General features: G+C 42.6%; 1 protein-coding gene and 1 non-coding gene across 4 annotated transcripts; both read right to left on the bottom strand.

Moving 5' to 3' along the window:
• Positions 1-33204: 33204 nt before the first annotated feature.
• On the bottom strand, positions 33205-40719 carry LOC128576657 (melanoma-associated antigen D4). 3 transcript variants are annotated; one of them, XM_053578849.1, is made up of 13 exons: positions 40562-40719; positions 39438-39677; positions 38342-39163; positions 37822-38025; positions 37655-37718; positions 37369-37448; positions 36757-36848; positions 36050-36129; positions 35929-35971; positions 35467-35529; positions 34379-34493; positions 33609-34039; positions 33205-33414 (listed from the first exon to the last, which is right to left on the bottom strand). In XM_053578849.1, exons 2-13 carry the CDS (start codon positions 39594-39596, stop codon positions 33405-33407), a joined length of 2163 nt encoding a protein of 720 aa, XP_053434824.1. In that variant the 5' UTR covers positions 39597-39677; positions 40562-40719; the 3' UTR covers positions 33205-33404. The 3 variants fall into 3 exon arrangements, with proteins under 3 accessions (XP_053434824.1, XP_053434825.1, XP_053434826.1); XM_053578850.1 differs by having other exon boundaries at positions 39438-40663; XM_053578851.1 differs by having other exon boundaries at positions 38522-39163; positions 39438-40663.
• LOC128578871 (small nucleolar RNA SNORA11) lies at positions 34716-34844 on the bottom strand. The gene has a single exon (XR_008377970.1). It is a non-coding gene; the product is annotated as a small nucleolar RNA SNORA11 (small nucleolar RNA).
• Positions 40720-72089: the final 31370 nt, after the last annotated feature.

The raw sequence follows: 72089 nt of genomic DNA, 5'->3' as shown, positions 1-72089 counted from the left end.
TCCACTCAGATCAGGAACCAGACAAGGCTGCCCATTGTCTCCATTGCTTTTCAACATTGTAATGGAAGTTTTAACCACCGCAATTAGGGAAGAAAAGGCGATCAAGGGTATCCATATAGGGTCAGAAGAGATCAAACTCTCGCTCTTCGCAGATGATATGATTGTGTATCTGGAAAACACTAGGGACTCTACTACAAAACTCCTAGAAGTGATCAAGGAATACAGCAGTGTCTCAGGTTACAAAATCAACATTCATAAATCGGTAGCCTTTATATACACCAACAACAGTCAAATTGAAAAAGCAGTTAAGGACACTATCCCATTCACAGTAGCGCCAAAGAAGATGAAATATTTGGGAATTTACCTAACAAAAGACGTGAAAGATCTCTATAAAGAGAACTATGAAACTCTAAGAAAAGAAATAGCTGAAAATGTTAACAAATGGAAAAACATACCATGCTCATGGCTAGGAAGAATCAACATTATCAAAATGTCCATACTACCCAAAGCAATATATAATTTCAACGCACTCCCTATTAAAGCTCCACTGTCATATTTTAAAGATCTTGAAAAAACATTACTTCGTTTTATATGGAATCAGAAAAAACCTCGAATAGCCAAGACATTACTCAGAAATAAAAACAAAACAGGAGGAATCACACTACCAGACCTCAGACTTTACTACAAATCGATAGTGATCAAAACAGCATCGTACTGGCACAAAAACAGAGAAGTAGATATCTGGAACAGAATAGAGAACCAAGAGATGAATCCAGCTACTTACCGCTATTTGATTTTTGACAAGCCAATTAAAAACATTCAGTGGGGAAAAGATTCCCTATTTAACAAATGGTGCTGGGTGAACTGGCTGGCAACCTGCAGAAGACTGAAATTGGACCCACACCTTTCACCATTAACGAAGATAGACTCTCAATGGATTAAAGATTTAAACTTAAGACATGAAACTATAAAAATACTAGAGGAGAATGCAGGGAAAACCCTTGAAGAAATTGGTCTGGGTGAGTATTTCATGAGGAGAACCCCCCGGGCAATTGAAGCAGCTTCAAAAATACACTACTGGGACTTGATCAAACTAAAAAGCTTCTGCACAGCTAAGAACACAGTAAGCAGAGCAAGCAGACAGCCCTCAGAATGGGAGAAGATATTTGCAGGGTATAACTCTGACAAAGGTTTAATAACCAGAATCCACAGAGAACTCAAATGCATCAGCAAGAAAAAAACAAGGGATCCCATCGCAGGCTGGGCAAGGGATTTGAAGAGAAACTTCTCTGAAGAAGACAGGCGCACGGCCTTCAGACATATGAAAAAATGCTCATCATCTTTAATCATCAGAGAAATGCAAATCAAAACTACTCTGAGATATCATCTAACTCCAATGAGACTAGCCTATATCACAAAATCTCAAGACCAGAGATGTTGGCGTGGATGCGGAGAAAAGGGAACACTTCTGCACTGCTGGTGGGAATGCAAATTAATTCATTCCTTTTGGAAAGATATATGGAGAACACTCAGAGATCTAAAAATAGATCTGCCATTCAATCCTGTAATTCCTCTACTGGGCATATACCCAGAAGACCAAAAATCACAACATAACAAAGATATTTGTACCAGAATGTTTATTGCAGCCCAATTCATAATAGCTAAGTCATGGAAAAAGCCCAAGTGCCCATCGATCCACGAATGGATTAATAAATTGTGGTATATGTATACCATGGAATACTATGCAGCCTTAAAGAAAGATGGAGACTTTACCTCTTTCATGTTTACATGGATGGAGCTGGAACATATTCTTCTTAGTAAAGTATCCCAAGAATGGAAGAAAAAATACCCAATGTACACAGCCCTACTATGAAACTAATTTGGGGCTCTCACATGAAAGCTATAACCCAGCTAAAACTTAACAATAGGGAGAAGTGGGAAAGGGGGGGGTGGGTAGAGGGAGGGGAATCGGTGGGATCACACCTGTGGTGCATATTACAGGGGTATTTGCGAAACTTGGTAAATGTAGAATGTAAATGTTTTGGCACAGTAACTGAGATAACGCCGGAAAGGCTATGTTAACCACTGTGATAAAAATGTGTCAAATGGTTTATGAAGTGAATGTATGATGCCCCATAATCATATCATTGTATACAGTTATGATTTAATAAAAAAAAAATAAAAATAAAAAAGAGGGAAGAGGAGAGAGAGTGGAGGGGAATGGGGTAGCCGGGAGGAGGAAGGATATTTGGTGGGACCTCAGCTAATGTGCATGGTGCAATGGTACATTTCAAAACTATTAAGAAAAGAGTACAATAGTCTTACCACAACAAATCAGTAAGCTAGGTGATGGATGTCTTAATCAGTTTGATGTAAGCATTTCACATCGTATATCAAATCAGTACACTGAACCCCATAAATGCATCAATTTACACAGTCATGATTTAATTTAAAAAGGGTAAAACAGAGGTAAATCTTGTAGTTAAAGAAAAACTTCTTGTTTTATAACCTGACTCTCTCTTTGAAACTTGCCACCATGCTATATTTTATCATGCCTGAGATTTCAATATAGGCCTGTGAGGATCACTGTGAGGGGCCACATAGTTTTACTCCGTGTGGAGACTTGCTGGTATTGGCCTCCCCAAGTCCTTATTTTCAATACAAATATACTGAGTAGTTGCTAACATTTTGCATAAAGTCACGCCGACAGACATCAATGCAAAGGAATAAGAAATATTTTTAAAAAGGAAATATGACACTTTCAAAGAAGAAATTCATAAAAGAACCTAATAGAAATTCTTGAGCTAAAGAACACAATGAATGAAATAAAAGTACAATAAAGACCATGTGTGGTGGCTCATGGCTGTAATTGCAGCACTCTGGTTGGCTGAAGTGGGAGAATTGTTTGAGTCCAGGAGCTCAAGACAAGCCTGGGCAACATAGTGAGACCTCATTTCTTCAAAAAAAAAAATGTAAAAAACATTCTGGGCATGGTGCCACAGCCCCCTCTAGTCCCAGATATTTGTAAAACTAATGTGGGAGGGTAGCTTAAGCCAAGGAGTTTGTCATGCCACTGCTATCCAGTCTGGAAATAGAGCAATAACTTGTCTCAAAAACTTGTCATAGAGTACATACATATAGAAAAATTGATCAAATAAAAGAATCTGAAAACTTAAAGGCAACTAATTTGAAAATAGACAAGAAAAATAATAAGAAATGAAAAACCACTATGGTATTTATAAAACACCATGAGAAAAGCTACCTTCCACATAGAGGAGTTTAAAAAATAGAAAAGAAACAGGGTGAAAAAGCCTATTTAAAAAAAAACAAACTAATAATTAGCGGGGTGTGGAGCAAGATGGCAGTCTAGATACAGCTTCTTTGCAGCACTGCATGGTGAGATTGGGGCAAAAAGATTCCAAGCACCTCTGGCTTGTGGGCTCTGCAGAAACATCCCTTCGGCATACAGGGAGGCATCAGGAGACTTCAGGATCCCCCAAAGAGGACAGGAGTAGAGAAGCAGCACAAGGGCAAGTACTAGGGTGCCAGTAGAGGCTGGCTGGTGCGGTGCAGCGGCACCAGTTTACAAAAAATATTCCCCACTGAGAATGATGTAGCCCACTCACTCTCACCTGTTCTGGGAGAGCTGAGCTACATGTCTTTCTTGTCCGTCATCCTGCTCCGCCTCCTAGACCCTGCTGAACTGTTGATTTCAACGATCTCAAAAAAAAATCTTCACATGCAGGTTTCACAAACTCTGCCTGCAACAGTTTCCTTGAAGTGCGGGGGTATCCTGGACCAGTTTTGGGTGCAGGGTGGCTGCCTGCTGGTGAGACTCAAATTGCCACACCTGGCCTGTGAGAAAAGGTGCCTGTGGCAGTCACCATTTCAGAAATTTCAAAATATGTCTGCTTCCTAAGCGAGATCCTCCCCCCTTGAATATCTATCTGGTTGCCAAGCTCCAGCGTTGCTGCTCCAAATGGCACCCCTTTCTGGCCGCCAAATTCTGCTCAGTAGTCTACACTTCACCAATCTTTCCACACAACACCTAGTTTCCCGAGGAACTGGGAATTTTAGTTCTCTCTGGGGGAGGGGCTGGTTGCTGCCACCACCAGTGGCAGCTTCAGCAGTGGCACAGAAATTTTTCTGGCAGACTCCGCAGCTCCGGATTACATTTCAAGTCCAGAAATTCACCACTTTGCTGCACACCCCAAACTGCCCGTCTACAGTAATATTCCATGCCAGGAAAGATGGAATAGCCCACTCACTCTCACCTGTTGTTCCGGGAGAGCTGGGCTAAATGTCTATCCCATCCACCATCATGCTCCACCTCAGCTTATTGTATTCTTATCTAGTGAAGAAAGATAAAGAAAAATGCATGCAATTAGAAAAAGTACTTTGAATGGTTTTGACCTTTTCATTGTTTGAAAGGGCAAAGATGACATGTAATGCACAAAACTGGTGAAAGAGGAAATATTTGTTTTTGTGGACAGAGAAAACTGTGATTTTTTTTCTTCTTTTTTTTTTTTTACTAAGTTTTTTGTACATGGATCATAAATACATTTATGCCATTTTCTTTCTTTCTTCTTTTTTTTTTTTGCAGTTTTTGGCCAGGGCTGGGTTTGAACCCACCACCTCTGGCATATTGGGCTGACACCCTACTCCTTTGAGCCACAGGCACCACCCCATTTATGCCATTTTCAATGTGTTGATTCTTTGCGCAAATTGGATTGCTTACATCATACTAATCAACATAGCTTTCACCTCATTTACTCAATTATAGCATTAGGACATTAGTGTTCTACACATGATAGATCCAAATCGTACTTGCAATGTGCTCCATAGGTGTGGTCCCCCTACTATCTTCTACTATCCCTCCCATCCCATGTCCTCCCCTCTCCCTCCCCTTCCCTCCTTCATCCTAGGCTAAAGTTGTGTTTCATTTTTCATATGTAAGTGTGAGTGATTATAAATTGGTTTCACAGTAGAACTGAGTACATTGGATACATTTTTTTCCCATTCCTGAGATACTTTACTAAGAAGAATATTTTCCAGCTCCATCCATGTAAACATAAAAGAGGTAAAGTCTCCGTTTTTTTTTTTTTTACTGATGCATAGTATTCCATGGTATACATATACCACAATTTATTAATCCATTCATGAGTCGAGGGGCACTTGGGCTTCTTCCATGACTTGGCAATTATGAATTGAGCTGCAAGGAACAATCTGGTGCAAATATCTTTATTGCCAAATGATGTGTGGTCCTTTGTATATACATCTAGAAGAGGAATTGCAGGATCAAATGACAGGTATACATTTAGATCCCTGAGTGTTCTCCAAACTTCCTTCCAATAGGAACGTACTAGCTTGCATTCCCACCAGCAGTGCAGAAGCCACTGTCTCCACTGCTTTTTAACAGTGTAATGGAAGTCTTAGCCACCACAATCAGGCAAGAGGAGACAATTAAGGGGATACAAATAGGACCAGAGGAGATCAAACTGTCACTCTTCGCAGACGATATGATTATATATCTGGAAAATCACAGGGAATCAACTACAAACTCCTAGAAGTGACAAAGGAATATAGTAACATCTCAGGATACAAAACTAACACTCATAAATCTGTAGCCTTTATATACACCAACAGTAGTCAAGGGGAAAAAACAATCAAGGACTCTTTACAATAGTCCCAAAGAAGATGAAATATCTGGGAGTTTATCTAACTAAGGACGTGAAAGATCTCTATAAGGAGAACTATGAAACTCTGAGAAAAGAAATCGCTGGAGATGTTAAGAAATGGAAAAATATACCATGCTCATGGCTGGGAAGAATCAAATTTGTTAAAATGTCTATACTACCTAAAGCAATCTACAGATTTAACGTGATCCCTATTAAAGCACCTCTATCATATTTTAAAGATCTGTGATTTTTGTTTCTTAACAAAAGAAGGAAAGAAAAGAAAAATATCAATAGATTATTGTTCTGTAAACTGATATGAATTAAATAAAGTCTGAGAGGAGAAAACATAAGATAAAATAAACATTATTTTAAATAAATTAAATAGATTAAAAAATGAAATACAATGCTTCAAAATAATTTCATTATTTCAAGGATAATTTAAATGAGAGATATTTTTCAGTGAGTGATGCTTTGTCTTCTAATGTATAAAAATAAATACACTAACAGAAAGAAAAACCCTAGACAAGTCCAAAAATTGATTTATACATCCAGCATAAATCTTTTTAAAACTCTCAACATGATTTTTTTCTCTCCATAATTGCTCAGCCAGTCCTAAATTCCCATGTCAATACAAGGGACCCAGAAAAGCCAAAACAATGTTGAAAAAGAACAAAGATGGAAGATGAACACTTCTCGATTTCCAAACTTACAACAAAGCTACAGTAATCAATATGTTGTGTTATTAGAATAAATATAGACACATATATCGATGTAATAAAATTGAAATTCCTGAAGTAAATGTTTTCATTTAAGGTAAATTGACTTATGACAAATGTCTCAACACAAACCTAAAGCGGAAAGATGGTATTTTCAATAAATGTTGCTGGAACAACTGGATAAGCACGTGCAAAAGAATAAAGTTGGACCACTATCTTCACCATGCCTCCAAATTACCTCAAATAGATGATAGACATAAATCTAAGAGGTAAACCTACAAAATGCTTTGAAGAAAACATTGGGGTAAATCTTCAAGACCTTGAAATAGGTGATGGATCTTAGTTATGGGACCCACATCATAAGTGAAAACCCTAAACGCAGATAATTTTTTTAAAGATATAATTTATTTTATTTTATTTTTTTGCAGTTTTTGGCTGGGGCTGAGTTTGATCCCGCCACCTCCGGCATATGGGACCAGCACCCTACCCCTTTGAGCCACAGGCGCCGCCCAAAACACAGATAATTTGTACTTCACTGTGTGCTCAGTTGAGAGTTTTGAAGCACTGGAGTTTTTAACATCAGTGAAGTAAACACAGATAATTTGTACTTCACTGATGTTAAAAACTCTAGTGCTTCAAAACCCTCAACTGAGCACAAGGAAGATAATACATGAGGTGGGAAAAATATTTGCAAATCACATATCTGATATAAGACTTTACCACAATATGTAAAAGCTATTACAACTGCATAATGAACAGATACATAGCCCGGATAAAAATGAGCAAAGGATTTTAATAGACATTTCTCCAAAGAAGATATACAAATGGGCAATAAGGACAAGAAAAGATTCTCAATATGATTATCCATTAAGAAAATGCTAATCAAAACCACATTGAGACAGTCACCAGTGTGGCTAAAATTAAAAAGAGGGACAGTAACAAATGTTGGCAAGGATATGAAGAAATTGGAATCTTAGTACATTTCTCATGGTATTACAAATGGTCTGGTCATTTTGAAAACAATTTAGCAATTCCTCAGGAAGTAAAAGATGGGGTTACCTTACCTTATGATCTAATAATCCCACTCTAGATTTCCATGCAAGTGGATTGAAAAACTATGTCAAGTAAAAATTTGCACAATAATGTCCCCAACAGCCTTATTCATAATATTGGAAACATCCTAACGTCTATCAACTGATGAATGGATAAACAAAATATGGCCCTGTTACTTGGCTGCTAAAGGAATGATGTATTGATATGCTCTACAAATTGATTAATCTACAAAACATCATGGTTCCTGACAGAAACAAGTCCATAAAGGCCATGTATTGTATAATTTGATTTATATGAAATGTTCTCTATATGAATAATAGAGAACCAAGAAAAACATGGGAAGTTCTCAGGGGCTAGATGTAGGGAAAGAATTAGGACTCAACTTAAACCATACAGGGTATCTTAATGAAATATAAAATGTTCTTAAGTTACGTTGTGATGGTAATGCCACAACATTCTGTATTTTTAAATTTCATTTGATTTCATTTCCTTTTAATTAGAACACTTGTAACCAATCTAAGGAATTTGTCCTCCTCCGCACAAGCCAATCAATGGAGAAGCAGGTGAGAGATTAACAGTTTCACTCTTATTTACAAAAAGCCAGCAATTCCGGAGAACAGAGAGGATATCTCCTCAAAGAGCTGTTCAGTCCTCTTCTTTGCCTTTGTTACTTTTATTCTCACAGTAAAAGTTAACATCAACAATGTTATTAATCATCATATTACACATTAAACAAATTCCTCCTCATAGGTTACAAAGTTACACAATATTTTCCAATCTTAAAGTGGTTGTATCTTAGAAGCATTTTTTACTCTAGACTAAATTTATAGTTAGTCGACACTTCACTGGGTGCACAGAGTGCCCTGGGTCCTTGACGGGTACTGTGGAGTCCAGTTCCCCAACTTATCTATGACAGTAGGCCTTAGAAGTGAATAAACAATCTCCAGATGTTGGCACGTAGGCTCATTTAGCCGTGTTAGGGCCTGACCAGCAGTATCTTGCATGAAATGGCCCTTCAGGTTAACAGTGGCTGATAACACACTTAACATGAGAGCCACGTGCATTCAAGAACCTGAAGCCCAAAGACCTCCCTGTCAGTCAGAGATCAAACAATTGCACATGGATGGCTGGTGCCCTATTTGAGGAGTGGGTAAGAGGTATTGACCAAGAAATGGAGAAGAAATGGTCTATTCTTTTTTTTTTTTTCTTTTGAGTTTTTTTTTTTTTTTATTAAACCATAGCTGTGTACATTAGTATGATCGTGGGGCACCATACACTTGGTTCATAGATCATTTGACACATTTTCATCACATTAGTTAACATAGCTTTTGTAGCATTTTCTTAGTTATTTTGCTAAGACCTTTACATTCCACATTTACTAGGATTCACATATACCCTTGTAAGATGCACCGCAGGTGTAATCCCATTAATCCCCCTCCTTCCCCTTCCCTCCCCCCTCCCTCCCCTCCCTTTCCTTCACATGAAAGCTATAACCCAGTTACAACCTAAGAAATGGTCTATTCTACTGACAGTAGACAACTGTCCTGGCCACCCACAAGTAATGGCGACAGAGGACAACCCTGTCTGGTTCCATTTCTAAGTGAAAAAGCTTTTAGTTTCACTCCATTCAGTCAAATATTAGCTGTGGGTTTGTCATAGATAGCGTTGATCAGTTTAATAAATGTGCCACCTATGCCTGTACTCTTCAGTGTTCTAATTAGAAAAGGACGCTGGATTTTATCAAATGCTTTTTCTGCATCTATTGAGAGGATCATATGTTCTTTGGTTTCGCTCCTGTTGATACAGAGAATAACATTTACAGACTTGCATATGTTAAACTAGCCTTGCATCCCTGAGATGAAACCTACTTGATTATGAGGTATGACTTTTTTTGATGATATGCTGTAATCTATTGGCTAGAATTTTGTTGAGAATTTTTGCATCTATATTCGCTAGTGAAATTGGTTTAAAGTTCCCCTTTTTATTTGGGTCTTTTCCTGGTTTTGGTATCAGGGTGATTTTTGCTTCGCAGAACGTGTTGGGGAAAATTCCTTCCTCCTCAATCTTTTGGAATAATTTCTACAGTATGGGAATAAGTTCTTCTTTGAATATTTGATAGAATTCTGGTATGAAGCCATCCAGACCAGGGCATTTTGTGGCCACCCACAAGAGGATCATCTCAGAAATGTGACACTGAAATGTTTTGCCTCCAAACATGACCTCAAACATCCAACCTCTTGACCAAGGCATCATCTAGACATTTAAAATGCACTACTGAGCCCAGCTGATGAAGTGTGTCATTACTAGAACATAAACCTGTGGCCTGCCTGTGGAAGCACCTTCATCTTCTGCAACAGTTAATCCTCTGGGCACTGTTCTCTGGATCAGTTCTGCTTGGAATAAAGTTCATGCAGAAAAGATACAGAAGTGTTTCAAGATAGTTGAATTTGCCACAACCCAAGAGCACAATGTTTTGGCCCCTTTAGGCAGTCCATCTCTCATGGTAGAATTTAAAGGAGTAGAGTCTGAAGGTTTTGTTGCAAGGGATGATGAACCTGACCCAGAAGCAATTTTCCAGGTGATACTTACCGAAGTACAGACCAGTGTAAAAGTGCATGAAGCAGCTGATGAAGTGGAAGAAGCAAATGAAGATGACACAGAAATTGCAGAGACTCCGAAAGAAGAGGATGCTAGGCATTTACTAATGTAGGTGAAGTCATTTGTTGTGGGAAAATGCCCAGGTATGTTGAGACATACTGTGGCCAGCATTGAGAGTGCTTTCTCCACTTACATGTGTAATAAGAGTAATAATCAGAAAAAAATTGATTCTTTTTTTTTTTTTCCAGAAAGAATGATTCAACCATGTGAAATCAATAAATACATGGATTTTGTATGATACTGTTTGTCTGGTTTTACTGTGTTTGGATTGTGTATGATTTTGTATGATATTCTCTAATAAAATCTGTACAAGAAAGTAAAGTACATGCATATATCAGTACTTTAGGCCTTATGTTGACTGCCTCCATGTGTTGGCCAGTTTGTTACAGTCCCTTGGGTGGTCAACTTAACAGAGGTTCAACCATATGTCACTTGCAAATATTTTCTCCCATAAAACTCCTAGAAGAAAACATAAATGAAAAGTTTCATGGCATTTGCCTTGAAACTTAATTATTGGATATGACAACATAGCACAAGCAACAAAAGCAAAATCAGACAAGTGAGACTGCACTCAACTAAAATGCTCTGCATGGCAAATGAAATAACCAGCACAGTGAAAATGCAACCTACAGAATAGGACTTGCAAAACTTTCTGAATAGACTAAAACCCACTGAATTGTATACATCGAAAGGGCGAATTTTGTGGTAAATGAATTATATCTTATTGGGATAAATGCTGCTTGTATAATGAAATGGAGAAAAGTAGACTCTCTAAAGGAATCCAAAATATTCACAATTTATTTGTAAGTTAACATATACATACACATGCAAATATGTTAGCATACAAGTTGGAAGATTATCTTGAAATTATTAGAAAACAAATAAATATGAAGACTTATGGCTGGAAATTAATGTTGGTGGGGGCTTCAAAGCCAACCTCTCCGGGAGAGTAGTAACACAGCAAATGGCAATGTCCAAATTAGACTGTATCTCAGGTAGAAGCTTCATGATTGTTCCTACTTCTCAGGCTTAAGTAGATCCTGTTTTCTTTCCAATCCTGGTTATCCAGCTCTCTTATTGACTCCACGTACAACCTGATAGTCTTATATAAGATTTCTTTGTAGTTGAGCAGTCCTGAGTCTTTTTCCGTGGCTTGTAACCAAACATTCCGATTGACACAGACATTGTTGGACATAGATATAAGAGTTATTTGTATTCATAAAGGGAAAAGAAGTTTCTTAGGGAGAAAGGAGAAAGGAAAAAAAAAAAAAACCAGGAGCCCAAGGTTACACTCTGGAGCACATTGACACATAGAGGAGTATAGAGCAAAAGGATCCAGAAATCAACTCAAAGAATAGGATTTAGGGGAACAAAGATCACTGGAAGAGGGTGTTTACATGGAATCCCAAGGATTTCAAGACAGAGGAAGTTGGCCAGCATGTTTAATACTACTCCAAAGCTAAGCTAGGTCAGAAGAATGATATTTTGATTTGACATCATGTGAGTTACTAAAGACCATGAAAAAAGCTTACCTAGAGGACAGAAGGAAATGCAATACATTACAGATAGACATGAGGGAGTAGTGAAACCCATTTAGACAATTTACCAAGAGAGTTTTCTGTGAAGGGTAACGGGGATAGGGAACAATAGTTAGTAGGGAAGTATCGTCAAGGGAAAGTATTTGTTTAAAACACAGGAGAGTGGAGCATAAACGTATGCTGATGTGAATAACCATCAGGATAGGAGAATGTAAAGATTCAAGAGAAACAGGTTACCTGCAGGTTTGAAGGGTGAGAGGTAAAGGTAGATCCATAGAGATGCTGACTTTATTAAACACATGACCCACCAACTCTAAGATTCATACTCTAAGATTCATACTCTCGGGAGCAGGCTGTGGGCGGCAGGGCCCCAACAGCCTGGGAAACGCTCAGGAAGCGACTCCCAACCACTTCTCCTCCTTTAACAACATTCTTTCTACCTCCCAGAGGCCACGTAGCCCATGCATACTTTTCCCGTTATTGGCAAGCACACAGCTTTCCTCTTTAAGGTTGATCTCTACCCCATGTATTAAGCTTTATGCAACCTTGTTAAGACACTGTATGAATAAAGCTGTTTCCAATCAGTCCTCCTAACACCATCCTATCTCTCATTTCCTGTCTTTCTTTGCCTCTCCCTGTCTTTCTTGGCTTTATTTCTTCATTTCTCACCATTTCCATTCAGGTCAACTCTCCCTCCTCGGGCCAGGTCGTGAGACTCTCACACAAAGATGTGCTGATAACCTATATCTGCATAGATGACCAAATTGAGAATAAGGTATTGGCAAAGCAGAGATGTTTCAAGTGAGAAAGAATGAGGTTTGAAGTCCATGAGATCCAGGCTGGGTCATGGAGGTAACTATACACTGACAAATTGCAATTTCATGGAATGTATTGGGTACGGATTATTGTGTGCCATTCATACTCCCTTGGCATTTGTGTGAGTGTCTGTGTGTGTTACTATGCTCAGAGGGGGAGTTGGGGATGTGGGTAGATCCCATGTTAGGAATAAAAGAGAAATACCTACAATGAAACAGATTGAAGGAGAGTACATTCTCCATTGCAGGAGGAGGAAAGGGCAATCCCAAACACAGAGAACAAAAGCCATGAACGGGGATTAACCCCAAATATGGAATCTCCCACAAGGCCTTACAGTTGTTTCTTTCTTTTTTTTCTTTTTTGTGGGAAGCAGGGAATGAGTGAATCTTCTTGGACTCTAGCCATATTTGGCCATCATTTCACAGTAGTTGTGTTGCACATTATAATTTCACCCAGTAACTTTTCATTCTCTGTTGAAGACTGTTACATATAGTTCATTATCTTGTGAGTGATATTTTGGGGGTGTGAGGAGCAGAGCAATCAAGCAAAGCACTGCCCTCCATGCATTATGATTCCTCCTTGGTCCTTGTCCTAGCAAACTGGTCCTGGCCATGCAGACAGAGCAGCAGCCATGTGGACACGGGATGCCATGAGAGGAGTGTGAACCACAGAGGAGTCACTGGCAGCAAGATATTGAGGAGTTGGTGTGAGACATTCTGCCTTTCCAAAAGCAGACTGGCTGTGTTGGAAAGATCCTGGAAATCAGGAATATGGGCAAATGTTAGCATGGTTCCTTCCAGTAGGGCCTGGATAGGCATGTGGGTTGCTCAGTCGGGTGCAAGATGAGGTTACTTGGATTTTTTGGACTGAGAGGTTTCAGGACATAGGAAATGGTGGGCAGTTGGGTCCCAGCAAGTGAGACTGGAGCTGGAAAAGTGGACTCCCAGACATACTGGAACAATCTAAGAGGAATTTGGAGACCTACGCCCAGGCTTTGTGTTATATTTCTTCACAAATTGATGTGAGATGCCTCACCTCCTGCCTGGCACCGTGTGTGTCCAGCCTCTGAAACAGGGAGCCCATAAAAGGAGGAAGCTGGCTATTCAGGGAATAGGGGCATGAAAGAGGCCTCTCACTAGTTTGGCTGTGTGCCTAAAGCCAGAGATGACCAGGAATGTCCCTCCTCTGAGTCTCCCACGGCCCTGGTAGAACAGGGAGTAAGGCAGCAAATGGGGAGGGGCCCTACAAACTGGTCCCATAGTCTAGGCAGGAGTCACCCAAGTCACAGAGGAGAGTAAGGAGTGGGTCCTTCCTAAGTGACTCTGCCAGTGAGGACCAGGGAGCTTTCTAGGGGCAGCATTTCTGAAATTGACCTGGAGCTTACTTTTGTGTCATCGGATTGGAACAGCTGGTAAAATCTCATAGTATGATGCATGGTAGAAGGCGGGGAACAGAGAAAGGGATTGGGGGAGAGGAATCATAGATTCCATGGGCATGGTTTGGAGGAGAAAGAAATTTGGGGTAAGAAGGTGGCTAGAGGACAAGTAAGCCTCTATCTCCAAACATGCAGGTGCATCGTGTGGTTGTAGAAATTCCAGATTTATATTGGACCCCCCTGCCTTTCTGTCCTCCTCCACCAAGCAGTGAGGGGGGCAGTGTAACAGTAAAGAGAATGTCCCTTTTAGTCTCTGAATGGGAGCTGTTTGCCTCAGATGAAGACAGAGTGTGCACATTTCCCAGCATTTCTCTTTGTCTCATCCTTGGTCCCTAGACCATTAGTCCCAGTTGCTGTGGGAACTGAAGCGGAGTGTCTGATGCATTCACTGGACGGTAGGATAAAAGCAGAACCGGTCCTTGAAATAACGCCATTGGGAGAAGACATTTTAGCAAAGCCGTCACAATTTGCACAGATATATTGATCCCTGAGGTTATTATTTCTCTCTCTCTCTCTCTGTCTCTCTCTCTCTATCCTGAATGGATAGTCACAGACAGTGTTTTACACTGGTGGCTCATAGGATTCTTGCGGGTGAGGCAGTGAGGCTGTGCTATGATCACGAAAGGGGTGGGAATGTATGCAGTTAGGGGAGCGGTTCCCTTAAACCTGCTTGTTGAAACCCATGTCTGACAGGGGAAGAGAAGTGTGCAGAACTTGAAATGGGCAGACGTAGGCTGTTGGAAGGTCCCCCTGTTGGGGTGACAGTCCCTGGTATGATATAAATTCCCCTCCGTATTGGTTTATCCAGCTTTGTCCTCTGAGATTGTCCCTGTGAGGAGTTCCAGGCCAGACCTGGCATGAATTGATCCCTATTTCCAGAGGTAGGGTAGGGTTACCAAACTGGACTGGTTCCTCCTCCCTCACTGTCCCCTTCATCTGCTCTTAGGCTATGCTCACTTATGGCCCCTGGAAAAGGATGTCTCTCGCCATCCATTCCTCTTTGCTCCCTCACTCAGGCACTCTAAAGCCCTTTCCTCTGCCCTCTTCCTCCTACCTCACCTCAACATCCACCATCACTTCTCATATTTCCTCTCCTCTCTCCTACCTGTCCTGCCATCCCCTGCATCCTCCCTCTGCTTTCCCACACCCCTTGCTGCCTCTCCTCCCTGTCTTTACCTTCTCACTCTTGCCTCATTCATTCCTCCCTATATTTCCTTCCTCCTCTCTACGCCTTTTCCCCCTTTCACCCTCCCCCTTTCCCCTCCTCTGCTGTATACAGAGTGACTAATAATTAATTCATTCAGTTATGACAAGCCTAACATGGGCCATGTGCCTTGAGCTTTCAGCCTGGTAGGGTGAGTTCTCCACAACGTTAACCACAGCCTATTTGTTCCATTGCAAATCACAGTAAGTGATGTGGTATTAGATGACAAAGAGCTGTAAGTGTGGATAGTAGGGGAACTGATTTCTGTGGTGGGCTTGGTGAGGAAAATGTCACTGACATTTTTTGATCTGCCATCCAGCACTGGTGTGTTGCCTCTTTATTTAACTGCCTTCCCTTTTAAGTTGGAGCTAATGTCCTCTTTAGGACAGTGTGACAGAACCCTCTCTCAAGGTGCCCTGCCCTCCACTATTCAAGGTGGTGACTGCAGCCTGGCTGGATGCCCATTCCCTGCAATCTGATTAATCAATAGACCAAACCAGGTGTTGCTTCAGCTTCTCCGTGGACCCTTGTTCCTGCTCCCAGCTTCCCCAGGGACACCTTTGTTCATGTTCCTGTACTTCGTTCATCCCTGGTCCTTCTCTCCCTTACCCTTTCCTTTTCTTCCTCCTCCCTCTCTCTTGGCTGAATTTGTGGGTTTGTAAGGCTTAACCCCACGAAGACAAAGAGGATAGGTGGGGGAGACATTAAAATACAGTGTCAGGAGATGGAAAGGTGGCAAATATCTGACTGAGCTCATTTAGGAGAGCTGATCTGCAACCAGCAGTGAGGAAAGCTGAAAAGCAAAAGACTTTAGCCCCTTCAGCTGACCTTAGAACTATCTGCCAGATTGGCATTGGCATAGGTGGGTCATTAGGAAAGTTTCGAGATCCACAAAAATCAGGAAACATAAAATCCGCACAGACGGAAACAAAGGAAGCCCTCCCAGCAACACCGATGAGCCCACCAAGTTGAAACTTGCACAGGTACATCAGAAAGGGCACTGTGGACTTTGTTTCTTGAAAGTGAAATAATGGACCATAACACAGTCTGTCTCAAAATTTAGGTAGTAACCCATGTATGCCACTGCACATCGAACATAATGGTGGGGGCTGCAATTGCGTGATTGCTCTCATGTATATTTAAGAATCATTGAGACATCCAGATCCCTTATAAGCTCTCTGCAGTTTTGCAAATCACTCTCCTCCAACTCTGTGAGACTGAGGAGAGATTTACACTCTGCAAAGGATGAAATGGCATTTTTGTGGTCTTTGGAACTTCAGGCTCACTGGCAGGCACATGCCCAAACTGGGAATAGGGATTTAACTTACTGCCTACAGACATATTTAAGTCCTAGCCTCCTTTGGAATCTGGGGTCCAGATTGCTGGCATCTTGTCCTTTCCTGCACATGCAGGAGATTTTCCCCTGTGTAATCTAACCTTCTCAGGAGAGGAGACTTAGGAATGTTGGCAGGTACAGGCCTCTCAAGTTTTCTTTGTCAGTCAACTTGAAATATTTTCTGATTTCAATGTGAGTTTTTCTTAGAGCTATGGGCTACTTAGGAGGATATTTCTTAATTTAAAAACAGATTAGGTGCTTCGTAATGATTTTTGTTACTAATTTCTAGGTTGTGGCATTGTGTCAGAGAATATACAAATCACTGAAGAATCAAATCTTTGGGGGGGGGAGACAAGATGGCGGACTGAAGCCAGCTTTCAACAAAGGCTCCCGTCCAGAAGGAGAGTTAAGGGACAGGAATTTAGTAAGTATCCTGGTGGACTTGAGCCTCACCAAGAGAGAAGGCTGAAGAACGCACATCAACACCGCTGAGGCAAGTTGTGATCACAAGGACGCAAACAAAAGGTACAAAATCCACCACCAAGCGGACGGGAGTCCCCCTCCCCCATGAGACCGGCTCAAGAGCCCCACAATTGAACAAGCGGGCAGAAATTAAAGCCCCTCCCACTACACTCCACGGGAGAGACCTTCTAAAAACTGGACCTACCTCCCCTACTGGGGTGCCGTGGCGTTCTCCTGCCGGACATAGGGCTGAATAAAACTTTGGGAATCCTTTGCCGGCAACCCTGAATCCCCGGCGCTCCCCTCCCGCCCACTGAGGTCTGGAGGCCTGTCCCCCAGAACTTCGGATCCTTGGGTGATTTCTCAAGGGGAGTGGACAGTCCCCGAGTTGCGACTGGTCAGCATTGACTCTGAGGCACACCGAGTGAGGAGAGGGCACCGGGCTGAGGGGGAGTCACGCCTCGCGGCACTTCCCTGCGGTGCAGTGCACCAACCCTCCCCGGGCATAGGGGGCCCAAGACTGAATCAGACTCTGGCCTCCCCGCTGAGAGCTGAGAACCCCTACTCTCACTCGGGGTCTGAGGGCCTATCCCCCAGGAGTTCGGCTCCTTGGGTGATTTCTCGAGGGGAGTGCACAGTGCCTGAGCTGCGTCAGGTCAGCGCTGACTCCGGGATACGTGAGCGAGGAGAGGGCACTCTGCTGAGGGGAAATCAAGCCTTGGCGGCACTTCCCTGCGGTGCAGTGCAGGAGCCCTTCCCGGACCGTAGTATTGCGTGAAACTGAATGAAACTCTAGCTTCCCCCCGCCCCACTCCCAATCCGGGTCTGGGGGCCCATCCCCCAAGAATTCTGATTCTTGGGGGATCTCTTAAGGGGTGTGGACCCAGCACAAACTGCGGCCGCTCAGTGCTGACTCTGGGGCGCGGGACAGAGGAGAAAAGGGTCGCCTGAGTGCCCACACCAGAGCAGCAGTTCCCTGGAGGTAGATCAACAGCCATTTTTTCTTTAATGGCAGAACGCTCACTTCTGGATATTCTGAGGCCACACCCCCTGTCTCCCTGGGCAACCAGAGGAGGCCACCGGTGACACGGCTCACAAACCCAGAAGCCTCCAGGGCGGGGCCGACCCAGAGAGGTGTTCAGACGCAATTCTCCAGCAGCAAAGACGTTTGAACTCAAAACAGCCCGTCTCCTGTAGGCGACGACAGGAACAGAGACAGAACCTCACAAAGTTGTCTGTTCTGTTCTGTTCTGTTCTGTTAGCAGCATCCATCAGGGACGGGGCTAAGCCTGAGTGAACACCTCCTTCCCATCACCTGCATCAAACACTCAAAGATGTCAGGCCCCATCTCCTCCTGCTAGATAGCGGCAGTCTGCGGGGGCCTGGCAGACTTCCTTGCGATTCAGGCAGGTGCAAACCCCTGGAGTGTCTGTTCACTGCAGGCAACTGGGTGAGCCATCTGCAGAGATACCAGTGACTGGGTCCGACGGAGGGGCAAAGTGGGGAAGGAGACGTCAACCTTCCCAGACTGCTCTGTTTGCGGGTTGGCTCCTCCTGACTCCACGCTGCACTGGGGTGAGCTGTCTCAGAGGAGTCACCAGGCCCCTGTGATCCAGTTCCCAGAGACCTCTTGAACCCTTCCACCTGAGACAAGTGCCGATTGAGACAGTTGATTCGGACCTTTTGAACTGGGCTAATAGACTGAGGACATTTCAGGTGGTGCCCTGGGTGTGCGATTGTAGGAAGGTTTGATTCTCCTTTTCCAACTGGGGCCAGAGGTGGGCAGGCGGGGTGACTTAATTGCTGATTTTTCCACACAGCTGAGACTTCAAGCCAGAGTAGAAGTTGCAATAGGATCGAACAGAAACCAGCTGAAAACAAGACAGAACCACTTTGCTCCACCACACCAGACAGGGCCCCAGTTTCTCAGGCCACAACACTGTACGGGCCCTCGATAAAACCCCAGGGGAAAAACCAAAGGGAGTAAACCATGGGGCGGAATCAGCGGAAAAACTCTGGTAACATGAATAACCAGAATAGATCAACCCCCCCAAGAAAAGATACGGCAGATGTGATTGAAGATCCCATTCATAAACAACTGGCTGAGATGTCAGAAGTCGAATTCAGAATTTGGTTTGCAGACAAGATTAATAAAATGGAATTAGGAATTCGAGGAGAAATTCAAAAACTGTCTCAAGAATTTAACGAATTTAAAGACAAAACCACCAAAGACTTAGACACACTGAAACAAGAACTTACAGCCCTCAAAGATATGAAAAATACAGTAGAATCCCTCAGTAACAGAATGGAGCAAGCAGAAGAAAGGATTTCTGACATTGAAGATAAAGTCTTCGAACGCTCCCAATCTCTCAAAGAGGAAGAGAAATGGAGAGCAAAAACGGATCACTCACTCAGAGAGCTCTCAGATAATTCGAAAAAAAAATAACATAAGGGTTATAGGAATTTCGGAGACTGATGAAGTGGCAGCCAAGGGCACAGAGGCCCTTCTACATGAAATTATGAAAGAAAATTTTCCAGACATGCCCAGAGAATCTGAAATGCAGATAGCAGACAGCTTCAGAACCCCAGCACGATTCAACCCCAATAAGCCATCTCCCAGACATATCATAATTAGCTTCACTAAAGTTAACATGAAAGAGAAGATTCTCAAAGCAGCCCGGCGAAAGAAAACTATAACGTACAAAGGTAAGAATATTAGAATAACTGCAGATCTCTCTGCTGAAACTTTTCAAGCAAGAAGAGGCTGGTCATCAACTTTTAATCTCCTAAAGCAAAAAAACTTTCAACCCAGGATCTTGTATCCAGCTAAACTGAGTTTCATCTATGATGGAGAAATTAAATACTTCAATGACATTCATATGTTGAAAAAATTTGCCATAAGTAAACCAGCTCTTCAGGATGTTCTCAGACCTATCCTCCACAATGACCAACCCAATCCTATACCACAAAAGTAAACTCACTCAGAAACTTCGGATCAAACTCCAACTTCCACACTGGCGAAAGTATTAAAAATGTCCACTGGAACTTTGAAAAACTCGATACCAAAAATTCCACCAGACTTATCCTTACTCTCCATCAATGTGAATGGCTTAAACTGTCCTCTAAAGAGGCATAGGTTAGCTGACTGGATACAAAAACTTAAGCCAGATATTTGTTGCATACAAGAGTCACATCTCAACTTAAAAGACAAATACAGACTCAGGGTGAAAGGATGGTCATCCATATTTCAGGCAAATGGTAATCAGAAAAAAGCAGGTGTTGCAATTTTATTTGCAGATACAGTAGGCTTTAAACCATCAAAAGTAAGGAAGGACAAGAATGGTCACTTCATATTTGTTAAGGGTAATACTCAATATGACGAGATCTCAATTATTAATATCTATGCACCCAACCAGAGTGCACATCAATTTATAAGAGAAACTCTAACAGACATGAGTAACTTGATTTCCTCCAGCTCCATAATCGTTGGAGATTTCAACACTCCCTTGGCAGTGTTGGATCGATCCTCCAGAAAGAAGCTGAGCAAAGAAATCTTAGATTTAAACCTAACCATCCAATATTTAGATTTAGCAGACATCTACAGAACATTTCATCCCAACAAAACTGAATACACATACTTCTCATCAGCCCACGGAACTTACTCCAAAATTGATCACATTTTAGGTCACAAGTCTAACCTCAGTAAATTTAAAGGAATAGAAATTATTCCATGCATCTTCTCGGACCATCATGGAATAAAACTTGAATTGAGTAACAACAGGAATCTGCATAACCATACAAAAACATGGAAGTTAAATAACCTTACGCTGAATGATAGCTGGGTCAGAGATGAGATTAAGAAAGAAATCACCAATTTTTTGGAAAAAATGACAATGAAGACACAAACTATCAGAACCTCTGGGACACTGCAAAGGCAGTTCTAAGAGGGAAATTTATAGCACTGCAAGCCTTCCTCAAGAGAACGGAAAGAGAGGAAGTTAACAACTTAATGGGTCATCTCAATCAACTGGAAAAGGAAGAACATTCCAACCCCAAACCCAGTAGAAGAAAAGAAATAACCAAAATTAGAGCAGAATTAAATGAAATTGAAAACAAAAGAATAATACAAGAGATCAATAAATCAAAAAGCTGGTTTTTTGAAAAGGTCAATAAAATAGATAAACCTCTGGCCAACCTAATCAGGAAAAAAAGAGTAAAATCTCTAATATCATCAATCAGAAACAACAAAGACGAAATAACCACAGACTCATCAGAAATCCAAAAAATCCTTAATGAATATTACAAGAAACTTTATTCTCAGAAATATGAAAATCTGAAGGAAATAGACCGATACTTGGAAGCACGCCACCTTCCCAGACTTAACCAGAATCAAGTGGAAATGTTGAACAGACCCATATCAAGTTCAGAAATAGCATCAACTATACAAAACCTCCCAAAAAAGAAAAGCCCGGGACCAGATGGTTTCACGTCAGAATTCTACCAAACCTTTAAAGAGGAATTAGTACCTATATTACTCAACCTGTTCCAAAATGTAGAAAAAGAAGGAAGACTACCCAACACGTTCTATGAAGCAAATATCACCCTGATCCCCAAACCAGGAAAAGACCCAACAAGAAAAGAAAATTATAGACCAATATCACTAATGAATATAGATGCAAAAATATTCAACAAGATCCTAACAAACAGAATCCAGCAACACATCAAACAAATTATACATCATGACCAAGTTGGTTTTATCCCAGGGTCTCAAGGCTGGTTCAATATACGTAAATCTATAAATGTAATTCAGCACATAAACAAATTAAAAAACAAAGACCATATGATTCTCTCAATTGATGCAGAAAAAGCTTTTGATAATATCCAGCATCCCTTCATGATCAGAACACTCAAGAAAATTGGTCTAGAAGGGACTTTTCTTAAACTGATAGAGGCTATCTACAGCAAACCCACAGCCAATATCATATTGAATGGAGTTAAATTGGAATCATTTCCACTCAGATCAGGAACCAGACAAGGCTGCCCATTGTCTCCATTGCTTTTCAACATTGTAATGGAAGTTTTAACCACCGCAATTAGGGAAGAAAAGGCGATCAAGGGTATCCATATAGGGTCAGAAGAAATCAAACTCTCGCTCTTCGCAGATGATATGATTGTGTATCTGGAAAACACTAGGGACTCTACTACAAAACTCCTAGAAGTGATCAAGGAATACAGCAGCGTCTCAGGTTACAAAATCAACATTCATAAATCGGTAGCCTTTATATACACCAACAACAGTCAGATTGAAAAAACAGTTAAGGACTCTATCCCATTCACAGTAGTGCCAAAGAAGATGAAATATTTGGGAATTTACCTAACAAAAGACGTGAAAGATCTCTATAAAGAGAACTATGAAACTCTAAGAAAGGAAATAGCTGAAAATGTTAACAAATGGAAAAACCTACCATGCTCGTGGCTAGGAAGAATGAACATTATCAAAATGTCCATACTACCCAAAGCAATATATAATTTCAACGCACTCCCTATTAAAGCTCCACTGTCATATTTTAAAGATCTTGAAAAAACATTACTTCATTTTATATGGAATCAGAAAAAACCTCGAATAGCCAAGACATTACTCAGAAATAAAAACAAAACAGGAGGAATCACACTACCAGACCTCAGACTTTACTACAAATCGATAGTGATCAAAACAGCATGGTATTGGCACAAAAACAGAGAAGTAGATATCTGGAATAGAATAGAGAACCAAGAGATGAATCCAGCTACTTACCGCTATTTGATTTTTGACAAGCCAATTAAAAACATTCAGTGGGGAAAAGATTCCCTATTTAACAAATGGTGCTGGGTGAACTGGCTGGCAACCTGCAGAAGACTGAAATTGGACCCACACCTTTCACCATTAACGAAGATAGACTCTCATTGGATTAAAGATTTAAACTTAAGACATGAAACTATAAAAATACTAGAGGAGAATGCAGGGAAAACCCTTGAAGAAATTGGTTTGGGTGAGTATTTCATGAGGAGAACCCCCCGGGCAATTGAAGCAGCTTCAAAAATACACTACTGGGACTTGATCAAACTAAAAAGCTTCTGCACAGCTAAGAACACAGTAAGCAGAGCAAGCAGACAGCCCTCAGAATGGGAGAAGATATTTGCAGGGTATATCTCTGACAAAGGTTTAATAACCAGAATCCACAGAGAACTCAAACGCATCAGCAAGAAAAAAACAAGGGATCCCATCGCAGGCTGGGCAAGGGATTTGAAGAGAAACTTCTCTGAAGAAGACAGGCGCAAGGCCTTCAGACATATGAAAAAATGCTCATCATCTTTAATCATCAGAGAAATGCAAATCAAAACTACTCTGAGATATCATCTAACTCCAATGAGACTAGCCTATATCACAAAATCTCAAGACCAGAGATGTTGGCGTGGATGCGGAGAAAAGGGAACACTTCTGCACTGCTGGTGGGAATGCAAATTAATACATTCCTTTTGGAAAGATATATGGAGGACACTCAGAGATCTAAAAATAGATCTGCCATTCAATCCTGTAATTCCTCTGCTGGGCATATACCCAGAAGACCAAAAATCACAACATAACAAAGATATTTGTACCAGAATGTTTATTGCAGCCCAATTCATAATAGCTAAGCCATGGAAAAAGCCCAAGTGCCCATCGATCCACGAATGGATTAATAAATTGTGGTATATGTATACCATGGAATACTATGCAGCCTTAAAGAAAGATGGAGACTTTACCTCTTTCATGTTTACATGGATGGAGCTGGAACATATTCTTCTTAGTAAAGTATCCCAAGAATGGAAGAAAAAATACCCAATGTACACAGCCCTACTATGAAACTAATTTGGGGCTCTCACATGAAAGCTATAACCCAGCTACAACTTAACAATAGGGGGAAGTGGGAAAGGGGGTGGGTGGGTAGAGGGAGGGGAATCGGTGGGATCACACCTGTGGTGCATATTACAGGGGTATTTGCGAAACTTGGTAAATGTAGAATGTAAATGTTTTGGCACAGTAACTGAGATAACGCCGGAAAGGCTATGTTAACCACTGTGATAAAAATGTGTCAAATGGTTTATGAAGTGAGTGTATAATGCCCCATAATCATATCATTGTATACAGTTATGATTTAATAAAAAAAAAAAAAGAATCAAATCTTTGTGGACACTCCTTGGACTCTATTTATTTAAATATCTTACAGTACTACAAGGGAATTGCACCAAACATGAATCTCCAGTAAACTGTTACATTGCAAACATCTGAGTAACTCTCGTACAATCTGGGTTAAGAAATGGAGTCCTGTGGCCAGGTACGTTGGGTCATACTTATATCCCAGTGCTTTGAGAGGCAGAGGCAGGAGGATCATTTGAGGCCAGGAGTTCCACACTATCCTGGGCAACAGAGCAAGATCCTGTCTCTGCAAAGTATTTGTTTTGTTTGTTTGTTTTATTAAAAAAAGAAAAAAAGTGGGCATATTGGCACACTCCTATTGTCCTATCTCCTCCAGAGGCTGAGGCAGGAAGTTCCTGCTTGAGCTCAGGAGTTTAAGGTTACAGTGAACAATGATCACACCACTGCACTCCAGCCTGTGCAACAGAGTGAGGCCCTGTCAACTGTCTTGACGTTTACCACTTCAATCTAATTTTGCCTCTCTTAGAACTCATTACACGTGATGAGAATCATTTCAGTACCTATTTTAATAACTGGCTTTCTTTTGGCAACATTATGTTTTTATTTATTACTATTTAATTTTGTTGTCTCTTGCAGCTGTATTTCATTTCTTTGCAGTACTGAATAGTGTTTCAATGTATATGAATATAGCACAATTTATCCATGCCTTCTATTACTGATGGACATTTCAGTGGATTCCAGTCCTGAAGTATTTCTGTTGTTATTGTCCTTTGTTTGGCATGTGTATGCATTTAAGGGTGTACTCGCTGGATCACTTTTAATTACTTTTTCTTCCTTTATTACAGTGGAAGTGGTGATGGTGGGTATCTCTGGATCTTTTTCCTGAGATTGGAGGTAGAACTTTCAACATTTCACCATCAAGTGTGATTGTCTCTGTAGGCTTTTAAAGCAACATCAAAAGTACATTACAGGGATCTGATCAAACTAAAAAGCTTCTGCACTGCCGAGAACACAGTAAGTAAAACAAGTAGACAGCCCTCAGAATGGGAGTGGACTTTTGCAGGTTATATTTCTGAGAAAGGTCCAATAACCAGAATCCACAGAGTACTCAAACGTATTAATAAGAAAAGAACAAGTGATCCCATTTCGTTGTGGGCAAGAGACATGAAAAGAAGCTTCTCTGAAGAAGACAGGTGCATGGTCTACAGACACATGAAAAAAATGCTCATCATCTTCAATCATCAGAGAAATGTAAACCAAAGCCACTTTGAGATATCATCTAACTCCAGTAAGAGTAGCCCACATCACAAAATCCCAAAACTATAGATTTTGGCATGGATGTGGAGAAAAGGGAACACTTCTGCACTGCTGGTGGGCATGCAAGCTAGTACATTCATTCCTTTTAGAAAGAAGTTTGGAGAACACTGAGGGATCAAAATGTAGACCTGCCATTTGATCCTGCAATTCCTCTACTAGGCATATATCCAAAAGACCAAAAGTCATTTGGCAACAAAGATATTTGCACCAGATTGTTCATTGCAGCTCAATTCGTAATTGAAAAATCTTGGAAGAAGCCCAAGTGCCCATCGACCCATGAATGGATCAATAAATTGTGGTATATGTATACCATGGAATACTATGCAGCATTAAAAAAAGATGGAGTCTTTACCTCTTTTATGTTTACATGGATGGAAATGGAAAATATTCTTCTTAGTAAAGTATCTCAGGAATGGGAAAAAATATCCAATGTACTCAGTACTACCATAAAACCAATTTGTAATCACTCACACTTTCATATGAGAGATGAATCACAACTATAGCCCAGGATGAAGGAGGGAAGGGGAGGGGGATGGGAAGTGGGAAGGGAGGGGAGTGATTTTATAGAGGGAGGGTTAATGGTGGGACCTCACCTATGAAGCATATTGCAAGGGTACAACAAATAAAAGACATTCTGATTGCATTAAGGAAGTTCCATTTAATTCCTCATTGGCTAAGAGATTTTATCATAATACATGCTCATGTTTTAAAAATCAAATGCATAAAGTATTATTTCTACTTCTATACAGAATATTATGTATTTTCTTAATATGTTACTTCCATGGGACTGGTGTTTCAAGTACTGGACCACTTCATTTCCAGAATATTCTTCATTGGTTTGTGCTATATGTTTTTAAGGATATAACTGGATTTGTTTTGCTAATATTTTATTCAGGATTTTTCCCTCTTTGCTTATGTGAAAGATAGGCCTGTGCATTTCCTTCCTTATCATGTTCTTTAAGGTTTTGGCCTCAAGAATTGAGATGGCAAGTGTTTCCTCTTTTATATCTTATCTGGCAAGAATGTAAGATTGACATCCTTTCTTTCTTGAATGTTTTATACAATTAACTAGTGCAGCAAATGTAGTCTGGAGGTTGTTTTTCTTCTTGCTGCTGTTGCTCTCTGCAGATTCCATCCATTTAGCATTTATTAGCAGTATTCTGATGTTCTGTTTTTATTTATTTATTTATTTATTTATTAAATCATAGCTGGGTACATTAGTATGATCATGGGGCACCATACACTTGGTTCATAGACCGTTTGACACATTTTCATCACACTAGTTAACATAGCTTTCGTGGCATTTTCTTAGTTATTTTGCTAAAACCTTTACATTCCACATTTACTAGGATCTATTTGTTGTGTTTCCTTGAAATTCATACATGATATATAAATTTTCAAATGGATTGACATAAAGTTGTTTGTGATTATGACAGACCATCTCTTTAATATCTTTACTGTCCATAGCCATGTCTCCGCATTCATTGCAAGCATTGGTTAGCTCTCTCTCCTTTCTTCAGGCCCCCATTAGATGTATAACAATTATATCATCTTCAAAAAGAACCAACTTTTGTCTGTGCTCTTTTGTCTTTAACTCCTTTAAACTTTTATCCTTATTTCGTTCCTCTGCTTTCTTTAGGTTTAAACTATTGTTCTACTAAATTTAGGAGAAGGACATCATTAATTTTCTGCTTTCTTTTTCATGTAATATAGACATCTAAACTGTATTCTACAAGTTTTCATTATTATTTAGTTGATGGAAATTTGTAATTTTATTGACGAGTTCTTGGTTAAGCTGTTGCTCATTTAGAAGAATGTTTCTTAGCTTAGAAGCATATAAAGTATGCCTCTTATTTCTTTTTCTTGCCTAATTGCTCTAGCGAACCTTCAATACTATGTTGAGCAGAAGTGGCAAAGGTGGGATCTTTGCCTTGTTCATGATCTCAGAGGAAAAACTTCCATGCTTTTGCCCTTTTGCCATTCACAATGTGTTTTTCTTTTTGGGGTATGGCTTTTATTGTTTTGAGGTAGGTTCCTTTCATTCATAGCTTGTTGAGTGTTTTCATCATAAAAGGTATTGAATTTTTTTTTATTGAGTCCTAAACACATAGATCATGTATACATCAATGGATTTATGGGGTACAATGTACTGATTTTAAATACAATTTGGAATGCTTACATCAAACTAGTTAATATAGCTTTCACTTCATTTACTTAATTATTGTGTTAAGACATTTATACTCTATACTTAATAGAATTGACATTTTGTTAGATGCTTTTACTGCATCAGTTGAGATCATAATGTGGTTTTTGTCCTTCATTGGGTTAACGTGGTATACCACATTAACTGAGTTTCATTGGTTGAAAATTCCTTGCATTCCACGAAGAAATATTACTTGGTCATGGGCTTTCAGTGTGCTATTGAACTAGGTTTGCCAGACTTTAGTCGAGTATTTTTGCATAAACATTCCTCTGGTATGTTGGTCTTTTTTTTTTTTTTTTTCATTTTTCCCCCTCGTGGCTCTTAGATTTTTTCTTTTATTATTAATCATAGATGAGTACATTAATGCATTTATGGGGTACAATGTGCTAGTTTTATATACAATTTGAAATACTTACAACAAACTGGTTAACATAGCCTTCACTGCACTTTCTTAATTATTCTGTTATGACATTTATACTCTACACTTAGTAGATTTGACATGTACCCTTGTAAAATGCACCATAAGCGTGTTCCAACCAATTACTCTCCCTCCACCCATCCTCCCCATTCTCCTCCCCTCCCTTTCCTCTTCCTCCTTCATCTTGGGCTGTAGTTGGGTCATAGCTTTCATATGGAAGTGTGGTTGATTATATATTGGTTCATAGTAGAGCTGAATACATTGGATACTTTTCCTTCCATTCTTGAGATACTTTACTAAGAAGAATATATTCCAGCTCCATCCATGTAAACATAAAAGAGGTAAAGTCTCCATCTTTTTTAAGGCTGCACAATATTCCATGGTGTACATATACCAAAATTTATTAATCCATTCATGGGTCGATGGGCACTTGGGCTTCTTCCGTGACTTAGCAATTATGAACTGGGCTGCAAGAAACATTCTGGTACAAATATCTTTGTTATAAAGTGATTTTTGGTCTTCTGGATAAATACCTAGTAGAGGAATTGCAGGATCGAATGGCAGGTCTATTTTTAGATCCCTATGTGATCTCCAAACTTCTTTCCAAAAGGAACGTATTAGTTTGCATTCCCACCAGCAGTATAGAAGTGTTCCCTTTTCTCCACATCCATGCCAACATCTGTAGTTTTGGGATTTTGCAATGCGGGCTACTCTTATTGGAGTTAGATGATATCTCAAAGTGGTTTTGATTTGCATTTCTCTGATGATTAAGGATGATGAGCATTTTTTCATGTGTCTGTAGGCCATGCAGTAATGCCGGCCTCTTAGAATGAGTTGGAAGTTAACTCTTTTTCAATTTTGGAACAGATTGAGGGGCACTGGTGTGAATTCTTCTATAAATCTTTGGTAGAATTCTCCAGTGAAGTCAACTGGTCCTGAGATTTTCCCTGTTGGGAGCTTTTTGATGACCAATTCACTCTCCTCACTAGGTACCAAGGTCTCTTCAGAGATTTTATCTCTTTATGATTCAGTTCTGGAAGGTGGTATGTTTCTCAAAATTCGCCCATTTTTTTAGATTATCCAATTGTTTGGTGTATAATTGTTCCTACTATTCTCTTATAATATTTTTCTTTCTGCTGTATGAATTATAATGCTTCCTCTGTCAGTCTGCTTTTAGTTATATGAGTCCTCTCTGTTTTGTCTCAGTTAATCTAATTAATGGTATGACTATTATGCTGACCAGATTTTCATAGAAACCAGCTCTTAGTTTCACTGACTTTTTTTTTTTTTGAGACAGAGTTTCACCATGTCGCCCTTGGTGGAGTGCCATGGCGTCACAGCTGACAGCAACCTCAAACCCTTGGGTTTAAATGATTCTCTTGCCTCAGTCTCCCAAGTAGCTGGGACTACAGGCATCCGCCACAATGCCCAGCTATTTTTTGTTGCAGTTGTCATTGTTGTTTAGCTGGCCCAGGCTGGGTTCAAACCCACCAGCCCTAGAGTATGTGGCCAGCACCATAACCACAGTGTATGGGTACTGAGACAGTTTCACTGATTTTTTTTTTTTGTGTGTGTGTGTTATTTTTCTCTTCCCTGTTTCACTTATTTCTACTGTAATCTTTATTAATCCTTCCTTTTGCTAACTTTGCGTTTACATGTTTTTCCCATTTCTAGTCATTTAACCATGTTAGGTTGTTGATTTGAGATCTTTCTTTTTTTGCAGCTTTTGGCCAGGGCTGGGTTTGAACCCACCACCTCTGGCATATGGGGCTGGTGCCCTACTCCTTTAAGCCACAGGCACCGCCCGAGATCTTTCTTCTTTATTAATGTAAGCATTGACCTCAATAAATGTCTGCCTTAACATTGCTTTACCTCATCTCATAAGTTGTGGAGTGTTGTGTTTTTGTTTTCATTTCTCTCAAGATATTTTCTATTTTGCTTTGTGTTGTTTTTTCTTTGACTTCTTAATAATTTGAGAAAGTGTTTAATTTCCAACTATCTGTGAATTTTTCTATGTTCCTTCTGGTGTTGGTATGTGCTAGCATCCCGTTTTGGTCCGAAGAACTACTTGGTATGATCACAGACTTCTTAAATTTGTCAAGGCTGCAAAGTAAACAAAAAAGGCTAAAATACAAAACTTCTGGCAGAGAACATGGAATAATGTCTTGGTGAAGGTGCTGTAGGCAAAAGGTTTATATGTATTACACAGAAAGTAATAGCTACATGAATTTCATGAAATTTAGAAGTTCTGCTTTTCATCATTAGGAAAATGACAAGGGAAGCCGTAGATTGGGAAAATGTTTGCGATATACATACCTGACAAAGGAAAAGTACATGAAATAAAAAGGAATTGTTAACAGTTCATTACTTAGAAGACAAACAACTCAATAGTAAATGGGCAAACTATGTGAACAGACCTTCACATGCACACTAAAGAAGATACACAAATGGCTGAGAGAAGAAGCTGGGCCACGGTCACTAGCTGAGGCAGTAGCTGGGCTGAGTCAGAGACCTGAGGCAGTGGCTTCCCTTCTCTGGGTCTGTTTCCTCATGGGTACAATGAAGGTATACAGAACCTCAAAGGACGCAGTGAGATAGGGCCTTCGGTCTAGGGCCAACAGAGTTGAAGACAAAGATGACGTCTTGCAACAGGACGGATGCCCAGTGCCATGCCCAGCCTGATGTCTCAAGGGGCTGGTTCTGGGGGACGGTGGCAGGTGTCAAAGGGTTAGGATGAACCTAAGGGTCAGGGAAGCCTGGGGGATGGGGGGCGGTGGTGATCCTGCTCCATGAAGGGATCTTGCTAAATGAGGGGAGATTGGGAAAGGCATGTGCATGTGGGCAGGAGCGTGAGAGTGCCTGGCAGGGGGCTGCAGCGTCCCCAGGACACTGCAAGCTCCTCCCTGCGTATCTTGGCCTCAGAGAGTCAAGACAGTCCTGGGTTTGAGTCCCTGCTCTGCCCCTTCCTGGCAGCATGACTTTGGCAAGTGACCGCCCTCTCAGAGCTTCACTTTCTTTATCTAAGACACGGGCCTATCATCCTCTCCTTTCAGGCTTGCCTGATAAATGGAAACAGAGGCCCAGACAAGAAATGGTACATGAACATTCAGAACAAATGAATGCACCACATCAGTCACTGCAAACAAGTGACTGCATGGATGCTTGTCCATTGGCAAGTGTAGGAAGAGAGGGGGAGAGCAGGCCGTGCAGAGGAGGGGTCTGTGGGAGCTGTTAGTGCCCTCCTACACCTGCACCATGGACCATGGTGCACAGCAGGGGTTCACAGAACACTTGATGACATGGCACATGGGACTTTGTGCTAGGGGTCTGCACAAGGCCCCAGGCTGGGGCAGGGGGGAGGCCATCCTTGGTGTTCTGTTTTTCCTGGGAGTGAGGAGGTGGTTGTCTTTGGGGAGGCTGGCCCGACCTTCCTGCAGTGCCCACAGCCTGCCTGCCTTTCCCAGGTGTTCCGTCCTCACTGCTTCCAGGTCACCCTCCCTGATCTCCTCCTCCCTGCCCAGTCTGCTCTTAGGGATGCCCCTGCAGGGTGGGGGAGCAGACCTCTGGTGAGGCCCAGCTTGGCAAGGGGAGGTGCGGGGGAAAGAGTCCGGCAAGCCTAGAGGCCTGGGAGGTGGTACCCTGGCCATTAGCGTATCTCTGAGGGTTGCTTCCTGCTCTTTTCCATATAAGCTTCCTTATCTCAAGTGCCCTCTGCACACAGTGCTCAGATCCACTCCTGTGGCTCATGGTGAGTTTCCCCAAACTGATCCAAGGAAAGGCATTGCCTCCTGTGCACATAAGAGTATCCCAAGAGGTTCTAGCCAAGTTGCATATAATTGATGACACCAGGACTGAGGGTCCAAGCTATCCCTCATCTCTCACTACCTCAGCCCCAACCATAGACCTGAGAAAAGGGAAGAAGATTCCATTTCCCTCTCTCTCTCTCTCTTTGTGTGTGTGCACATGTACACATGCATCCATGTTCTAATAAATCTCTGGGACTCTTTCTGTCAGAACCCCAGAATGTCATTGTGGTCAAGCATGAACACAGGCACCAGAGAGTAGAAATGACAGCAGTAGCCAGCATGGTGGAGACCCACCTGAAGCCTGAAGAACAGGGCTGGTTTCCTGGGTGTGTGGCCCATGCAGTTGCCAGACCCAGAAGGGTTCCACGTGTAGTTTAATGCTGTGTTATTGTTGTTGCTGTCTTGAAACTTTTACTAATTTTGAGCAAGGTGACTTGCGTTTACAATTTCCACTGGGCTGTGCAAAGTATGTAGCCCAGTCTGGGTCAGGATCGAGGTCTGGTGGGGGGAGGCAGGGATCCTTATGCTACTATGTCCATCCTCTTCATCTGTAGCTCTGTGTTTCCAAGCTGTGGACACTACTGGAGAACTCCAGAAAGCCCTGGACTCTGTCCCTGCCTGCTGTTTAGTCCTTCCCAGAGCAACCTGTCTCTGCCCTCACTGCCTTGCACCTAGAGGATCTGCAGCCCTACCCTGGCCTCATCCAGGTATCACCCAGCTCTTGAATGCACCAGGACTTTGCCCTGGCTCTGGCCTTCCTGGGAGAGTCCTGCTTCCCGAGAAGAGTGCGGAAGCCCCCAAAGAGGTCTTTGTTTAGTCACAAGCAATGGACCGTTTAAGTGTGCACAAAGCCTCGTCTTCATTAAATCCAGCTCTCTCGGCAATGGCGGCTCTTCCTTCCACCCTCTGGAGGAGTGAAAACATCACTGTGAGGCCCACTTCATTGTCCTTAAGACTCTCTCCCAAGGATGTGGCTCTGAATTGTGTGGATAAACAGCCAAGAGTTCTGGAACATCATCTCCACGATGGGACTCTAGGTCCTGGTGTCTGTGGACCCTGTGTCCCTCAGTGTGAGGGACAGTGGCACCTACCCACAGTCCTCCTCTCCATCTCTCCTCTTGCCCCCTGCACTTGGCATGGAACTGAGGCTGCTGAGCAAGGCTTATAGGAAGTCACACCACTGTGTGGCCTAGGGCCTCCTCAAACTCATGCTCTCCACACTCAGCAGGAACCTCCACAGCTCCCAGCATCCCACCTACACTGGAGTACCTTCACAGCAGAGTTGAGGCCCACCTATTGCAGAGAGCCCAAGGAAGTTTCCTTGCTATGTGCCCAACCACAGGCCATGGATAGCAACATGAGCCAGGTAAAGGAGGAACGAACCAAGTTAATTCTGTAACTTTAATGTAACACTGATACCAAAAACATGACACCACAAGAAAAAACACACAATGAAAGCAGGGAGAGCAAAGAAAGCTTCATCTTGAATGCCACCTCCAACTGACAGGTAGAAGCTACCTAGAGTGCTGTGTTCAGAAGGAATCTGAGGAGGCACCCTGGCTTGATGAGTAAGACTGCTGCAGTTCATCAACGGTGTCTGGAAGCACAAGAAATAAAAGTGGAAACATCTAATGGAGACATGTAAGCCAGGGAGGGAGAAAACTCACAAGTGTCCTTCCACACTCACGTCATTGCTCCTGCCCCCATCTGCCACTGTGGGCCTCCCTCTGACATCTCAGAGCCCCTGCACAGTCCTCCCAAAGAGTGTCCTTTCTCTGCTGAACCTCTTACTGGATCCAGGAGAAGAAGCTGGTGCCAGCCCTGGCACCATTTCGGGTCCGGATGGTAGAGCTGGTGCTGGGGCCATCTAGGATGCTGGTGCTGAACCCACTGTTAGTGCCACTGCTGACACCAGCTCTCCAGGTAGCCCTCCTGTTGGCGCGGTTGCTATTCAGAATGTACTGATGGTATCTGGCCCAGAAAGCAAAGGGTATCCTGGCCCAAGCATCGCTAAAATCTCCGTCTTCGTCCCAGGTCAGGAGCTCGGCCTGTATGTCATCCCAGCTCCACCGTCCAATCAGAGCTTCGTCCCCGATATTCATATGGGCCCTCACCTGGGCCCTGTTATGTTCCTCAGCCATATCCACATCCACAGTCTTGAAAGCATCATCCACGGCCTCTAAGAAATGAGCCTTCCATTCCCGTGGGTCTCGATTCTGATGCTGAGGTGGAAACAGCAACCACAATAACGTGGGGTGCTACCCTACACTCACGAAACACCTGTGCCTGCCTCACACCCTCCCATACTCGGCGCAAGGATGGCAAAAATGGAGATAGCAGGACTGGAGCTCCCACATATTCTGGGCCAGACCTGGGATGTCGCCCCCATCCCTCACTGTGATGACACCTGTGACCTGGCGTATGGTGCTCAAGAGCCTCTCTGAGCCTTGCTACCCTCACTGGAAATATGAGATAACAAGAGAGCTGCGGCCAAGAAACAAGCAAGGTCTAGAAGTTTCTCCTCCCCCAGCACAGGGCCCTATACAGAGGCTCTCCATTACCTGGGCAATGAATCTCAGGACCCTCATCTTGCTGGTCTCATGGAGGGCTCGCAGGCCCCACAGGAACTCGTACTCAGGGGGGCTGATGTTGGGGATCTTCTTGTATTCCAGGTACCTTAGCATGGGAGGGAAAGAAGCTTTGCTTCTATCCCACTCGACCTGTTGTTGAGGTCATGAGTTCCTCAATCCCAGTGCTGCAGCTCAGCCCCTGGAACAGGCCAAGCCGCCCCTCCACACTCACAAACTCACTCCCAGGACTTCTGCCTACAACAGGGAGGCCTGCAAAGCCTTATGCCACTGGTCCCGCCCAGAAGGCATGTGGAAGGGCAGGCAGGACACATGTAGGGCATTTGTTCATAGGAAGGCCACAAGTTCTGTGCCCCTCACCGCAATGACCCCAGGTTCCTGTTGGGTTTGTTGTAAACAGAGGAGCCATTCTTCAGGACCCCTGCTCTGAGCACACCCTACCTTGAGGGTTTTGATCACAGCTTGGCTGAGCCCTGGAAAGCTCCACCATAGGAGACAGCAAGAAAGGAAGAAATTGTCAGCCAAGAGCAGCGTGCTCCATGTGTACTCCTGAATTCTGAACTTTGTGTGTATGTGTGTAGGGAGGTGTGGGTGTGGGTGTGGGTGTGGGTGTGTGCACAGGCGCCTGTGCATGGTTGTGTGAATGCTCCCATGTCATCCAAGGACCAAAGAGAGGGTAGGCCTTGGCCTGAAAGGCAGGGAAGCTGGGCTCTGGCCCTTACCAGCTGTGGGCCACGCTGAGAAAACTTCCCTGTATGAGTCCCAGGCTCCTCAGGAGTAAAACGGGAAATTCTCATCACGGCCTACACAGCAGATGCTCCATCAGATGGTGGTTTTATCATAACCTGCACCATGCTCTCAGTCAACGTGAGCTCCCTTTCCCCAAGAATACCCCAGCATTCTATTCCCCACGCACTCACATATCCCAACCCCACCCGTGCCCATGCCAGAGACACCCATCCCTTTGGTTTGAGATTTGGGATAGGAAATGGCCTTCTCAGCCAGACTCGCACACAAGGAAAATGCAAGTGTGAGAGGAAGTTAGCTTGCTCGATACTTACTTCTGCCTCACAAAGTCATCTGTGATGAGCTTCCTCAGATCGCCAAGGAACGGGTGCCTCACCCTGTGGGCAAGGACGGAATCCATGAGTAGAGACGGTGACAGTGCCTGCACCCCTGCTTGAGGGCAGGGGCACTCCCCGGTAAGGTTGGCAGCTTCCCAGCTCATTGGGCATCGTCACAGAGGCCCAAACATGCAGCAGAGGCCAAATGACTGCTCGTCAGGTACACCCCAGGTAGGGATGTGATGCAGCCTCTAACTCTAATTGTTTCTCTTACATCTCTTCTGGAGACACAGAGCAGAGAGGCAGCCGAGAGTTTGGTACCATTTCCACATCCATCTTGGTAAGACCCTTGGCTCTCTACCTAGTCTGGGGAGCCCCACTCCCCTGCACCAGACCACCCGGGACCTCTTTTGCCGGAAGACAGCACTGCAGGGAGCATCTGAGAGAGCCCAATCATACCCAGGGCGTAGTCCCATCTTGCGTAGTGCTTCCCAGAGGACAGCTGCAAGGGGAGAGGAGGTACAAGAGATTGGCACCCAAGGAAGAGACTTTGGACAGGCCCCCAGCTGCAGCCACTCACCCTCGCTGGCATGGTTGCCATTCATGAAGATGACACCCAGAATCACCAAGAGGAGACTCAGCCTTGGAGTGTCCTTGGTCCTAAAGGTGTAGAAAGTGGGATCCTGTCCGGCAGCCACTTGCCTGAGACAGGAGAGCCGGCCCACCCACCCAGCCCCTCCTACGCTTCCCAGCCACAGTGGAATTCTTCTCAGCCACAGGGTGAAAGGCACGGCTCACTATCTGCTCCTGGCCCGTACATACCACTGCCTGAGACATAATCACCTCCTCTGTGAAACATGCACACTAATACTTCCCTGCTATGGTTCTGCAGAGGTCAGATGAGGCAGGGAGCAAACGCTTGGCAAATGGCAAAGCTGTGTCCAGAGATATATCCGGACTGTTCCTGCCTATCCCGCATCAGGATCGACACTCAACAGGCAACTCTCTCAGAGGCCTACTCTGCCAAGCTGGGCAGGCAGTAAAAAGAGGCAAGCTGCTTTCCTCAGATGTTCTGTGGAGAAACCCTGATAGCAGCCTGGAGAGGCCTCTACAGCAGCAAGGCCTCAACCAGGCTACTGTCCCTTTCATCCAGTAGTCATCAGGCACCGAACTGTGTGTGGGAGCCATGCTTGGCGCTTAAGCCCTGTGTTCCTGCTTCTCTGAGGGGGTGTAGGCCTAGAAGGGGCACCAGCCAGGAAAGCCACAACCCGCCTTTCCTTTTCTTACTTTCCGAGGAGGCGAGCTGAGGAATCCCGTGTGCAGACCAGAATATACAGGTGTTCTTCTTTGTCAATTTCCTTTAGGTGGATGCCAAATTTCTGCAAGGGGGAGACAACGGGGAGAGGGGTGGTGAGATCAAAAGCCCATGCTGGGAGGACGGCGCCTACGGCTCAAAGGAGTAGGGCGCCAGCCCCATATACCGGGGGTGGCGGGTTCAAGCCCGGCCCTGGCCAAAAACTGCAAAGAAAAAAAAAAAAAAAAAAAAAAAAGCCCATGCTGGGCATCCTGCAGGAAGGCAGGCAGTTCCTGGTTAGAACTGCTTCACAGTGGGGAATCCAAACTCATGGGCAAGGAAGTGGAAGAAGACATGCGGTACCTGCCCCGTGAGAGCCTTGGTACTGGTTGAGGCAGTGAGATCCACTTCAGGAGACAATGAGGGCATGAGAGAGGGCAGCTGAGGCCAGGAGGCATGAGTCAAGCCACCAGTGCAGTAGAAGAGCAGAAGTGGAGAGACCAGGGAAGGCTCCCGAGCAGGTGAAAATGACACTGGGGCCCAAGGGGCTGAAGGCTCCCCTCACCCCAGTCTTATTCCACTGAGCTGTTCCCACCTGCACCCACCTTTTCCAGAGTGTATGTTGCCCGTTCAATGATCTCAGGGAAACGTTCGTCGTATTCTCGGATGATGTCCTTCAGCATGTCTGCAGGAGGGGGCAGTTGGAGAAAGTACCTGTGTTGAGCAGAAGCCACAGAGCCGCAGCCCCTTGGTCAGCCCTGCAAAGGATGGCATGGCCAGGATTCCGTTCTGTGGCACTGGAGGGACCAGCTGTGGCCTGCTGGATGACAGCACACAAGCAAAGGCACAGCCACACAGTAGGGGCTGATGCAGGGGGCACAGGCTGCCTACCTGAACGCTTAATGGGGATCTTCTTGTAGTCCTTAATCATCAGGTATTTCACCAACTTATTAGCCTGGAGAAGGAGGAACACACAGAGTGATCAAGGCAAGGGTGACCACAGAGAAGTAGCCCACAAGGGAGGAGAGGAGGGAGATGGAGAAGGGCAGACTTCTTACCCTCTCTTGCAGAAGGGTCGCATTGCGAGGGGGCAAGCACAGTACGTGCCTTAAAGGTATCTGGGACCTCAGGGCCACCGGGGACCGAGGGGCCAACTGAGCCCGCTCTGTCAACGAGGGCTGTGATGCTCTCCAGGTCGCTGGGACCATAGGAGGCTCTCTTTCCTCCTCGCTGCTCTCATATTCGTCATCCAGGTGCTTGGACTGTATAATTAGAGAGAGAGGAGACCCAGGCTCCCTGTGCCAAAGTGCCCAGCACACACCTTACCCGTAGTAGGTACTTGCAATTAAGAGTACTACCGGCAATGGCTGGCATGTACTGTGTGCTTACTAAGGGCCAGGCACTAAGCCAACCTCTTCTCCCACCAGTGCTAAGGGTAGGAACTCCTTGGAATGCAAACATGGTCTCAAAGGAGTGTTGAAGAAACCGAGATGAGCTGAGAGGAGGAGGAGTGCAGGGCAGTAGGGGAGAAGGAAAGGAGGGGAACAAGGGGCTGTGGAGATAGATGGCAGGGCTCACCTTCTTCGTCCTCTTGCCACCCATCCTGGCCCAGGGCTCAGCATTGTGCTGAGCAGTGGCAGCTGCACCCTCAGGCTCAGGGATGCTTGTGGCCATCTTGGCCTTGGCAGCAGCTGCTGCCACAACATTCTGAGGCTCCACCCACCGAGTCTTAGCCACAGCCTTCCCAGACTTGGTCGCCTTGGGCTGGGCGGCTGCTGCCTCCCTCGCAGGTGCTGCCTGGGGCACACTGGAGGCAACACTGGGGCCCTCTGCGTCAGTCTCTTGGGCTGGGGTAAGTCTCTTGGGGCGTGGGAAAGCCATGCCACTGACACCTGCCAGCTGAGTGAAATCAAAGACATTGTTCTGGCCCAGGAAGACTGTCTTGGGTCGGGTGGCATCCACCTCACTGGCACATGGGGCCTGAGAGGAAACACAAGCAGTACTAGGGGCCCCAGTAGTGGACTTCTGGGCCGGGGAGGCTATATGATACTGCGTGGAGGTTGCTGGAGCCTCAGGGGCAGCCACCTCACTGGTGACAAACATCTGGGAGATCTGTGGAGAAGCCAGGGGTGTCTCAGGGGTCACCCCCCCAGCCTCAGGGTAGGTCGTGGGCTGAGTATGGTCTCTTGAGGCCTGTGGTGCAGCCACCCAGTGGTTAGTGACCACCTGGTTGAAGGAGGTACGGGCAGGGGCAGACCAAGCTGCACGGTTGGAGGCTGCAGCGCAGGCGACGTTGGCAGCACGGGCAGCCGTCTCATTGGCAAGTGTTTCTGGATCCAGTTGCAATGCCTCTACCAGGGTCTGGGCTAGCACAGGGTTTTCCAGTTCCCAGGGCTCATTCTGCAAGGCCAGACAGAAGGGTAGAGAGCCAGACCACCCTACACACTTGTGTCATGCTTCCCTGTGCTGACCAGCCTCCCTCCAGAAGCCAGCCCTGACCATCCCAAGACCTTCCCCAAAACTCCTTCTCCTCCTCCTCCTCTTCCTCTTCCTCCTCCTCCTCCTCCCAGCAGGTGAGGGAAGGTTTGGGGAAGCTGGGCATTCCTCCTCCACTCGATTTTCCACTTCATCCCACCCCTTTCCGCCTTCAAAGGTGGCCCAGAAGGGGCTTCACCGATAAGATGCGGAGGCCTGGACCCAAGCTGCCAAAGGCTCTGAGGATGTGGATGTCAAAGCTGGTGAGGGTGCCATAGCCACCAAAAGCACCAAATTCTTCATAGTCGTTGCCTTCGACCATCTCTTCTTCCCTGACCTCGTCCCTCCCTTCATCCATGTCTTCAAGACTGCAGTTTTACGATTCCACGCTGTAGTTTCCCTCAGCCATGCTGCGAGTCCCCAGGAGAGAGAGCTCAGCCTGAGAGAAGGGTGAGGAAGCTGCAGGGGGGAGGCGGCGGGATCCAGTGGGAGGCGGGATCTCTCAGGAGGTGAAGGGCAACGATCATCAGGTTACTAGGCCGTAGACAATACAGGGGGGTGGGAGTGCCTAATGGGGGTAGACTCCCTCAGGGACAGAGCCCTAGGAAAGGGATATATCTCACCCTGAAGTGAGTGAGAGTTTAGGATTGGCAGGCGGCTGTCTTAGCAGCTGGATTGGAGTAGGAGGTGTCCTGGAGGGGTGGGGTCCCAAAAGTCCCAAAGAGGATGTATTGAGAGAGGAGAAAACAAAGGGCTTGAATTTAAGGGCCAGAGCAGGGCATCAGGATGAAAGGGAAGCAGACGGAGGACTCAGACAAAGCTCTGAGAAACAGAATCCCAGGGCCCTTTCGGCCAGGTCTGGGAGGGGGGATTCAGCTGAATCCCGGTCTAGGTGGGGCTCCTGCTGGAGCGCTAGGGGTGGATGAGATGAGGGTCTAGGACCTAGCTGAGGCTCCATTTGGAGCACTGGAGATCTCAAATCCAAGGACTGGCACTCCAGGAAGGGGGCAAGCGGTCAGCTCGGTTGTAGTAATCTAGGAGAGGTGGGGGTGGGGCCTCCAGGCTAAGGAAGCTCAGCTCAGACAGAACACACAGGTCTGCTGAAAGGGCTCGTTCGGGTACTGGTTTCACTTATAAAAAGGGCTCGGATCAGCGCTCCAGAGTCTGGTGTTCAAGAGGGGGAGGCTCCCATCTAGACCTCTGGTCTAATGGGGTTCCGGTTCTGTGTGCTTGGGCTTTGTTCAGATCCGGAGAGGGGAGAAGGGCGCAACGTATCGGGCGCCACTCGCCCTCTCCCGGTCCTGTCTGGAGCTGAATCCTTACCTTCCCCGGGGTTCCGATGGCGTTGGTCTTCAGCCCCGGGAACCCCGCAGCCGCGCCCTGGCCTACTGCTGCCAGCACAGCAGGCCGGACCACCCAGCCCCTTTTCTCCGTGCACACCCCCAGCCCCCGCCCCCACCGCGGCTGGGTAAGCTGCGCATGCGCGGACCCCTCCAACCCGCCCGCTTTCCCAGCCAAACGCATGCGCTCCCGCTGCGGTTCCGCGGGTGGGTGGGAGCTTCTTCCCGCCAGATTCCCCTCACCCCTCCTCCTGCGAGCGCAGGAGTGCACGCTCAGATCTTGCAGTGCAGCTCAACCTGCTCAACCTGTCCAATCATCTATTCTCAGCGCCCCCCCTCACCCTTTTGCGCAATGCTTCTCTGTCCTGCCCTGCCCTTTCACCCAAACTCCTTCAGCGTGGTCTGGGATACCCTATGCACCATTTCCCCCACCATGACCCATCCCTTAGGTCGCAATTAATGAGGTCTCCTAGCTGGGTCTGTAACTGGAACAAGTGGAAATCCTTAACCTGCCAGGCCAGGAAATGGAAATGGCTAGAGGATAGCAGTTCCCTCTATGCGCTTCTCCACTAGCCATCTCTGTGGCCCCCAGACACACTGGGAACGTGTGCTTCTTCAGCCACCCATTATGCAGCTTTTCCGGACACAGGGGCATCTGTGCTGGGGCTTGTCTTCCTCTCACAGCAGCCTGGGAGGTGGGTGTCAGCATCCCCATTTTACAGATCGGGAAGCTGAGGCACAGACACACTGCATGAACTAGACAAAGCCACAGAGCAATGAACAGAAAATGCAAATGTTGGTCCTGGGTCTTTCTGACTCCAAAGCCCACGTTCTACTAGTTCTGCTAGTGCCGACCTGGGGACAGAGGCATCAACCCCCTTTCTCCGTTTGGGTGACAGACCCCCCCCCATTCCAACATCTGTCTCAAACAAGGAAGGTTTGTGTTCTAGGAGGCCTAAGCTCATGCCCTGCATTCAGGAGGACACTGGCAGAGGCCCCCAACCCACCCTCTGTCCACTCCGTATGGGAATTGCTCCTTGGAGTCCACTCTGTGCTCCGACTGTCAGGCTTCTTCCTTGTGAGCGTCACATCCTCGCCGCTCCTGAGCCCTTGTTGGTGCCCTCTGAAGCTGGCCAGGTCAATCAGGCACCTGCGTGTCTGAGTCATGGGAAGCACTGGTTCCTTCCAGGGCTTGGGGAAGCTGTGGTGTTGCTGTCTGTCTCTCGCTGTGTGAGTGCACTAGGGTCGCTGCACTTCTGTGAGCCTAGTTTCTCAATATGCAAAGTAGAAAGCACAGTAAGTGGGTCTGACCAAGGACATGCATGCTGCTCAGTTTCCAGGATAACTGGAGAAGCATCTTTTGAGGCAGAAAATGCCATGGGCCCATCTTAAATTGAACCTGGACTGTTCACAAAATCCACAGTAGTTTTTTATTTTTATTTATTTTTTTGTTGGGGATTCATTGAGGGTACAAGAAACCAAGTTACACTGATCGCATTTGTTAGGTAAGGTCCCTCTTATACTTGTGTCTTGCCCCCCCCACAAGGTGTGTCACACACAGCGACCCCCTACCCCTCCCTCCTTCCCTCTCTCTGCTCTTCCTGTCCCTCATCCCCCTCTCTCCTTCTCTCTCTCTCTCTCTCTCTCTGCTCTCTGCTCTCCCCTTCCCCCACCTCCCACCACTTCTTAGGTCATTAATTGTCCTTGATCAAAATGGAGTACATAGGGTTCATGTTTCTCCATTCTTGTGATGCTTTACTAAGACTACTGTGTTCCACTTCCATCCAGGCTAATACACAGGATGTAAAGTCTCCATCTATTTTAATGACTGAATAGTATTCCACGGTGTATACATACCACAGCTTGTTAATCCATTCTTGGATTGATGGGCATTTAGGCTGTTCCCACATTTGGGCAATTGTAAATTGAGCTGCGATAAACAGTCCAGTGCAAGTGTCCTTATGGTAAAAGGATTTTTTTTTTCCTTCTGAGTAGATGCCCAGTAATGGGATTGCAGGATCCAATGGGAGGTCTAGCTTGAGTTCTTTGAGGGTTCTCCATACTTCCTTCCAAAAAGGTTGTATTAGTTTGCAGTCCCACCAGCAGTGTAAAAGTGTCCCTTTCTCTCCACATCCATGCCAGCATCTGCAGTTTTGAGATTTTTTGATGTGGGCGATTCTCACTGGGATTAGATGATATCTCAGGGTGGTTTTGATTTTCGTTTCTCTAATACTTAGGGACAATGAGTGTTTTTTCATATGTTTGCTGTCTTCTTTAGAGAGGGTTCTATTCATCATTCTTGCCCGTTGATATATGGGATTGTTGGCTTTTTTCATGTGGATTAATTTGAATTCTCTATAGATCCTAGTTATCAAGCTTTTGTCTGATTCAACATGTGTAAATATACTTTCCCATTGTGTAGGTTGTCCATATGCTTTGGCTGTTGTCTCCTTAGCTGTACAGAAGCTTTTCAGTTTCATCAAGTCCCATTTGTTTATTTTTGTTTGTTGTTGCGATTGCCACGGAGATCTTCCTCATAAAGTCCTTCCCCAGGCCGATAGCTTCCAGTGTTTTCCCCACACTTTCTATGAGGATTTTAATTGTTTCATGCCTCAGATCAAGGTCTTTTATCCATCTTGAATGAATTTTTGTGAGTGGAGAAAGGTGTGGGTCCAGTTTCAGTCTTCTACATGTGGATATCCAGTTCTCCCAGCACCATTTATTGAATAGGGATTCTTTCCCCCAGTGTATGCTCTTGTTTGGTTTATCGAAGGTGAGGTGGCTGTAAGATGTTAGTTTCATTTCTCTGTCTTCTATTCAATTCCAAATGGCTATATCTCTATTTTTTGTGTCAGTACCATGCTGTTTTGACCACTATGGCTTTGTAGTACAGCCTAAAGTCTGGTATGCTGATGCCCCTGGTTTTGTTTTTATTACTAAAAACTGCCTTAGCTATATGAGGTTTTTTTCTGGTTCCATACAAAATGAAAAATTATTTCTTCCAAATCTTGAAAGTGGGATGTTGGTATTTGAATAGGGATGGCATTGGATTGGTAGATTGCTTTAGGAAGTGTAGATATTTTAACAATGTTGATTCTTCCCAGGCGAGAGTATGGCATGTTCTTCCTTTTGTTAATATCCTCTGCTGTTTCCTTTCTTTGGGTTTCATAATTTACTTTACAGAGGTCCTTCACCTCTTTTGTTAGATATATTCCTAATTATTTCATTTTCTTTGAGGCTATTGTGAAGGGAGTTGTATCCTTAATTAGCCTCTCATGTTGGCTGTTATTGGTGTATACAAAGGCTACTGACTTGTGGATATTGATTTTGTATCCTGAGACATTACTGTATTATTATTATCTTTTTTTTATGACTTCCAGGAGTGGTTGAGTCTTTGGGGTTCTCTAAGTATAAGATCATATCGTCAGCAAAGAGGGAGAGTTTGACCTCTTCTACTCCCATTTGGATGCCCTTTATTTCTTTCTCTTGCCTAATTATATTGGCTAGAACTTCCAGCACTATTTTGAATAGTAGTGGGGATAGAGGAGTGTTCAAAACTGAACCTTGTCCAGTTCCAGTTCTAAGTGGAAAAGCTTTCAGTTTTACTCCCCTCAGTAAAATATTAGCTGTGGTTTTGTCATAGACAGCTTTGATCAGTTTAAGAAATGGGCCACTGATGCCTATTCTCCTCAGTATACTTATTAGAAAAGGATGCTGGATTTTATCAAATGTTTTTTATGCATCTATTGAGAAGATGATATGATCTTTATTTTTGCTTCCAGTGATACGGTGAATAACATTTATGGACTTACTTATGTTAAACCAGCCTTGCATCCCTGGGATGAAGCCCACTTGATCATTTTGTATGACTTTTTTAATAATAAGCTATATTCCCTTGGCTAGGATTTTGATGAGAATTTTTGCATCTATATTCATTAGTGAAATTGGTCTGAAGTTCTCTTTTTTACTTGGGTCTTTTCCTGGTTTTTATATCAGGGTGATGTTTGCTTCATAGAATGTGTTGGGGAAGACTCCCTCCTCCTCAATTTTTTGGAATAATTTCTGCAGTATGGGAATAAGCTCTTCTTTGAAGGTTTAATAGATATCTGGTGTGAAGCCATCCAGACCAGGGTATTTTATCTCGGAAGAGTTTTTACTGTTTCTTTGATCTCAGTGCTTGAAATTGATCTGTTCAGGAGATATATTTCTTCCTGGCTCAGTGTAGGGAGAGGGTGTGTTTTAAAATATTAGTCCATTTCCTTCACATTGTCGAATTTCTGGGCATAGAGTTTCTTGTGGTATTCAGAAATAATCTCTTCTATCTCATTGGCACCTGTTGTTATTTCCACTTTTCCATTTCTGATTTAGGTTACTAGAGATTTGCTTTACTAGTTCTAGTTAGTCTGGCCAAAGGTTTATCTATTTTATTTATTTTTTTAAAAAACGAACTCCTTCTTTCAATACTTTTCTGAATGATTCTTTTTCTTTCAATTTCATTAATCTGTGATTTAATTTTGGATATATCTTTCCTCTCAGGACAGATTTTGCTGTATCCCACAGGTTTTGGTACCTTGTAACCTCATTGTTGTTATGCTCAAGGAAGGTAATGATTTTCTCTTTTATTTCTTCCTGCACCCAACTGTCATTTAGCATAAAGTTGTTTAATTTCCATGCCTTTGTGTGGGGTTGAAAGTTTTTGTTAAAGTTGAGTTCCACTTTTAGTGCCTTGTGGTCTGAGAAGATACAAGGTAAAATTTCAATTATTTTGATTCTGTTGAGGTTTGTTTTGTGTCCTAGGAGATGATTGATTTTGGAGAATGTTCCGTGGGCCGATGACAAGAATGTATATTCTTTATCTTTGGGATGGAGTGTTCTAAATACGTCTATCAAGCACAGTTGTTCTTTGGGTTTCATTTAAGTCCCTAATATCTTTGTTTAATCTCTGTTTAGAGGATATGTCCAGGTCTGTAAGAGGAGTGTTAAAGTCCCCCTTATTATGGTGTTATAGGATATCATATTGGTCAGACAAATTAAGGTCTATTTCAAGAATCTGGGAGCATTTAAGTTGGGTGCATAAATATTTAGAATTGAAATGTCTTCTTGTTGTATTTTTCCCTTCATGAATATGAAGTGTCCGTCTTTGTCTTTATGACTTTAGTTGCTGTAAATCCACTTGTATCTGAAAATACGATTGCAACCCCTCTTTTCTTCTGAATTCCGTTTGCCTAAAAGAATTGTCCTCCAACCCTTTACTCTGAGTTTTAATTTGTCTTTTGAGGCTAGGTGTGCTTCTTGCAGACAAGAGGTGGATGGATTGTGTTTTTTAATCCAATCAGCTAGTCTATGCCTCTTCAGTGGGGAATTCAAGCCATTAACATTTATTGAGATAATTGATAAGTGTGGTAGTGTTCTATTCATCTTATTTTGTGAAAGTCCATTGCTTACTTTTATCTTTTGCATCATTGTGGAAGTTATGTTCTGTCCTTTAATTTCTGGGTGCTTACTTTGGTGGTGGTCCATTGTGATGGGCAGTGTAGAACAGGTTGAAGTATTTCCTATAGAGCTGTTCTTGTTGTGGTAAATTTCCTCAGTGTTTGCATGTCAGTAAAAGATTTGATTTCTCCATCATTTTTAAAGCTTAACTTAGCAGGATATAAAATTCTGAGCTGAATTTTTTTTTCTTTTTGATTTCTTTTTTCTTATTAAGTCATATATACATACATCATGAATACATTTATGACTTTGTGGGATTCAATGTGTTGATTATTTGTACAAATTGGAGTGCTTACATCCTAATAATTAACATAGCTTTCACCTCATTTACTTGATCACAGGGTTAAGACATTCGAGTCCTATACTTGATAGATTTGACTTGTACTCTTGCAATATGCTCCATAGGTGTGGTCTCACCACTAACCCTCCCTCTATCGAACCACCACTCTCCCTTCGCATTCCCCTTCCCTTCCTTCCTTCATTCTGGGCTACAGTTGTGATTCATCTTTCACATGAAAGTGTGAGTGATTATAAATTGGTTTCGTAGTAGTACTGAGTACATTGGATAGTTTTTTCTTTTTTCTTTTTTTTTTCATTCCAGAGATACTTTACTAAGAAGAATATTCCAGAGATACTTTACTAAGAAGAATATTTTCCAGCTCCATCCATGGAAATATAAAAGAGGTAATGTCTCCATCTTTTTTTATGCTGCATATTATTCCATGGTATACATATACCATATATTTTTTAATCCATTCATGGTTGATGGGCACTTGGGCTTCTTCCATGACTTGGCAATTATGAATTGAGTTTCAATGAACAAACTGGTGCAAATATCTTTGTTGCCAAGTGATTTTTGGTCTTTTTGATATACACTTAGTAGAGGAATTGCAGGATCACATGGCAGGTCTACGTTTAGATCCCTGAGTGTTCTCCAAACTTCTTTCCAAAAGGAACATACTAGTTCGCATTCCTACCAGCAGTGCAGAAGTGTTCCCATTTCTCCACATTCATGCCAACATCTGTAGTTTTTGGATTTTGTGATGTGAGCTGCTCTTACTGGACTTAGATGACATCTCATAGTGGTTTTGGTTTGCATTACTCTGATGATTAAAGATGATGAGCATTTTTCACGTGTCTATAGACCATGCACCTGTCTTCTTTAGAGAAGCTTCTTTTCATGTCTCTTGCCCAAAGTGAAATGGGATCATTTGTACTTTTCTTATTAATAAGTTTGAGTTCACTGTGGATTCTGGTTATTAGGGCCTAGGTTATATTAGGAAATACAACTTGCAAAAATTCTCTCCCATTCTGGGGGCTGTCTACTTGCTTTACATACTGTATTCTTGGCAGCGCAGAAGGATTTTAGTTTGATCAGATCCTACTAATGTATTTTTGATGTTGCTTCAATTGCCCAGGGGCAATTGAATCCTCATCAAGTATTCTCCCAGTTCAATTTTTTCAAGAGTTTCCCCTGCACACTCTCCAAGAATTTTTATAGTTTCATGTCTTAAGTTTAAGTCATTTAACTAGTGAATGTCAATTTTTATTAGGGGAGAAAGGTCCAGTTTAAGTCTAGGTCCAGTTTAAGTCTTCTACAGGTCACGAGCTAATTCACCCTGCACCATTTGTTAAATAGGGAATCTTTTCCCCAGTGTATATTTCTGATGGGCTCGTCAAAGATCAAATGTTTATAAGTGCCTGGGTTTATCTCTTGGTTTTCAATTCTGTTCCATGCATGTACCTCACTATTTTTGTGCCAGTAGCATGCTGTTTTGAAAATTATAGATTTATAATACAGACTGAAGTCTGGTTGCATGATTCCTCCTGATTTGTTTTTATTTCTGAGTAATGTCTTTGCTATTCGAGTTCTTTTCTGTTTCCATATAAAGAAAAGTACTAATTTTTCCAGATCTTTAAAGTATGACAGATGGGCTTTAACAGGGATTGCATTAAATCTGTAGATTGCTTTGGGTATTAAAGACATTTTAACAATGTTGATTCTTCCCAGCCACGAGTATGGTATGTTTTTCCATTTGTTAACATCTTCAGCTGTTTCTTTTCTCAGAGTTTCTTAAATCTCTTTATAGAGATCTTTCACATCCTTTCTTAGGTACATTCCCGCATATTTCATCTTCTTTGGCATTATTGTAAAGGGAATAGAGTCCTTGATTGTTTTATCACCTTGACTATTGTTGGTATACATAAAACCTACAGATTTGTGAGTATTGATTTTGTATCCTGAGAGACTGCTGTATTCCTTGATTCCTTCTAGGAGTTTTGTAGTTGAGTCCCTGAGGTTTTCCAGATATACAATCGTATCATCTGCAAAGAGTGACAGTTTGATCTCCTCTGGTCCTATTTGGATCCCCTTGATTGCCTTCTCTTACCTGATTGTGATGGCTAAGACTTTCATTACAATGTTCAAAGGCAGTAAAGACAGTGGTCATCCTTGCCTGGTTCCTGATCTGAGTGAAAATGATTTCAATTTTACTCCATTCAATACGATATTGGCTGTGGGTTTGCTGTAGAAGGCTCTATCAGTTTAAGAAATGTTCCCTCTATACCTATTTTCTTAAGCGTTCTGATCATGAAAGGATGCTAGATATTATCAAAAGCTTTTTCTGCATCATTTGAGAGAATCACGTGGTCTTTGTTTTTTATTGTGTTTATGTGATGTATTATATTTATAGATTTACATATATTTGAACCATCCTTGCACCCTGGGATGAAACCCAGGTGGTCATGAAGTATAATTTGTCTGATGTATTGCTGGACTCTGTTTGCTACATCTTATTGAATATTTTTCCATCAATATTCATTAGAGATATTGGTCTATAACTTTCTTTTCTTGTTGGGTATTTTCCTGGTTTGGGCATCAGGGTGATATTTGCTTCATAGAATGTGTTGGGAATATTTCTTCTTTTTCAATGTTTTGGGAAAAGGTAAGTAATATAGGTACTAGTTCCTCTTAAAAGGTTTGTCAGATTTCTGATGTGAAGCCATCTGGTCCCAGGCTTTTCCTTTTGAGGAGATTTCTTATAGTTGAACTTGTTATAATCTTGTTCAACATTTCCACTTATTTCTGGCTAAATCTAGGAAGGTGGAATGTTTGCGAGTATTGGTCTATTTCCTTCAGAATTTCATACTTCTGAGAATAAAGTTTTTTGTAATATTCATTAAGGATTTTTGAATTTCAGAGGAGTTGGTTGTTATTTGACCTTGATCATTTCTGATTGATAAATTAGGGATTTTACCCTTTTATTTCTGGTTAGGTTAGCCAATGGATTATCTATTTTATTGATCTTTTCACAAAAAATACTTTTTTAATTGATTCATCTGTCATATAATTTTTTTTGTTTTAAATTTCACTTAATTCTGCTCTAATTTTAGTTATTTCTTTTCTTCTTCTAGGTTTGGGGTTGGAATGTTCTTGAGAACATTTCCAGTTGCTTGAGATGTCCCAGTACGTTGTTGACTTACTGTCTTTCCATTTGTTTCAGGAGGGCATGCAAAGCTATGAATTTCCCTCTTAGGACTGGCTTTGCGGTATCCCAGGGGTTCTGGTAATTCGTTTTCTTCCAAAAATTTGGCAATTTCCTTCTTAATCTCATCTATGACCCTGCTATCATTCAGCCTGAGGTTATTTAGTTTCTATGATTTTGTATGAGTATGTACATTTTTGTTGTTACTGAGTTCAACCTTTATTCCATGATGGTCTGAGAAAATATAAGGGATAACTCATATTCTTTAAATTTGCTGAGGTTAGACTTGTGACCTAAGATGAGATCAGAGGATATTCTATAGGCTGATGAGAAGAATGTTAGGATGAAATGTTCTGTATATGTCTGTTAAATCCAATTGTTGAATGTGTAATTTTAAGTCTAAATTTTTGCTTTTCTTAGTTTCTTATTGTAAAATCTATCCAACACTGCCAAAGGGGTGTTAAAATCTCTGACTATTATAGCGCTGGAGGAAATCAAGTTACTTGTGTCTGTTAGAGTCTCTCTTATAAATTGAGGAGCATTCTGGTTGTTTGCATAAATGTTAATAATTTAAATCTCATCATGTTAAGTGTTGCCGTTAATAAATATGAAGTGACCATCCTTATCTTTCCTTACTTTAGTTGGTTTAAAGCCTATTGTATCTGTGAATAAAAGTGCAACACCTGCTTTTTTCTGATTTCCATTTGCCAGAATTATGGATGACCATCCCTTCACCCTGAGTCTATATTTATCTTTTAAGGTAGGAAGAGAGTCTTGTATGCAGCAGATACCTGGCCTGACTTTTGTATCCAGTCAGCCAACCTGTGCCTCTTTAGAGGGCAATTTAAGCCATTCACATTAATTGAGAGTATCAATAAACCTGGTAGTATTTTGGGTATCGAGTTTTTCAAAAGTCCAGTGGGCATTTTTAATCCTTTTGCCACTGTGGAAGTTAGAGTTTGATCAAAAGTTTCTGAGTGAGTTTACTTTGGTCGTAGAGCATTGTTCTTGTCATTGTGGAGGATGGGTCTGAGAATATCCTGTAGAGATGGTTTAGTTATGGCAAATTTCTTCAACATGTGAATGTCATTAAAGTATTTAATTTCTCCATCATAAATGAAACTAAGTTTAGCTGGATACAGGATCCTAGGTTGAAAGTTATTTTGTTTCCTTTTGGAGATTAAAGATCAATGACCATACTCTTCTGGCTTGAAAAGTTTCAGCGGAGTGATCTGCAGTCATTCTAATATTATTCCCCTTGTAGCCTATGGTTTTCTTATGGCTGTCTGCTTGCGGAATTTTCTCCTTCATATTGACTTTGGCAAAGTTAATTATAATGTGTCTAGGAGATGTTTTACTTGGATTTAATTGTGCTGGGGTTCTGAAGCTGTCCGCTATCTGAACTTCAGCATCTCTTGCCATGTTTGGAAGTTCTCCTCTATTATCTCTTGGAGTAGAGCATCTGGGCCTTTCAAAGCAACCTCTTCTCCTTCAGGGATTCCTATAAGACGAATGTTTGCTCTTTTGGAGCGGTTCCACAATTCTCTCATGGAATGGTCCGGTTTTGCTCTCCACTTTTCCTCTTTGAACATTTGAGTGCGTTAAAAAGTTTCGTCTTCAATATCAGAGACCCTTTCTTCTGCCTGCTCCATTTATTACTGACGGATTCTACTGTATTTCTCAGCTCTTTAAGGGCTACAAGTTCTTGCCTCAATGTATGAACATCTTTGGTGATTTTGTGTTTGAATTCATTGAATTCTTGAGACAACTTTTGAATTACTCCTTGAAATTCTAATTCCATCTTTACCTCCATTTTATTAATCTTATTTGCCAAATTCTGAACTCAATTTCTGACATCTCAGCCATTTGTTTATGAATGGGATCATCTGATGTACCTGTTTTGTCATATCTTGGGGGAGTTGATCTACTCTAATTATTCATGTTGCCATAGTTTTTCTGCTGATTCTGTCCTATGATTATTATTCTGTGTTTGGCTAGATGGCCAGGTAAGGTGAAATTGGATTGGGGGCTCCTGGAGTTGTGGTTAACCAGCCCTTTGCCAAGGATCTTGGACTGCTGACCATAGCTTTTTTCCTTACAGCTTTGCAAAGGACTCGTACAGAATTACAGTCTGAGGCTCTGGGGACCTGCTTGGTGTGGTGGATTTAGGTGGCTCTGTCTTGTATCAGCTGGTCTTTGTCCAATCCTAGTGGATCAGTGACTCTGGGTTGAAGTCTCTGCTGTGGAGAAATACAAGCAAGTAAGAAACCCCACCCTCTGTGGGCAACAACTGGAAGAGGAAAATCAACCCTTCCTGCTATCACACAACCAGGGTACCACCCTGGATGATCCTTGGGTGGTTGGCCCAGGGTAAGGGTTTCAAACTAATTGGCCCAGTCAGTACCAATTCTCAAGTTGGACAGTTCAAATCATCTCCAGCAACTAGATAGCAGAGGTCTACTAGATGCTTAAATGTGGCTTGCTCCGGTGCTCAGTAGAGTCAGAAAGGCCCACTCAGTAGCAGAGTTGGACCAGTATCTGGGAGCTGGTATCTCTTTTTCCACCTTGCACCTCTTTCACACCCAGTCACTGGTAACCCCATGGGGCTGTGGTCCTGCTTCCTCCAATAAGCAGATGTGCCAGCATTTTGTGCCTGCTAGAGTCAAAGGAAAGTCATTGCCACCTCGGCCCAGGCACCACCCTCTGCCACCATCTGGCTGGGGGAGCTGAGGCCTGCCTGTCTTGGGTGCTCAATGGCAACTGGGGAGTGTTATACCTGAGATTAGTCCAAGCCTGAGGATAACAAGTCAGCAAATGATTTTCTCCCTCTGCCACTGCTCCTTTACCCCAGCTCCTCTGCAGCACTGGTATCCCTATAGGGCGTGGTCTGGCTTCCTCTGTCAGTCCCCACAGTTGAGTAGGTGTCTCTCCAAGATTAGACCTTAGAGGGATCATTCTACTTTTGCTGAATGTTCATGGGAGGTGTTCCTGCGCAGCTCCCAGGCAGCTCCCATTGCCAGGGAGGCAGCTGTAGTGGTAGCTATGGGAGCATGAGGCCCATGGCTCCAGCAGCAGGGCAGGCAGCGCAGTTCTGGCATGGCCAGGCACATGGCCCTCGACTCTGGCAGGATGGACATGTGGTGGCCCCAGCAGGGCAGGGTGTATGTGAGTGGCTCTGGCAGGGTTGGGATCAGGGTGCGAGGCTCCAGCAGGTTAGAGCGCAGGACTCTCAGTTCCAGCAGGGCAGGGTGTGTGGCTCACAAGTCTCCTTTTGCAGATGATTCGCACTTTTGCAAATCCAAGCCTGACAGCCTCCCTGCCTTTGTCTGCATTACTGCTGGGCTCCCTGTTACAGTGCAGCTTTCTTACCACAGCCCTTGCAGTTCCTGGACCTGGCAATGAACCATAGACGTTCTGGTCTCTGCAGGGGTTAGTCTTCTGGGCCATCAGGTGAGGGAGGAAGGGTGGACTGGAAATCAAAAATGGCACGGAAAACATTAGTTCAACTTTCATGCATGGCAAGAGAATGCTCAGGGTCACAACAGGGTCCCTTTGGAGGAGTAGTCCCCACTTTCTGCATCTCTCTCAATCGGGCGAGACAAGAGGTCCTCAGTTCACCACTCACCTGTAGAAAACCTACAACGAGCAAAAAAAAAAAAAAAAAAAAAAATCTCGGGGAAGGGGATGAACACTTTTACTTTGGGATTAGATTTGTACCGGAAATTTGCTTTCTTGGAGTCTCAGCTTACCTCAGAAGAGGTGACATGCAGTTATCACTCTTCTCTCTCAGCTCGGCTCCCAGTCTGCAGATTTATTGTGTACTTTTTGGTCATTATCCTTCCCTCTGGATGACAGCTTCTGTCAAAAGCTGGCTCCAATTGGCCATCTTGCTCCTCCTCCAACCAGAAAATTATATTTAAACTAAAGAAATGGAAATAGAAAAGGAAGAAAAAATCTATAAAGAAAATTTTGAAATAGGGTTTTCCCTGCACTCTCTTCTAGTATTTTTACAGTTTCATGTCTTGGGTTTGAATCTTTAATCCAGTGAGAGTCTATCTTGATTAATGGTGAAAGGTGTGGGTCCAGTTTCAGTCTTCTACAGATTGCCAGCCAGTTCACCCAGCACCATTTGTTAAATAGGGAATCTTTTCCCCACTGAATGTTTTTAATTGGCTTGTCAAAGATTAAATAACGGTAATTAGCTGGATTCATCTCTTCCATTCTTGAGACACTTTACCAAGAAGAATATGTTCCAGCTCTATCCATGTAAACATGAAAGAGGTAAAGTCTCCATCTTTCTTTAAGGCTGCATAATATTCCATGGTGTACATATACCACAATTTATTAATTCATTCGTGGATCAATGGGCACTTGGGCTTTTTCCATGACTTAGCAATTATGAATAGGGCTGCAATAAATATTCTGATACAAATATCTTTGTTATGATGTGATTTTTGGTCTTCTGGTTGTATGCCCAGTAGAGGGAATACGGGATTGAATGGCAGTTCTATTTTTAGATCTCTAAGTGTTCTCCATATCTCTTTCCAAAAGGAATGTATTAATTTGCATTCCCACCAGCCGTGCAAAAGTGTTCCCTTTTCTCCACATCCGCACCAACATCTCTGGTCTTGGGATTTTGTGATATAGGCTAGTCTCACTGGAGTTAGATGATATCTCAAAGTAGTTTTGATTTGCATTTCTCTGATGATTAAAGATGATGAGCATTTTTTCATATGTCTGAAGGCTGCGCGCCTGTCTTCTTCAAAGAAGTTTCTCTTCAAATCCCTTGCCCATCCTGCGATGGGATCCCTTGTTCTATTCTTGCTAATGCGTTTGAGTTCTCTGTGGATTCTGGTTATTAAACCTTTGTCAGAGACATAACCTGCAAATATCTTCTCCCATTCTGAGGGCTGTTTGCTTGCTTTACTTACTGTGTTCTTGGCTGTGCAGAAGCTTTTTAGTTTGATCAAGTCCCAGTAGTGTATTTTTGAAGCTGGGAATGCAAATTAATACATTCCTTTTGGAAAGAGATATGGAGAACACTTAGAGATCTAAAAATAGATCTGCCATTCAATCCTGTATTCCCTCTACTGGGAATATACCCAGAAGACCAAAGATCACATCATAACAAAGATATTTGTATCAGAATATTTATTGCAGCCCTATTCATAATTGCTAAGTCATGGAAAAAGCCCAAGTGCCCATCGATCCACGAATGGATTAATAAATTGTGGCATATGTACACCATGGAATATTATGCAGCCTTAAAGAAAGATGGAGACTTTACCTCTTTCATGTTTACATGGATGGAGCTGGAACATATTCTTCTTGGTAAAGTGTCTCAGGAATGGAAGAAAAAGTACCCAATGTACTCACCCTTATTATGAAAGTAATGTAGGACCTTCACATGAAAGCTATAACCCAGTTACAACCTAAGAATAGGGAGAAGGGGGAAAGGGAGGGGAGGGAGGGGATAGGTAGATGGAGGGAGGGGGATTAATGGGATTGCACCTGCGGTGCATCTTACAAGGATATATGTGAATCTTAGTAAATGTGGAATGTAAAGTTCTTAGCAAAATAACTAAGAAAATGCCAGGAAAGCTATGTTAACTAGTGTGATGGAAATGTGTCAAACAGTCTATGAACCAAGTGTATGGTGTCCCATGATCATACTAATGTACACAGCTATGATTTAATAAAAAAAAATAATAATAAAAGAAAACTAGCCTTTAAACAAGAAAGAAAGAAAATTTTGAAATAAATAAAAGCAATATATAGTATATATATCTTGTTGAATATTGTCTGGGCAGCAGGTGATCCTCTGGGGTATGAGATGTTAATCACAATGCTGATACAGCTGTACAAGATGGAGACTGGAGGCTTCTGATTTCTCAAACCTTGCAGTGTTGAGAACCTAAATCTCTCCTCAGCCCACTGGAGAGACACTTCACACTGTTAATCTTGGCTAAGAAGAAGCTTTCCCTGGAAAGCACTTGTCACTAGGATCTCTCCTGAAGTGGCTTCCCACTTATCTATTGCCCCCAAACTTGTCTCACTCAATTCCCCTGAGGGCCAAGGCTGTAAGGCAGTCCTGTTACTGTGAAACACTGAAATCTCCGCTTTTCCCCAGCATTTCAGTCCCTGTCTTTGAGCTTCTCAGTCACTAGATTACTCTCCCAAGGTCTCTCTGCCTGATCCTCACTGTGTGACCCTGAGGGCAGAGCCTGCAGGGGCAGTTCTCCCACAGTGGCTGCACTGGTGTCCCACTGCTGAGCACTTTTAGCTACATTCTGGCTCAGCGGCTCAGTCCGGGGCCCTAGACAATGCTTAAAGTCATCCTCACTCTTGTCCTATTTCTCCCAAGATAGTTCAACCACGTGCCCAAGTCCAAAACGACAAAACAGATTCCAGGTAAGGGCTTTCCTATCTGCAATCTCACTGCTGCTATAGTTACAGTGGTGGGTGGTCTCCGACTGAATGAACACATGCAACCACTTGTCAGTTATCCACTGATTTTGTCCTCCTTGTGGGGTCCAGAAGTCTGTCGCTGTCTCCCTGTGTCCCCAGAGGGATGTCTCTGGGCAGATCACACCAGCCAGAGATGCCTAGAGTCTTCTATCCCCAATCTCACCACACCCGGTTGCAAAGAAGCCGTTACTCGGCCACTGTCTCACTCCTCCCTTTCTCGCAATATTTAGTTATTGAGAGTGAGAAGTCCAAGGTCAAGGGGCCCCATCTGGTGAGGACCTTCTTGCTTGGGGGGGGGTACTCTCTGCAGAGTGCTGAGTCAGTGCAGGATACCACACAGCGAGGAGGCTGGGTGTGCTAGCTCAGATCTCTCTTTGTTCTGTTCTTGTCGGAAAGGAAATTATTATTTCATTGAAGGTAGTCAACACTTTGATACTTACACCATTGTCAGGAAGAGGTTTTTTGTTTTTCATTGTGGTGGTGTTTTGTTGTTATTAATATTATTTTTCTTTCTCCTGCCCCTGGATTTCTGATTGCCACCTTACAGTTTCACCTTCTGTCTTTCTCAATTCCATCTTTTCCTCTCTCTGCTGCTGCTGCTGCTGCTGCTATCTCTCTCTCACCCTCCCTCTTTCCTACATCCTTTCAGTCTTTCAGCTGTCTTTTCACTCCATTCTTCTCCCTTCCATCCTTTCTCCTCCTATATTCTAAGTCAGGATATCTTTCATCCCTTTTCTCTCCCTCACATGCCAATGTTTCCCCATTACCAGGGATGCGGGAAACCACACATGTGGGAAGACAATGAGTATATACATTTATCCACTGATCTTTCTATCAAGTCATTTCATCCTTTCCATTCCGTTTTTCAATACACTCATTCTTTCATTCCTCTAACAAATGCCGTGAACCAGAATGGTGAAGGGGAGTGAACAAGAGTAGAATGGGTGGGGAATGAGGAAAATACAGCACAAGAGATGACACAGAGACAAAGGATGGGATTGGGAGGACTGACTGAACAGATGGCTGCAGCCAGCACCAAAGCACAAAATCAGCTTTATTTTATAGTATCTGTACAGGGTAGTCTGGGGGAAGTAGCATAGACAATATGGGGAAATAGCATAAACAAAAGACATATTTTTGGTCTTACAGTACAATTGAAAAATATAAATGACTTTAATAAAGAAAAATCATCTTGTTAATGGTTTCTACTCAACTTCGTTGACATATGACAATGAGTGAAAAGGAAAGATCAGAAGGATCTCTGCATAGTTAACAAAATAAAGGAAGAACTATGTGACTCAATGGTTTCTATTCAACTTTGTTAGCATATGACAAGGATAAAGAAGGGAGAGATCTCAAGGATATCTGCATAGTTAATTAGACAAAGAAAGGGCTACATGACTTCTGGCAGAGGGAGCATGAAGAAAGAAATGTGGTTGTTTTGGGAACGGAGAAGAAACAGTTGGGGGTTCATTCCCTGAATGTTCCCCAAGCTGTGGGGCCCCTGCCACCTCATGGCCTGTTCTCCACAAACAAACATATTTGAAAGTCTAATATGTAACAGGCACTAGACAAGTCCCTCAAAATATACAGAAGAGAACAAAACAAACAATATTAATGTTTACTATATGTCTTGCACTGGAGTAGGGAGACAGATGTTTCAAAAAAGATCCCTCTAAAAGATATTTATCAATATGACACATACTGATAAGTGCTATAGTGGAAGTTTTCATGGAGCTAAGAGAAAGTAAGAGAGCATGAATAATTTAAATTGGGAATAAAGTGGTTTGTGGTCAGAAAAGGACTTCACGAAAAAGTGATATTTAAGCAGGGCCTCAAAAATAAGGATGAGGTAGATAGATAAATAGGCGAGAGGTTACCAGTTCCAGCCTATTGGGAGCAGCACTAAAAAGTCCTAAGGAAGTAACAAACATGGTTCCTACAGGAACCTAAGAGAAGGTCAAAACAGTTCAAGCAGAGGAAGGGTAAAGGTACTTCAGGGTCAGAGGGTTGAGAAATACCTTCTTTCCAGCTCATACTGTTAGAGGATATGCAAGAAGGGTGAGGTCTAGGAGAACAGGTCTTCTCAAGGACACCACGAGGATATACCTGCAGGATCCTCTCCACAATGACTCAGCTCTTGGGAATTTGTAAACTTAACTTCCTGGAACTTGGAAATTTCCAAGTTCTGTGAGATCCTATAGTTCTGTAGGGGCTGGAATAACATCTCCCACTTGATTCAAACTGTTCAATGAGAAGGGTATCTGTGGGGTGCAACTTTTTGACTATCGATAAAAAGGGAAAGACCAAGCCAGCTGGGGAGTGCGGCCATTTGTAATTCTTCTATGCCATAAGCTCCTGGCTAGTGAATAAAGCCCTTCCTCTTATAAAGGTGGTGTTTGGGTGCTCTTTCTCTCCGTTGGGCCTCATCTTCTTGCAACAATACCACTGTTCTTACCATTCTTTGAGGCAAGGACCCTCTCTTGTCATTCTTTTATTTGATCCTTTTTGTTTGCATTCTCCACTCCCATTCTATGCCTCTCATCTAAATTCATAAGTCTAGTGTTTTGATATGTATCAAATTATTTATGCGATAAAAATGTGTACTGAGTGACTGTGTTCTTTATGTAAGATTATTTTAGATCTATTTTATGTAGTAAACAATTTACACGTATCATATATATTACATACGTAATTCCATCCTATTTCTTCTTTATGGGTTTATTATGGCAAAATATTCATTCAATAAGTTACAAATATTTCAAGTGCACAATCTGATGAAGTTTTACATACATATATATCTGGGAAACAATGACCATAGTGATGATAATGAACATGTCTGTGATATCTATGATCTTTACTTTTATGTGTTAACTTAACACCCAGAATATCCCTTGACTTTAAAGTAAAGGTTATCCTTGATAATCTGGGTATACTTCATCCAATCATTTGAATGGCCTAAAAAGGAAAACTGAAGTTTCCCTGGAAAAGAAAAAAACAGGGAAACCTCATCAGCTCCTGCCTGAGAGTTTGCATCTGCCTTTCATTACCACCTGTCCTAGAAGTTTCAGAATTCTCTAGCCAGTCCATACAACTTTCTAAGCCAATTCCTAGCAATAGGTCTGTGTGTATGCTTATTTACTAATATATTAATTTATATTCATATGTGTGTGTGTTTATGTATAGAGAGACAGTACTTGTAGACTGGTTCTGTCTTTCAGACAGGACCCTGATTGATACAATATCCATCCCAACCCAAAGTATCTTTGTGCCCTTTTGAAACCCATTTTGTCATCTCCTTTTGAAACCTATTGCCAGGCAATGCTGTTTGTATAGATATAAAATTTTTCTCAGTATACTTTGTGTGTGTGTGTGTGTGTGTGTGTATCTTCTTTCAGGCAACATATATTCAGATTTATTCATGTCTCCATACATATAAATATATTCCTTTTAATGCTGAATAATATTTCATTGTATGGATATACCACTATTTGATTATCCATCCTCATGTTGAGAGATATTTGTCTTTTCCATGTTTATGGTGTTTGGCTATTCATATACAAGTCTTTATACCCACAGGCCTCAAGAGGTCATCACTCTTTGCATGCATGGGAGGAAACTACTAGAGGTTGGGAAAGAACCACCAGAGACAAAGAAGTACAATAATTACCAGAGCTCCTACAAAGCTGGGCTACTTCACATACACAATGAACTAAATAGAAAAAAATGTTTTAATAAACAGGGCACCAAGTAGAATACTCCAAAGAGTACTATCAAGTTGCTGAGGCCAAATGAGGAGTAGAATAAATTATGCTATTGTTCATCCCACTAAAGCTGAAAAGTAAACTTGAAATAAACTGTTTCCAAGTAACTTAACTCCCTTCCAAAATGAAGATTAAATATGTTTATAGGAATACAAAAATATTCAGCAGCCAACAAAATAAAATTCACAGAGTTTGGCAAGCAAACAGGCAACTCGGATGCATATGAAATAGAAAAATCAAACCATTGAAAACTAATCCAGAAATAACACAGATGTTTAGAGTAATTCAGTGAGAACATAAGCATAGTTACAATAAATATATTGCATACATTCATAAAAGTAAAGAAAGACATGAATGGTTTAATGAGAGACATACAATATATACAAAACACCTAAATAAAACTGGAGGTTAAAAATACAATGTCTGCTATAAAAAATATACTGGACGAGATTAACAGTTGATTAGACATGCCAAAAGAAGAGATATCAACTTGAATTTATTGCAGCAAAACCTATTTAAAGTGAAATACATGGAAAACTTAGACACAAGTTTTCTTATGGTGAAATTACAAGAAAGGCACAATTTACCTGAGCTCATTCAAGAAGCTATAAATAAAATGAATGCCATCTTATCTATTAAAATAATAAAATAAGCCGTTAAAATGGTTCCCATAGAGAAAACTCCAGATCCAGAGGATTTCAGTGGTGTATTCTCACAAATATTTAATAAGTAAGTAACACCTATTCCATACAAACTCTTTCATTAATTTGAAGAACAAGAAATATTTCCCATTTACTTCTTGGATACAGCAGTACTATGTCAAAACCAAAAGAAGATAATACAAGAAAATACAACAGGAATATCCACTTACAAAATATTGATGTGAAGGCAAGCTGGCTTCACTCTCCACCATAAAAATAAAAACAAATATACAGCAGCAAAATTATTACCAATAATATCCCATAACTTAAATATGAACATGAGATAGCTCCAAGAGCCAAAAAGAAGTCAAAAAACTTGAAGCACATGGTAAAGGGATGAGGCTTTCATTCCCTAATTCTAATCTACCTGGCATCAAGAGAGTAGAAACTATCCCACCAACTTATGGTTTCTACACTGGAAAAAAATGAGATAGAGTTGGAAAATCTGCTTCCCCACTATTTTGGGTTCACCAGCCTGAGAACTGTCCTTATCTCAATCTATGGAAAGCATCAAACATCATGAATGCCTGAAGGGAGACATATAAGGGAGCAGGTAGGACTACCATTTCCTAGCCCTGAAAACTCTGCTTTGTAATGTAGTCAAAGGAGAGAGAATGATCCGTTTTTGTTCTCCAGTTTTTTTCTCTTTGAGCATTTGGGAGCACTCAAAAGCTTCGTTTTCAATGTCAGAGATCCTTTGTTCTGCCTGCTCCATTCTGTTACTGAGGGATTCTACTGTGCTTCTCAGATCTTTGAGGGCTGCAAGTTCTGGCCTCTATGTGTCAAAATCTTTGGTGATTTTGTCTTTGAATTTGTTGAATTTTTGAGACATCTTTGAATTGCTTCTTGAAATTCTAATTCCATCTTTACCTCCATTCTGTTGATCTTATTTGCTATCCGAATTCTGGACTCAATTTCTGACATCTCAATCATTTGTTTATGAATTGTATCTTGTGCTGTGCCTGCCATACAGTTTTAGTTGTCTCCCCCAACTCCTTGGGGGAGTTGATCTACTGTGATTGTTCATGTTTCCAGAGTGTTTCTGCTGATTCCATCTCATGATTGTTTTTCACCATTGGCTAGATGGGCAGGTAAGGTGAAATTGGATTGGGAGTTCCTGGAGTTGTAGTTAACCAGCCCTTTGTCAAGGATCTGGGACTGGTGACTGCAGCTTTTTCCCCCTATAGCTTTGCAAAGGATCTGTACAGTATTACAGTCTGAGGCTAAGGAAACCTGCTTGGTGTGATCGGGTTAAGTGGCTCTGTCTTGTATTCAGTTGGTTCTTGTCTGATCCTAGTAGATCAGTGACTCTGGTGAATTCTTAGCTGTGGAGAAATACAAGCAACTAAGATAGCCCACCCCACCTTGGACAACAACTGGAAGAGGACAATCAACCCTTCCCATTACCACACAACCAGGGTACCACCTGAGAGGGTCCTTGGGTAATTGGCCCAGGTTAGGAGTTCCAAACCAATTGACCCAGTCAGTACAAACTCTCAAGTGGAAGAGTTCAAAAGGTCTCCAGCCACTAGATGGCAGAGGTCCAGGAGCTGCTCAAATTTGGCTCTCTCTGGTTCTCTGTGGAATCAAAAATGCCCACCTGGTAGCAAAGTTGGACCCTGGGGGTGGATGCTGAGTCTCTTTCTCCATTTTGTCCGTTTTTCACACCCAGTCACTGGTGACCCCACAGGGCTGAGGTCCTGCTCCCTGCAATAAGCAGATGCATTGGGGCTTTGCTCCTGTCAGAGTCAAAGGAAGGTCAATGCCCCCACAACCCAGCCACTACCCTCTGCTACCAGCCACCTGGGGGACCTGAGGCCTGCCTGTCTAAAGTGCTCAATAGCCACTGACGAGTGTTCCACTTGGCCTTAGTCTAATCCTGAGGGTAACAAGTCAGCAAATTCTTTTCTCCCTCAGCCCCCGTGCCTTTGCCACTGCTGCTTTGCAACATCAGTATCCATATAGAGCTAGTTCTGGTTTCCTCTGGCAGTACTCAGTGTTGGAGAGGTGTCTCTCCAAGATTAGACCCTGGGGGTATTGCTCTATTTTTGCTGGATCTTTGTGACACCGTGCAACTCACAGGCGACTGCCACAGCCAGGGAGTTCTGGCTGTAGGAGAAGTTCCGGGAGTGCAGGGTACATGGATCCAGCAGCAGGGTGGGGGGGGGGTGCTGCACATGGTTCTGGCATTGCCTGGTGACTTCAGCAAGAAGAGCACTCAGTTCATGACTCTGGCTGGGTGGAGCGGGGTGCAGAAGCAGGATGGGTGGGACCCACAGCTCTAGCAGTCTCTGGCTGGGTGGAGGGTGGGGCGCTTGGTCAGGCAAGTAGGAGGGTGCTGCTCATGAACTTCCTCCCACAGTCTCTGCAGGGGTTAGGCTTCTGGTTTGTCAGACAAAGTGGGAAGGATGGACTGGAATTTCAGAATGGCACGGAAAATATTAGTTCAATTTTTCTGCCTGGCAAGAGAGTGCACGGGGTCACAACAGGGTCCCTCTGGGGAAGTAGACCCCACTTCCTACAGGTTTCACCTGTGGGGTTAGACAAGAGGTACTCAGTTCACTGCTCATCTGTAGAAAACCTGCAGGAGCAAATGAAGAGAAAAAGAAAAACAAACAGAAAAACACAACTTTCTTGGGGGAGGGGATGGACACTTTTTCTTTGGGACGAGTTTTGTACCTGAAGTTTGCTTTCTTGGAGTCGCAGTTTGCCTCAGCAGAGGTGACCTGCAGTTATCACGCTTCTCTCTTATCGGGGCTCCCAGTCTTCAGCTTAATTGGGTATTTTCTAGACATTATCCTTCCCTCTGGAAGGGAGCTTCTGTCGGAGGCCAGCTCCAGTCTGCCATCTTGCTCTTCATGTTATCTATCTCTTTAGAGAATTTTTCATTCAAATGTAGAGTTATTTGGGGGTTAATTTCTGTTGCTTTTCAACTTTATCATCAATCACATTGATTTTACTTGCCATCAATATTTTGAATTCCATATCTGATATTTTCAAAATTTCATATGGTTGGAGTCTATTGCTGCAGAACTATTTTGAGGTGTTGGGGGTACAAAAATAGATTTTTTTCATGTTCCCTAAATTTTCATACTGTTTCCTTTTCATCTGAAACCTCTTCTCTCAGCTCAAGACAGGTAGTTTTGTTAGATACCTGTTCTTCTCTGCTGGGAATTCTGTTACTCAGTGAAGGAGCGAGAGGGTCCTGGATTATTTGTTTAACACTGCTAGAGAAGGTTCATCATGCAAGAAAGGGTGCAGTGCACTTTGAGCCTTTAACATTGCTGATATTTTCTGTCTCAACATTCCCCTGTGGTTGTCATAAGCAGTTGACATGTTGTGGTGTGAACTATTGCCCCACCCAGGTCCAGCAGCAGTGGTATTTGTCAATCAGATGCAATGTAAGTGCTACCTTTCGTAGGTCCTTCACTAGTAGCAGGGGTCAGTGCAAGGTAGCCCAAGCATTTTCCCTACCCAGGTCCCCTCGCGGTTCTAAGAGAATGTAGCATCAACTCACGGGACATACAAGGGCATCCAGTCTTCTCATTCCTTTCCTGGCCTGGCAGGGATGATGGCAAGGTAGAAGCAATGGCTCTGACCCCCAGATTGGCACATTGCTCTGGGGCTGGAATCTCAAGGTGGTCAAAGACACAGGGTCCAGTTTTTGTAAGCCAGCAGACCCTGCTGTGCCTTCTCTCTAGAGCAATGCCATTGAACAGTCTGCAACCAGCTCCCTGTGTCAATCTGGTGGCCTGCTGTCATGGAGAGGCCCTTCCACAGCTTGAATTGCAGTCTGGAGCCTTAGGATTACCTTCTCTGTCCTTTCACTAAATGTGGGTACCTTCTCTGTGTACCTCTGATCTTGCTGAGAAAGTCACCGCACTTCCCTTTCCTTCACTTTGGTAGCCTCCTGTTTTCTGTCTGCTAATTCACAATGATCTCTCTTAGACAAGTGATTTAAAAATGAATATCCACCTGGCTTATTGTACCCTCAATGAATCCCCAACAATAAAAAAAAATGAATATCCACTCACAACTTTCAATCCTTTCCATGAGAGTGGCTTGTGTAGGCTGCTTGTAGTCTGCCACCTTCTGTCAATCAACCCCCTAACACAATTTTATCAAATGGAATCCAACAATATATAGGAATAGAATATCTATTCTGACTAATATGCTTCTATCCCAGGAATAAAAATGTGGTTTCATATTTAAAAATAATTTTAATTCATCACATTAATAGTGTACAAATGCATAATGGTCTCATAAATGAAGAAAAAACTTTGACAAAGCCAACATCCATTCCTGATAAAAAGTCTTCCAGCAAAATATGAATAGAAAACAACTGATAAAGAGAATTTGCGTACAACTAATTTAATATTAAATAAAAGGCTGAGTGATTTCCATCCAGCGTTAGGAAGAAGGCTCAAATAAAAACACTTCGCAGTCCCACCAGCAGTATAAAAATGTTCCTTTCTCTCCATATTCATGACAGCATCTGTAATCTTGAGACTTTGTGACATAGGCCATTTTCACTTGGGTTAGATGGTATCTTAGAGTGGTTTTTATTTGCATTTCTCTAATAATTAAGGATCATGAGCATTTTTTCATATGTTTGCTGGCCATTTGTCTGTCTTCTTTAGAGAAGGTTCTATTCATCTCTCTTGCACAGTGGTATAAAGGATCGTTGGCTCTTTTGTGATAGTTAATTTGAGTTCTCTGTAGATCCTAGTTATTATGCTTTTTTCTGATTTAAAATATGCAAATATCCTTTTCCATTGGGTAGGTTGTCTATTTACTCTTATTGTCTCCTTAGCTGTACAGAACCTTTTCAGTTTAATTAAATCCCATTTGTTTATTTTTGTTGATGTTGCAATTGCCATGGGAGTCTTCTTCATAAAGTCTTTCCCCAGGATGATAGCTTCAAGTGTTTTTTCCCACACTTTCTTTGAGGATTTTTATTATTTTGTGCCTTAGATTCAGGTCTTTTATACTTCTTGAATCAATTTTTGTGAGTGGAGAAATGTGCAGGTCCAGTTTCAGTCTTTTACATGTGGATATCCAGTTCTCCCAGCACCATTTATTGAATAGGTATTCTTTATCCCAGTGTATGTTCTTTATTAGTTTATCAAAAATTAGGGGGCTATAAGATGTTAGCGTCATCACCCTTCCAGATGTCTATGCTGGTGGGACGGCAAACTAATACAACCTTTTTGGAAGGAAGTATGGAGAACCCTCAAAGAACTCAAACTAGACCTCCCGTTTGATTCTGAAATCCCATTACTAGACATCTACTCAGAAGAAAAAAAATCCTTTTACTATAAGGACACTTGCAGTAGACTATTTATTGCAGCTCAATTTACAATTGCCAAAATTTGGAAACAGCCTAAATGCCTACCAACCCAGGAATGGATTAACAAGCTGTGGTATATGTGTACCATGGAATACATACACTCATGGAATACTCAACCACTAAAAAAGACAGAGACTTTAAATCCTTTGTATTAACCTGGAAGGAAGTGGAACACATTATTCTTAGCAAAGCATAACAGGAATGGAGAAACAAGAATCCTGTGTACTCAATTCTGATATGAAGACAATTAATGACCTAGCACATGGTGGGGGCTGGGGGATGGAGAGAGCAGAGAGAGGGAAGGAGGGATGGGGTTAAAGGTTAATGGAGGGTTGTACACCTTTTGGAGTCGGAACACTATTATGGGAGGGTCTTTATTTGACAGAAGCAATCAATGTAACCTGATTCTTTGTACCCTCAGTGAATCTTCAACAATTAATAAAAAAGAATAAAAAATAAAAAGCAGTTCATCATTCACATTCAAAGTGAATAAGCAATAATGAAAGTGAAATAAAATTATCCCTATTGAAAAGGAAAAAGTAAAAATGTCCTCATCACTGGGTTATAACATTCATGTGAAGGTCCTAGATTAGTTTCATAGTAAGGGTGAGTACATTGGGTACTTTTTCTTCCATTCTTGAGACACTAAAAAAATGTCAGGAAGGCTATGTTAACTCGAAAATGTGTGATAAAAATGTGTCAAACGGTCTATGAACCAAGTGTATGGTGCCCCATGATCATACTAATGTACACAGCTATGATTTAATAAAAAAAAAATAAATAAATAAGTCCTCATTAGATGATATAATTTTCTATGTAGAAAATCCAAAGGAACATACAAACTGATGCTAGACCTAATGAGTAAGTTAAGAAGTTTGCAGGATGTGAGATCAATATTCAATAATAAATTGTATTTCTGGGGGAGGAGACAAGATGGCTGACTAAAGCCAGCATTCCACAGAGGCTCCTGTCCAGTAGGAGAGTTATAGGACAAAAATTCAGCAAGTAACCTGGTGGATTTGAGCTGCACTAAGAGAGAAGGTTGAAGAACTCACGTCAACCCCGCTGAGGTGAGCTGCAACCACAAGGATACAAACAAAAGGTACAAAATCCATCACCAAGCGGATGGGAGTCCCCTCCCCCATGAGAACGGCTCAGAGTGTCCCACAAACAACCAGGAAGAGTTCAAAGGTCCTCCCATTACACTCCACGGGAGAGACCCTCTTAAAACTGGACCTACCTCCCATACTAGGGTGCCACAGCGTCCTCCTGCCAGGCATAAAACTGTATAAACTGTATATGGTCTCTACCTGGAATTCTGAGCTCCCAGCACTCCCCTTCACTCACACTGAGGTCTGGAGGCCAGTCCTGGTCCACGGAGAGGGGACCACACCGGAGTGGCAGTTCCCTGAGGCACAGTGCGACAGCCGTCTTTTGGTGACAATACAGCCAGGCATAAAACTGTGTAAAGCTGGATGTGTTCTCTGCCTGCAACCCCAGGCTCCCAGCACACCCCATGCTCCCCTCTGCTCTCGCTCCAAGGTCTGGAGGCCTGTCCCCCAGGGGTCCAGACTCTTGGGTGATTACTCGAGGGGTGTAGACAGTGCTGGGCTGAAGCTGGTCAGTGCAGACTCTGGGATATGGGAACGGAGAGAGGACGGTTGGCTGGAAGGGAGCTACACCGGAGCAGCAGTTATCTGAACCATAAAACAGCAGCCCTCTTTTGCTAGCAATACAGGTCACTACCGAATATTCTGAAGCCACACCCCTTGTCTCCCTGTGCAACCAGAGACTCTGAGTATAGGATTTGCCTGAGGCAACTCCAACTTGTAAACCGGGGAAACTCCCAGGGTGGGGCTGACCCAGAGGTCCGCTTTATTAAACCTAAGACGCACCTGGCCCTCAGGGGATAATCAGCCTATAGACAAAAAAGGAGCAAAGACAAGCTGATTTGGAACTCAATTCAGCTTCTGTTCTGCAGGGGAACAGCAGAGTCGTTCTGTTCTGTTCTGTCAGTAACATTAATCAGGGGTGAGACTGGACCTGAGTGAAAACCCTCCAACCTTCATCAAGCACCCAAGGTTGTCAGGCATCACCTCCTCCTGCTAGAGAGAGGCAGAGCACAGTGGCCTGGCAGACTTCTTTGTGATTCAGGCAGGTGCAAACTCCTGGAGTACCGATTCACTACAGGCAACTGGGTCAGCCAACTGCAGGGCTATCAGTGACTGGGTGTGACAGTGGTGCAAGGTGGGGAAGGAGGCAGAAAAATACACAGACTGATCTATTGGCTGGGTGGCTCCTCCTGAATCCATGAAGAACTGGAGCAAGACACTCCAGAGTAGTCACCAGAAACCTATGATCCAGTTCCCAGAGACTACTTAAACTCTCTCATCTGAGACAGGTGCAGACTGAGACAATTGATTTGGACATTTTTGAACTGAACCAATAGACTGAGGACAAATCAGGTGGTACCCTGGGTGCACGGTGGTAGGAAGGTTTGATTTTTCTTTTCCAATTGTTTGCCGGTGGGGGGTGGGGTGACTTAATTGCTGATATTTCTCCATAGCTGAGACTTCAATCCAGAGTATCTATTCCACTAGGGTGGAACAGCAACCAGCTGAAAATAAGAGAGAACCACTTAGGCCTACCACACCAGACAGGGCCCCAGTTTCTCAGGCCACAACACTGTACAGGCCCTCGACAAAGCCCCGGGGGAAAAAATCAAAGGGAGTAAAACAACCATGGGGTGGAATCAGCGGAAAAACTCTGGTAACATGAATAACCAGAATAGATCAACCCCCCCCCCAAGGAAAGATATGGCAGATGTAATTGAAGATCCTATTCATAAACAACTGGCTGAGATTCAGAAATCGAATTCAGAATTTGGATTGTAGACAAGATTAACAAAGTGGAATTAGGAATTTGAGGAGAAATTCCTCAAAAAAAGTTGTCTCAAGAATTTAACGAATTTAAAGATAAAACAACCAAAGACTTAGACACACTGAAGCAAGAATTTGCAGCCCTCAAAGCTATGAAAATACAGTAGAATCCCTCAGCAACAGAATGGAGCAAGCAGAAGAAAGGATTTCTGATATTGAAGATAAAGTCTTTGAACACTCCCAAACAATCAAAGAGGAAGAGAAATGGAGAGCAAAAACAGATCACTCTCTCCAAGAGCTCTGAGATAATTTGAAGAAGGTGAATATCTAAATCATTGGAGTTACAGAAACATATGAAGTGGCCTCGCTGGGCACAGAGGCCCTTCTGCATGAAATTATGAAAGACCATATTCCAGACAAGACTAGATATTCTGAAATTCAGATAGTGGACAGCTTCAGAATCCCAGCACGACTCAACCCCAATAAGACATCCCCCAGGCATATCATAATTAACTTCACTAAAGTTAATATGAGGAAGAAAATCCTCAAAGCTGCCAGGAGAAAGAAAACCATTACCTTCAAAGGGAAGAATATTAGAATGACTGAAGATCTCTGGGCTGAAACTTTTCAAGCCAGAAGAGGGTGGTCACAGACTTTTAATCTCCTAAAGCAAAATAACTTTCAACCCTGGATCTTGTATCCAGCTAAATTGAGTTTCATTTATAATGGAGATATTAAATACTTTAATGACATTCATATGTTCAAGAAATTTGCCATAACTAAACCAGCTCTTCAGAATATTCTCAGACCTATCCTCCATAATGACAAACCCAATCCTATAGCACAAAAGTAAACTCACTCAGAAACTTTGGATAAAACTCCAATTTCCACACTGGTGAAAGGATTAAAAATGCCCACTGGAATTTTGAAAAACTCGATACACAAAACTTCACCAGACTTATCAATATTCTCCATTAATGTGAACGGCTTAAACTGTCCTGTAAAGAGGCATAGGGTTAGCTGACTGAATAAAAAAACTCAGGCCAGATATTTGTTGCATATAAGAGTCACATCTAAATTGAAAAGACAAATACAGACTCAGGGTGAAAGGATGGTCATCCATATTTCAGGCAAATGGTAATCAGAAAAAAGCAGGTGTTGCAATTTTATTTGCAGATATAATAGGTTTTAAACCAACAAAAGTAAGGAAGGACAAGAATGGTCACTTCATATTTAAGGGTAATACTCAATATGATGAGATCTCAATTATTAATATCTATGCACCCAACCAGAATGCACCTCCATTTATAAGAGAAACTCTAACAGACATGAGCAACTAGATTTCCTCCAGCTCCATAATAGTCGGAGATTTCAACACTCCTTTGGTCATTTACGATGGATCCTCCAATAAGAAGCTGAGTAAAGAAATTTTAGATTTAAACCTAACCATCCAACAATTGGATTTAGCAGACATCTACAGAATATTTCATCCCAACAAAACTGAAAACACATACTTCTCATCAAACCATGGAACTTACTCCAAAATCGATCACATCTTAGGTCACAAGTCTAACCTCAGTAAATTTAAAGGAATAGAAATTATTCCATGCATCTGCTCAGACCACCATGGAATAAAATTTGAGCTGAGTAACAACAGGAATCTGTATACTCATACAAAAACATGGACATTAAATAACCTTATGCTGAATGATAGATGCATCACAGATGAGATTAAGAAAGAAATCGCCAATTTTTCTGAACAAAACAACAATGAAGATATGAACTATCAGAACCTCTGGGACACTGTAAAGGCAGTTCTAAGAGGGAAATTTATAGCACTGCAAGCCTTCGTCAAAAGAACGGAAAGAGAGGAAGTTAAAAACTTAATGGAACATCTCAAGCAACTGGAAAAGGAAGAACATCCCAACCCCAAATCCAGTAGAAGAAAAGAAATAACCAAAATTAGAGCAGAATTAAATGAAATTGAAAACAAAAGAATAATACAAAGGATCAATAAGTCAAAAAGCAGGTTTTTCGAAAAGGTCAATAAAATAGATAAACCTTTGGCCAACTTTATCAGGAAAAAAAGAATAAAATCTCGAATCTCATCATTCTGAAACAACAAAGGTGAAATAACTACAGACTCCTTAGAAATCCAAAAAGTCCTTAATGAATATTACAAGAAACTGTATTCTCAGAAATATGAAAATCTAAAGGAAATTGACTGATACGTGGAAGCACATCACCTTCCAAAACTTAGCCAGAATCAAGTGGAAATGTTGAACAGGCCCATATCAAATTTGGAAATAGCATCAACCATACAAAACCTCCCTAAAAATAAAAACAAAGGACCAGATGGTTTTACGTCAGAATTCTACCAAACCTTTTAAGAGGAATTAGTACCTGTATTACTAAACCTGTTCCAAAACGTAGAAAAAGAAGGAAGACTACCTATGAAGCAAACATGACCCTGATCCCCAAACCAGGAAAAGACCCAACAAGAAAAGAAAATTATAGACCAATATCACTAATGAATATAGATGCAAAAATATTCAACAACATCCTAACAAACAGAATCCAGCAACACATCAAACAAATTATAAACCATGACCAAGTCGGTTTTATCCCAGGGTCTCAAGGCTGGTTCGATATCCGTAAATCTATAAATGTAATTCAGCACACAAACAAATTAAAAAACAAAGACCATATGATTCTCTCAATCTATGCAGAAAAAGCTTTTGATAATATCCAGTATCCCTTCATGATCAGAACAATCAAGAAAACTGGTCTAGAAGGGACTTTTCTTAAACTGATAGAGGCCATCTACAGCAAACCCACAGCCAATATCATATTGAATGGAGTTAAATTGGAATAATTTCCACTCAGATCAGGAACCAGACAAGGCTGCCCATTGTCTCCATTGCTCTTTAACATTGTAATGGAAGTTTTAGCCACCAAAATTAGGGAAGAAATGGCGATCAAGGGTATCCATATAGGGTCAGAAGAGGTCAAACTTTCACTCCTTGCAGATGATATGATTGTGTATCTGGAAAACACTAGGGACTCTACTATAAAACTCCTAGAAGTGATCAAGGAATACAGCAGCATCTCAGGTTACAAAATCAACATCCATGTATCGGTAGCCTTTATATACACCAACAACAGTCAAATTGAAAAAGCAGTTAAGGACTCTATCCCATTCACAGTAGTGCCAAAGAAGATGAAATATTTGGGAATTTACCTACAAAAGACGTGAAAGATCTCTACAAAGAGAACTATGAAACTGTAAGAAAAGAAATAGCTGAAGATGTTAACAAATGGTAAAACATACCATGCTCATGGCTGGGAAGAATCAACAATGTTAAAATGTC

Source organism: Nycticebus coucang, chromosome X, assembly GCF_027406575.1.
Source record: "Nycticebus coucang isolate mNycCou1 chromosome X, mNycCou1.pri, whole genome shotgun sequence".
NCBI classification, from domain to species: domain Eukaryota; kingdom Metazoa; phylum Chordata; class Mammalia; order Primates; family Lorisidae; genus Nycticebus; species Nycticebus coucang.
The sequence above is the reverse complement of the archived record's forward strand: the minus strand, read 5'-3'. Positions and strand labels throughout refer to the sequence as shown.

Excerpts from the sequence above, each read along its gene's own strand:
- LOC128576657 (XM_053578849.1), bottom strand. The coding sequence starts at position 39,596 with ATGGATGAAGGGAGGGACGAGGTCAGGGAAGAAGAGATGGTCGAAGGC. Across the intron at positions 35,972-36,049 it reads TGGCAACCATGCCAGCGAGG|CTGTCCTCTGGGAAGCACTA; the intron begins GTGAGTGGCTGC and ends CTCCCCTTGCAG. Across the intron at positions 35,530-35,928 it reads AAGATGGGACTACGCCCTGG|GGTGAGGCACCCGTTCCTTG; the intron begins GTATGATTGGGC and ends CCTTGCCCACAG.